Source organism: Lytechinus pictus, chromosome 16 (genome assembly GCF_037042905.1).
Source record: "Lytechinus pictus isolate F3 Inbred chromosome 16, Lp3.0, whole genome shotgun sequence".
In the NCBI taxonomy this organism is placed as follows: Eukaryota; Metazoa; Echinodermata; class Echinoidea; order Temnopleuroida; family Toxopneustidae; genus Lytechinus; species Lytechinus pictus.
In genome coordinates, this window is record NC_087260.1 from 11,838,576 (window position 1) to 11,910,664 (window position 72,089).

Consider the following 72,089-nt stretch of genomic DNA (forward strand, 5'->3'; position numbering starts at 1 on the left):
CAGGGTTTTTCATCATGCTCTACCAGAATATGGTATCAAAAACGCTGAAATGCAAAAAAAGGTTTTGTGACGTCATCACCTCGGTACTCTATTGCCCCCTCAATATGGTTTTTCACTGAGGTGTGAACAGGATCAGCCCCAGAGCTTTAATCTGATGCATCCAGACATTCATCTACATAACAGCAACATACTTGGGCATATAAATTGAGCATGAACATACATCTGTAAAAATGCTGTTATGTTTGCAGTATTTGCGTTTTGGGCATGTGAACAGGCTTAGGCGACAATTTCATGAGATTTTTGGGTCCACCGGGTGGGGGGGGGGGGACGACAAAGTGATCTTTTCTTTAGGTTGTGTATAAAATTGAGAAAAATCTGCCCCCCCTGGGTTCACAGCCAATGTGAAGAGGGTATGGGGTTGTTGACCACATGATATCATTTTATAGATGACCAGCGGAAATAATGGCTTTTGAGTGAAATATGTGGTTTTCATCATGATATCGTGAGTACTTGTGTGAGTGAGGAAGAGACGGGATCCGGTGTTATCTGATCACCCCTGGCGGTAATGACTTCCTTCTTGTGAAGAAGCCTCTTATAATGAGAGACAGAGAGAGGGAGATAGAGAGGGGGTGGGGTAGGGAATGAGAGAGAGGGAGGGAGTGGGAAGAGGCAGAGAGATAGAAAGAGACTTTCCAATGCTAAATAGAGAGATATTCAGATAGATAGAGCGACAGACTGAGCGTAAGAAAAAGAAGGGTAGAGAGAGGGAAGAGAAGAAAAGAGGCAGAGAGATAGAAAGAGACTTTCCAATGCTAAATAGAGAGATAAACAGATAGATAGAGCGACAGACTGAGCGTAAGAAAAAGAAGGGTAGAGAGAGGGAAGAGAAGAAAAGAGGCAGAGGGATAGGAAGAGAGATATACCTTAAAAGAGAGAGAGCAAGAGAGAGATGGGTAATAGACAAAATGAAAGATTCGGCAGATAGAATGTAAGAAAGAAAGTGTTTAGATAGAGAGAGGGGGAAAGAAATGCCAGAGAAATAGAAAGAGATGATTATTAAAGAGTAAGAGAGACATACGTCATGTAAGAGAAAGAAGGGTTAAACAGAGAGAGAAAGAGGGAGTACAGAAAAGAGGGGAAAAGATAGCAAGAGATATATTCTGAGAGCGAGACAAGAGAGAGAGAAGGTGTAAGACAGTGAGAGAGAGAGAGAAAGAGAGTCAGAAAATAATAGAGGCAAAAGGAAAAAGAATGACAGACAGGAATTGAAAATGGAAACCGAGAGGTTAAAGTAGGAAGTCAATATTGGATTTCTCAATGGAACCAGAGTGTTATGTGTCCTTTTTAATTGTCCCATCTGCTGGGCAAAATATTAGTTTCCATGTCACAAGATTATCTTCCGGGGTCTTTTGTGATTTATTGACTTTCAGTTCCATCTATTTTCTACTGCCTACATGTATAAACTCTAAATCTAAGGATATAAAATAAATCTGTATCGACTGTGAATACTGACATGCCCAAAAGTTGATGTATTTTTATTCATAAGGATGCATTTTTTAAATCTGAAAAAGATTAAAGGTTTAAATCTTTTTAGGTTTCAATTAAAATCCACAAGGTTTAAGTCTTTAATAATCAAATACCCGGTTGGTAGCTATCCACAGCCTATCTGGATTTATTTGAGATTTCTTCAAATTTATTTACAAGGATGTTGATGGGGCCTGCAGGGAAGGTTTTACTTCTCAAATTTGCACTCCCGCCAATGGTTTATTTTCAATTGGTCTAAATGCCATTTTGTCCAATTACCAACTTGTCGAGTATCATTTGGTCTACCATCAGTTTGTCCACATGACACTCTTTCTGCGTGCTTTTAGCCCTTAAACCTGTAAAAACCTATATGCTTCACATGAAAACCTTTTTTTTTTATTAGCATTGGCTAAACCGAATGGAATGCGTTTTAAAGGAGAAGGAAACCCTTGAAACCAGCTAAATCCATATCAAAGAGAAAAATCAAAGAAACATATTGCTGAAAGTTTGAGGAAGATTGAATGAATAATAAGAAAGTTATGAGCATTTGAATATTGAGATCACTAATGCCATGTAGATCCTCCCATTGGCAATGCGACCAAGATCTGTGATGTCACACACGTATAAATCCACATGATCTAATTGCCATTTCCAATGGTTATTGGACCAAAATTACCAAATGGTTGGTAGATGAAATGTTGATGGACAGAATAGCATTAGACTACATGAAGTTAAACCATGTGCTGCGTAGACAAGTTGGATGGACAAACACTTGGATGGTCATTTTATTTTGAGATCATTACCACAATGGCATAGAGATATTCAGAGCCTATATTGTAGATAAAATCCTTTTTATCTAAAACTTGAAAAGTTGAAGTAGGAAGTCGGCCTAAACTTTCTGGTGGAACCAGCAACTCTGTTTTATTGCTCCATCTTCCTGGATGAATGATTCTTTCAGTTTTCGTTGTAACTGATACATTTCTGGATCTGAATACATTCTTGTGAACACTGTACATGTAGTTCAACAACCTTCTACACAAAAGACAAAGAAACAGAAACAAAATTAAGATGGACAAATGGAAAAAAGAAACTATGAAAGAATAAAAAAATAAATAAAAAGGAAGAAAATAATATTCAGAACCTATATTGTAGATAAAATCCTTTTTATCTAAAACTTGAGAAGTTGAAGTGGGAAGTCAGAATAAACTTTTTGACGGAACCAGCAACTCTGTTTTATTGCTCCATCTTCCTGGGTGAATGATTCTTTCAGTTTTCATTGTACATGTAACTGATACATTTCTGGATCTGAATCATATTTGTCATGTGCCTCACTCACACTTTGGTTTGATGATAAAGATGGGATTGGTGAAAGGTAAAAGAATGCAGCAAACAATTATTATTTCATGAGGAAATCTTTAAAATCACGGTTAATTGTCACCCTATTATCATAGATCTAGATCTGGAACAATAACATAAAGTTATATTTGTGACATCATGAAATCTTGGTTGAAAACTGAAAACATCAATAACACAGAAAATCGCATGTTGGACAGTATTACATTGCTTGGAAAAATACCCGGCATTTGATGGAATTCCGTGTTTATTTTGGCAATTTCTCAGCAATTCCCACATTTTCTTCCAGAGCCGTTTGGCTCATATTTTTTATTTATACACACAAACACTTGGGTGGTCATTTTATTTTGAGATCATTACCACAACTGGCATAATTACTGAGGGCTTGTTCATAATAATCCTGAACTTTGATTGTTGTTATATATTTATTATTTAGTGTTCAGAATAAGGATAAAAACAAGGGAGGAAAGGAATGAATCGCATTAACATGCAAACACTTTTAATATACAATATATATTATGACTAAAAATTTCTCTGCCAGAGAAATAATTGTAATAATCAATACCTTACCTATTTTTTTATATTTTATTTATTTATTTTTATTTATTTTTCGTGGGGGGGGGGGGGGTAATATTTTCATATACATGTATAGGGAAGTACATGCACATGTTTAATGTCTGAAAAGGTGACTGGTTATAGAACTACTTCCGCTTTCCCCCGTAGTCATTTATTTTATTTTTTTACATCAGATCAGGAAGAAAACGGAAGTTCCTCGTTTATTTCATATCTTCTAGATAAGCACAGGTACATGCACTTTTATTTTATTTTATTTTTAGATTTCTTAGACAGTCGATTTGTATTGTGGTTGAGTTATATTCGATTCCTTATTAGATACTGAGATGTATTATCAATAACATGTACATGTAATTGATTTCATCTTCCTTGTTTTAAGCTGTGATTTGAATGTTTCAATTGATTGGTCATTATGAATACCGGTTGGGAATGGGAGTTTGTTATTTGCTTACTTTAGGAATATTTTTATCTCTGTAATCATAAACAAAGTTTATAGATAAATAGGTAAATGAACAAATGAATATCATCATGGATACATGAATAACAAATGAATGCAGAATTTAGTGAGTAGATTTGTTTTGAAATTGATGAATACATATTATAAAGTGCAATAAATAATTTTATGTATTGATAAGCTTCTTGGCTCTAAGAATATCAGGTCATAGAGGATTTGTATTATATATATTTTTGTTTTTTTTGTTTTTTCCTTGCAAAAGTTAAAGCTAGCAACTAACTTGAATGCTTCCACTTGTTGTCCATTTTTTTTAATGCAGACTACACTTTGGCTTTAAACCCTGAATATAAAACTTATTATTTTTTTTTACAAATACATGTAGGCCTTTTTTCTTTGACCTTTTTTTTTGTTTTCCTTAACATTTCTTTTGTTTTCCTACTTCCTTCTTTTTTGTACTCTGTAATTTTTCGGTAAATGTGAAGCAACTTAAATGGCTTTATTCAGGGAAAGCCGTCTTTAAAGTCAACAGGAATATTGGCAGGAAACCTGTAATTTCATGAACCAATATGTTTATATATTAATTATGATTGTTGACTGAAAGGAAGTAGATGGCGTGACAAGTTTCAAAACTTACATGTATGTTACTTTTTTTTGATAAAAGGAAATGACTCTGACTCTAATTGCCTTTTCCTAGTAAATTCCACTTGATTCTGATAACAAGTTGGAAGTAGTAAACTAGTAAGAATTAAATTACATGCATGTGATCACTGTAAATTCAAGGTGGTGTCATAGGACAATGGAAGCAGATGTGAGAATAGGAAGAATAAAGGAGAAAGAAGGAGAATGAGGAGGAGGAGAAGGAGGAAGAGAATAAAAATATGAACAAAGAGAAAGGGAAGATGAAGAACAAGAAGAAGAAAAAGAAGAAGGAAGAGGAGGAGTAGAAGAAGAAGAAGGAGGAGGAGAAGAAGAAGAAGAAGAAGAAGAAGAAGACAAAGAAGAAGAAGAAGAAGAAGAAAAAAAAAAGAAAAGAAGAAAAAGAAGGAGAAGGAGAAGAGGAGGGAGAAGAAGATGCATGTGATCACTGTAAATGCAAGGTGTTATCTTATTATAATGGAAGCAGATGTAAGAATAGGAAAAACAAAGAAGAAAGTGGAGAAGGGGAGGGAGAATGAGAAGGAGAAGAAGAAAAAATGAAACAGAAGAAAAAGAAGAAGGAGGAGAATAAAATATGAAAAAAAGAGAAAGGGAATATGAAAAAGAGCAAAGAGAAGAAGAGAAAGAAAGGAGGAGGGGGAGGAAGAGTAGAATAAATTATGAAGTATTTTCTTTCTTTCTTTAATAGCCACTTCCCTATTTTCTCTTCCACACTTGCATCCATGTATTGTAACTGCCAAAACAATGTAAGATTTTTTTTTGTACTGTGTATGATTTTTTTTTCAGTTTCAATACAATACTTCAATTTTTTTTCAAAAGTTACAATTGAAAAAAAAAAAATCTTTACGTGTGACCAGAATCAGATAATACAAGGCGAAGCTCGGACACTTTGGCGATTTTTTGAAACGCTCGATTAATGCTCATGGGGAAGGACGCCCACTCGCGTTGAGTGAGTAAACCATCACACATCGGCACACTGTGTATAAACATATGGGGAAAATGAGAGAAGGGATATTGGGAGAGGGCACAAGGGTGGCGTATGGGAATAATTTCACCTTTTATAACCCTGAAAACTCTGAAATATATTCATCTCTAATTTAAGAAAAAAAAATTGAATTGTAAAAATCGTCTATTCCTTCACCCCTTCACCATTTCTCTCATATGTTTTGTACCCAACCACATCGCGATACGCAAAGGTAAAAAAAGGTTGTTACTTACTCAACGCTGTAGGGCACTCTTCCCGAGCATTTCATTGCGCGCTCTATGTACTGTCCGATCTTCCCCTTGTAGTATCTTTGCCAGAATATACACGGTAAATATAGTTAATCATTGAATAAACTACATTCTTGTATGTATTCAAATTACCCGGTACTACAAATTATGAAAAAAGTCATTTTTTAAGATAGTAAGTTAGAAAGTACACAACAGTTACAATTTTTATGGTAAAATTCTTTAATTAGGATTTTGGATCTAGTGAGGTTCACAACTCTGAGTATGTTGGGTGTGTACCTCAGGGGGAAGGGGGGGGGGGGCAGAGGGGCAACTGCCCTATATGATTATTTAATTAGTGAAAAAATCAAGAGGAGAAAAGAAGAATGAAGGAGAAGAAAAGAAAAAGAAGAATGAAGGAGAAGAAAAGAAAAAGAAGAAAGAAGAGTACCAAAAAAAAGAGAGGTCTATTAATTTTTTTTGCAGGGTAGACCATAAATAATTGAGACACTGTCTAGGACATGCAGTAACTTTAAATTACCCTTGTACTTCAATTGGATAAAAACAAATGCCGTCACCTTTCTATATAGGCCCTCCTAACCTCCCCTATCAAAATACCCTGTTATTCTCCTGATGTAAGTTTCCATTATTTAGATATGTAGATATCATTGTAAATTTCCATTGTTTATGTGTTGGTTTCTTTGTAAATTTCCATTGCTTACAGGCAGAAGCAGATGTATCATTTATCGGGCCAGGAAGCCGTGCTATCCAAGCCATGGGTGACAAGATCGAGAGCAAACTCCTGGCCAAGGAGGCTAACGTCAATACCATTCCAGGTTTCGATGGAGTTGTAGAGACACCGGATCAGGCAGTAGAGGTTGCTAATGATATAGGTATATCTTTGTAGGGTGTGTTTATGCAGTCTTTTTTGCAGATAATTTTGGGGGTGAAAAGGGGATTTTAAAACATGTTGTTTAGACCAAAACGTGATTGCATCTTTATCTCAATGTTGTTAACTTGTAAAATGTACATTGAACTCTTCCCTGAAAAGTCGCCCAAGCTCTATATTTTTTTTCCTCTGTTAATCATTTGAAAAATTATACACTGCCTGGTTATTCTGCTATTAATGAATTATGACAAAAAGATAGATATGTACATGTAAATAGATTATGCATTGTCGTATATCTGGGGATATGGACTTACTTGCATACATTTAATTTTGAATTTTTATAGCCATAGTCACAAATATTTTTTTATTTGAACCAAGCAAATAAGCAGACAATTCAACTTTCTTTTACATCAATATGCATTTGTAAAAAGAATGAATTGCTTTTACAATTTAACTTGAGACATACACTGTTGACCTTTCTGCGTGCTTTTAGCCGGCCCTAAACCTGTAAAAACCAATGTGCTTCACATGAAAATCTCTATTTTTTAAATTAGCATCGGCTAAAACTGAATGGAGTGCATTTAGATAAACATGAATATAGGTTTTTCATAAACAGCAATTAAATTGTTCCAGGTAACTTAGGAGCTGCATCTCTTTATTGAACAGGTTATCCAGTTATGTTGAAAGCTTCGGCGGGAGGAGGAGGGAAAGGAATGAGGATAGCATGGAATGATGATGAAACAAGGTAAGAATAAGAAAGAGGAAGAGAAGGAGGAGGAAAAGGAATGAGGATAGCATGGAATGATGATGAAACAAGGTCAGAATAAGAAAGACAAAGAGAAGGAGGAGGAAAAGGAATGAGGATAGCATGGAATGATGATGAAACAAGCTAAGAAAAAGAAAGAGGAAGAGAAGGAGGAGACACAGCTGGATTTTTATAGCGCTTTTTGTCTACGGATACAAAGCGCGACTATTATTACCCCGGCTTTAGCTGCGCTGCCCATATAGGCACTCAAGCATTCAAGGAATTTCTTCGAACCGGGTACCCATTCACCTCACCTGGGTAGAATGCAACACAATGTGGGTGAAATTCTTGCTGAAGGAAAACACGCCATGGCTGGGAATTGAACCCACGTCCCTCAAATTGAAAGTCGAGAGCCATAACCACTTGACCATGACGCCCCCACAATGAGAATTTTTTACGATTTGGGGAGTCAAATATATTTTCCTAATACCACAGTACACACTGTATGTACATCACAGAAACGGCTAAGCTACTTTGTCACTGAAACTACTTGTATGAATCCATTTCTTTCTTCTCATTATTGTTTGCTGCCCTCTACAGGGAAGGGTTCCGACTGTCATCGCAGGAAGCGGCGGCTAGTTTCGGAGACGACAGACTCCTAGTTGAGAAGTTTATAGATAATCCTAGACATATAGAAATACAAGTGAGTATTGCATTGCAACTGTAGCACTAATGTACATTCTGGTACAGATGCTATTACATATTAGACCTTATGGATGTGACGTCATGATCTCATAGCGCCCTCCCTCAGAGGATATAGGAATATGTATAAATTGAGTTGTCAGAGTCATGCCAACTGCAGATCATCAACCCAATCAGATGCAAAGATTTCAGTAGCTTACAACAGTAACAATCACTAACAATTTGTTTCGCGATGTGCTTCCCTGGACTGATGAAAAGGGCAGCATTTCATGGAAGGGCTTGTCAGACGTTACATTTTTTTTACCAGATAATTACCATAGCAACTGTGTCTCTTGATTAGAATCAAGCAACATTGTCAGATCTGACAACTTTTTGGATGACAGATGTTGGTGAAATGCTCTCCTTAAAGGTCAAGTCCACCCCAGAAAATGTTGATTTGAATGAATGGAGAAAAATCAACTACATGTAGCATAGAGCTGTAAAGATTTCATCAAAATCGGATGTAAAATAAGAAACTTATGACATTTTAAAATTTTCGCTTATTTTTCAGAAAACAATGATATGCACAACTCAGTAACATGCAAATGGGACAGTCGATTATGTCCCTCACTCACTATTTCTTTTGTTTTTTATTGGTTGAATTATACAATATTCCATTTTTTACAGATTTTACAGGAAGGGCCAACTTCACTGAACCATACAGTATTAAAAAATGCTAATTCCATGTTTTCAGGAAGGAATTATTGTTTCACTTGACAATGAGGAAAAAATTAGAATATTTCATATATCATTTTAATAATAAAGTACAAAAGAAATAGTGAGTGGATGACGTCATCAGTCTCCTCATTTGCATACTGACCAGGATGTGCATGTAACTGTCATAACTGTCATATTTTACATCCGATTTTGATGAAATTTTCAATGATATGCTAGTTGGATTTTTCTCTTATTATTCAAATCAACTTTTTGTTGAGGTGGACTTGTCTTTTAACTGAAGAGAGGTAGGATTAGAGGTTAAGGTCACTGACAGTTCAAAATTCCAGATTTATTCATCCATTTTTGATGTATAGAAAATAAATAACATACATTGTGTTTTAAAATATGCATGTATAATTTTATGCCACAACTTTGTAAATCAGGATAAAAGATTGAAATAATGAGACAGGTTGATATACTTGCATGAAATGTAAACTTTTTTAAATCAGTAGACATAATAATAGTGCATCCGACATCCATCCATTTTTTTGTTTCTTTCACAAGATTGATAAACATTAAAATAGAGAACAATGCACCTGCATTCATTATCAATGATAATGTCTTAAGACAGATGATAATCTTGTATACTTGTACATTTCCTAGGTATTAGCCGATTCCCATGGTAACACAATCTACCTGAATGAAAGAGAATGTTCGATACAGAGGAGAAATCAGAAGGTCATTGAAGAAGCACCCAGGTAAGAGGACCCATTCAAAAATGGAGATTTAAAGGGGTAGTTCACACTGCTACTAACCAACCAGTAAGATTTTTCCATTCAAAATAGCCAAATAAAAGCAAACTTCAGATTTTTGAAGGTATGTGAAGGATAATTTTTTTCATAATTGCCACAAAGTAATTTTTGTCAATTCCAACACATTCTCTCTTAATCGCTAGAGGGTATTCATTTGTCTCGCAATCTACTATGGTCAACAAGGAAATTCGTGATCACTCTCGCAAAAAGTATTCACTAGCTTTCTAGGAAATTCGTGATCACTCTCGCAAAAAGTTAGATTGCGAGACAAATGAATACCCTCTAGCGATTATTTCAGTCCGCAATAATGAACCTATTTAGTACATTCTCTCTTATTCTAATTTCTCATCAATTTATCTTCATTCCACCATCCAATTGGTCCTTTGACTTACCACATGGTGAAATTTAAGTCTCCTTTACATTAAGTTATGAATCATTTTAAAGCTTAGAATTCCCCCTTTAACCTGAAAACAAACTAAATATTCATTTCAGCCGAAGTGGGTTTGAGCTGTACGATTTGATAGGTGTAGTATAGTCAGTTCAATAAATTGTCAATGTAGAAATAAAATGTAAATGTATGTTTTTTAATCTGTTTTTGTTTTGTAGTACTTTCTTAGATGAAGCTACAAGGCAAGCCATGGGAAACCAAGCAGTATCACTAGCAAGAGCAGTAGATTATAAATCAGCAGGTAATAATATTTTCATCAATATTTTCTCTTTTTCAGGGGGGGGGGGCAAAGGCATGATTTCCAGAAACTGAATTGAATGTGATTTCAATTAATTATCAACGTCATTGTACAGTATATTGTCCTTTATGAGTATAAGAATATTTTGTGTGAGAAAAATCTGTTGTTTTGTAGAATAGAATGATAAAAATTGCTTAGTTTCTTAAAGAAGAAAAGATGATATGCTATGGAAAGAAGATCTAAATTTTAGACCAGGGGAGGGCTTCATCAACATTTTCGTCCGACAAGTTGTCAGATCTGACACCTTTTCCTGATTTTGATCGGCTGAGAAACATTGTTACTATGGTAACTGTCGGATTAAACAGGAGTTTTTGGATAAAACGTCAACAACTCCTTTCATGAAAAGCTCCTCAGAACAACACACAAAAAAATTGTACTTGTGAATCGATTGATGACAATTTGTGCGATGATGATCTGTAAGTCCTTGGATACTTTCTCTGTCTTGAGCAAAATACGTTTTTTATTTTTGAATTTGATTATAAAATGAAAGCTAATTTAGGGGAAAACATTCTTAGACATTGTTATAGTTTAAATAACAATATTATTTCCATTTCAGAGATAACAAATTACAGAAAAAAATAACTCTAAAGTTAAAGTCAAATATATACATGTAATACAGTATATACTTGTATGTAGTCTAGTATTAAGCTTAAACATCAGTGATCAATGGTGGGGACAAACAAGAATGAGATGAATATAACCTTATTTGAGCAAAGTAGAAAATTTGGAGACTAAGAAAGGCAAATGCTATACAAGCACCAGACTTGGTTTCATAACAGTCATTATGAAAGCAAGATATGATTATGACAAGTGATAAGACTGTTATTGGAAGTATATTGTATGATTGCACAATTGAAATATTGATTTGGAGAGGTTTGTCAAAAAAGAAATGCTTGTATAAAAAAGCAAACCCTGGGACTTAGTTTCATAAACTTAAATGTTGGTGGTCAAAACAGTATGTGGAGATAAAAGAAATGAATCTTTAATTAATTTATTTATTTATTTGGTAGTATTTATACAGGGTAACCCCATCAGTAGTCAAATACTGTTGTACTTGGGGGCCCTGTATACCATAAAACAAAACAAAATACAAGCATATACAATACAAATGGAAAATACAAATCCTGAACATAAACAGATGGAAATTTCAAGTATAAATCTAATAACAGAAAATTGTGTGTGAAATTGAGAACAAAAATTTAACCCAGAGCTACATGTACAAGTAGAAAGTAATAGGGGAAAGAAAGATAGAGGGTAAGGATGAATTGAGGTAAAAAGAACACGGCAGAGAGCTAGAGCGGGAGAAGAAGGCACGTCACAATAAACACTATAATGCAATATTATAGTCGAAAAATATAATTCTTGCTTATATATTAAAATGGGTGTATCTATACCTCCAATATGACGATGTAAAGGAAGATTTCGACGTGGAGTTTTTAACTTCATTAGGAAGTTGATTCCACAGGCACGCACCGTGATGGGAGAAGGCTCTTTTACCAGCTTTGGTGCGTGCCTGTGGAACCATGATTCCACGGTTCAATGCATTTCTAGTATGATGGGAATGGACAGAACTAAATCTCAGGAACAAATCTGAGAGGTAACCTGGGGCTTCGACCTGCATAGAATTAAACATAGTTTTGCACATTTGAAATCGCCATCGTTCTTCAAGTGGTACCCAATTTAATCTTCCAAACACTACTGCAGTAGGTGTATTAAAGTCTACATGTACCTGCAAGACCAGTCGAGCCATGCGTTTGTGCTGTTTTATCAAAGTGTCCTTTAAGTTGTGGTTACAGTTGGTCCAGGCGTTGCAACAGTATTCAAGATGCGGTAAAACTAATGAATTTGCCAATAGTTTAGCACTTGAAACTGTCATGTACTTCCGTAATCTAGCAAAAAGTGCAAGTCTAGACGCAACTTTTTTACTGGTTTCGTTTACATGAGTTCGCCATGTGAGTTGTTCATCAAAATGTACTCCGAGATATTTAAAATTCGTCACTCTTTCAATTCTATGTTGTTCAATGACAAGGTTTAGATCACAATTCTTTAGTCTTTGTTGGGTTCCAAAAAGCATGTACTGGGTTTTTGTTAAATTGAGTACCAAATGATTGTGCATTAACCAACGATTCACATTGTGTAGATCTTCATTCATGACAGATTCAATTTCTTGAGTATGTGTACCACTATATATGAGAGCTGCATCATCTGCGTACAACACGACTTCACACTTATTTACAACCTTGGTAATATCGTTTACCATGATTGAGAATAAGAGTGGCCCCAAGATAGACCCTTGGAGAACCCCACTACTCACTTCTAAAATTTCAGATAATACCCCTTTTACACATTTTCGTTGAGTTCTGAGTTTAATGAGAGATCATTGCTTGTATATTGTACATTTGCGCACTTGAAAAGTTGATTTGCATAGTAAAGATATATCTGTATAAGATGCAAGTTCTCGGACTTAGTTTCAAAAACTTAAACAGTCTTTGTCAAAACAATATATATAATATAAGAAATTTATGTCAATATATTGCTTTTGCACATTAATATATATTGAAATATTGATTTACACATGACTTTATGAAAATGTAAATTTTTATCATGATTATTAACCTGTAGATTGTACTCGTAGGTATTTTAGGCACCAGTGATGCCAAACAGAGTAATAAAAGATAATAGTAATTTCTATCTTTAATATTTTTTTACTTATTATTTTGTAGGTACTGTTGAATTTTTAGTAGACTCCAAGCGTAACTTCTACTTCTTAGAAATGAACACCAGATTGCAGGTACTTGAATATGAAAAGCTTTTTAGTAATAATTACTATTGTTATCCCCTTGTTCTAATACAGAAAGGTTATTTGTTGTAATTGCTTTGTGTAAAGATTTATGTGTGCTGGGTAATGCTGTTTGGAAGTGAAACATGGCATTTGAGCAAAATCAAGCACCACAGTCACAAATACTAAATTGCACATGGATATACAATATATATATTTTTTAAACTGTACAGTTTATAACATTGGTAATATTCCAAGATTAAAGAGTACATGTATTTATCACATATTTAATTGAACTCAATGAATGTCTTATTTCTGCAAGGTTCCAATGTAGTTTCTTCAGTTCTGTTCTGAAAGTGAAATTTTAGGAAGAAAAACAACTTTGGATAAATAGTTATGTTGTTTGCTTCTCTATAGCGGCCTCTTCGATTTGATTGAGAAAGGAAAGATGCATTCATTATGAAACAAGCTCCTCGTTGTATTAATTTCAATTAAACTTTCTTATTTTTGTTTACTCTCTTTCTTCATTTTCATCATGTAGGTCGAGCATCCGATCACGGAGTGCATCACCGGGGTTGATTTGGTACAGGAGATGATACGGGTTGCTAAGGGACACACCCTTAGATACACACAGGATGATATACCAATCAACGGGTGGGCCATTGAGAGCAGAGTCTACGCCGAGGTATGAACGATCTGATCAATCCTAACTATGGAAATCCAACAACACCATAATATCCCTTTGTATATTTATTCATTTGTTGTATGTAATATATGTACAGTATGTCTTCCTATCTATCTATCTATCTATCTATCTATCTATCTATCTATCTATCTATCTATCTATATATCTATCTATCTATCTATCTATCTATCTATCTATCTATCTATCTATCTATCTATCTATCTATCTATCTATCTATCTATCTATCTATCTATCTATCTTCCTATCTATCTATCTATCTATCTATCTATCTATCTATCTATCTATCTATCTATCTATCTATCTATCTATCTATCTATCTATCTATCTATCTATCTATCTATCTTCCCATCTATCTTCCTATCTATCTATCTGTATCTATCTATCTATCTATCTGTATCTGTCTATCTATCTTCCCATCTATCTTCCTATCTATCTATCTTCCCATCTATCTTTCTATCTATCTATCTATCTATCTATCTATCTATCTATCTATCTATCTATCTATCTATCTATCTATCTATCTATCTATCTATCTATCTATCTATCTATCTATCTATCTATCTATCTATCTATCTATCTATCTATCTATCTATCTATCTATCTACTATCTATCTATCTTCCTATCTACATGTATCTATCTATCTATCTATTTATCTATTTATCTATCTATCTATCTATCTATCTATCTATCTATCTATCTATCTATCTATCTATCTATCTATCTATCTATCTATCTATCTATCTATCTATCTATCTATCTATGGTCAATTAATATAATAAAAATATTACGATCATCTATCTCCATTTATCTTTCATCATGAAGTGGTTGTTTAACTCATTACAATTAATTAAATCTCATTCTATGTGTATGTTCCATGTTTTATTGGTGAATATTTTTTTAATTATTTGCTTAGTTTTGTTTTACTTTCTTTCTAGGATCCTTATAAATCATTTGGTCTTCCGTCCATCGGTCATCTCCATCGCTACTCCGAGCCTCTCCATCTTGATAAAGTCCGAGTAGACAGCGGGATCAAAGAAGGCAGTGAGATAAGCATGTATTATGATCCCATGATCTCAAAGGTACAGCTGTCTTCTTTTATCTTTTTTAAAAGTTTTTATTGGGTTTTCATGATTTTGTGTAACAAATCACATATAAGCAATACAAGTAATTTGAAAATAAAAATAAAAAAGCAGCATACACATTATTAGTTTACACTAGAAAAAGTACAGCTTATCAACAGATAATAAGTGATAAACATGTAGTAAAAGCAGTCACTTTGTTTCTTCTAAGTATTCCTCATCCCCTATAGTATAGTAAAGGCAAGAATGTAAATAACAGAGGAGGTACAGCATTCTTGATTTTCCTTGTTTGATTTTGTTTCACAATTGTTTTCTGATCGTTGATGTCAAAGGAGCTGGCTCCCGTTTCATAAAGACTGGTTAAAGTAAGAACTGATCAGTTTCTATAACAAATTTACTCTCAGCCAATCAGAATGAAGGATTTTAGTAGCTTTTAACTGCTATTGCAAATTTGTCATTATAACAAGTTTTGTGAAATGGGGCCCAGTTCTTTTGATCTTTCTTTGCTTTGTTTCATAGACTTTTTTTCTGAAAGGAAAGGAATGTTTGTCTTGATTTCTCTGTCTTTCTTTGTATTTATTCATTATTTATTTGTGTATTTATTCATCTTTTTTTCATTGATGTTTAAAGATTGACAAGCAGCACAAGCTGAAAAGTCCAACTTACAAACATTTCAGTAGTAAATGTACAGTATGATTAAAAGGTATAGTTTCCTTGACTTTTTATTGTGTTTGTGTGTCTTCTTTCCTATTACATGTAGCTTGTCACATATGGAGCCACGAGAGAGGAAGCCTTAGCAATCATGGAAAAAGCCTTGGATACATACATTATTAGAGGTACGTTACTCTTTTCGTTACAAAGTAGGATACCGAATGAATGCTTCCAGCACCCGTTGCATAAAAGTTACTATTATAGTAACATTGCCATTCAATGGTAACTACCATGGTACAGGGGTGTGAGAGTTCAGATTTTTTTCATTTTTATTTTCAGCTTAATTTCAGCTTATTTTTGGCTTTCCTCTGTACAAAAAGTATGGGAGCTCTTTCTATTTCAGACTTTTTCTACAAGTTTCAGCTTTTTTCAGATCTTTTTATTTGTGACCACTCACACTCCTGATGGTAACGCAGATCAACAGCCAATCAAAATCAAGGATTCCATGCAAGGTACCATTGGATTGTAAAGTTACCATAATGGTAACTTTTACGCAACGGGCCCAGGTTATACATGTTCTTCCAATGCTCTATGTTGATATTGTAACAAACAAGAGTGCCATGCAAACTAAAAGTGGCAATAATAAATGAAATTTTGTGGTCTAAATCCAGAATGACCATTATTGTTCTCTGATACAGATTTTACATACCTTTTTGCTTTATCAGGAATCTCTGTATCATGAAAAAAGTCAGACCTACATGTAATTGCCAACACGCAAATCATCAGATTGATTATGCGGAAGTGCGACCGGGTGTGACATGAACATGATTTGACCTATGTATTGATGTGTTGTACATCACGCTCAATGGAGAATTTAAATGAGAATTTAGTCACCTGAATATTTGTGAAACACCCCCATTGGCACAAGCTACAATTGGCATACATATTCTTCCATTAGGCCTTAAATTTTGATATTTTTAGAGCAAGGCCACTTAAAAAAAAGCACGCTTTGATGTTACAGCACAAATAGGAAAATTTTAAAGGGTATACACAAAATGTTTGAGGCCAGTGTAAGGGGATTGAGGCCAACCAAAAGGCTGTCCAAAGATATGGCCTTAGATGGCCTTGGCTTAAGCGCTGTTTCATTGTGCGGTAGTAATGGTCGAAACTAATCACGAGATATATCCCCTCTTCTGTTTTCTAGGTGTAACTCACAACATATCACTGCTTCAAGATGTGATTGCTAACCCTAGATTCATCTCAGGCGATATCAGCACAAAGTTCTTACAGGAAGAGTATCCAGAAGGATTCTCAGGTACTGTCAAACACACACTTGTCAACCTTCCCTATGCAATAGGGACAGTCCCTGTCTTTTTAAAGGAAATTATATTTTCAGTGAAACTTGGTCTGCATGGTTGCGTAGAAAAGTTAGCAATGTCCCTTACTATATGAAGAATACCAAGAGGGCTTTTTAGGTACAGTCCAACCCATAATTGCCAACTGTCCCTGTTTAATGGTTAAAGTTAAAAGTTGTGGAATATGTAGATTATATAGGATATATCATTTTAACAAAAGTAATAAACTATAACTAACAAATTTACTGCTGGCAGTGTCAGTCAATAATTTTTAATTTCCATACATACATAAATGATAATAATAATAATATGCAATATGATTTACAATGCTTAATGCACAGTACTGCATAATATTACCCCGGCTTAAGCACAGCTTTCCTGATCAAGCACTTAGGCGTAAAGGGAAATCTTCCTACCGGGTTCACATTTACATGTACATGTACTGCACCTGGGTAGAGAGTGGAAAATGCCTTGCCAAAGGACGCGAGTGCCATGGTTGGATTTGATCCCCGGACCTTGTGATTCAAAGTCCGGGGACGCATCCACTGAGCCACACCACATTTATTTACATTTTATTTTGCATTATTTGTCTGTGATATTTTGGCAGGATGGAAGCTTGACCAAAGAGAGGAGACCAATCTTAAAGCAGTAGCAGGATGTTTGTATATTCTCAATCAATTCAAAGCCCAAAGATTTACAAACCAAACTAGGTAAGCAGAAATTATATATAAATATGTACAAGGGGCGACTGGAAAGTTTTGAGCCTCACATAGAAGGGATTAAGATGTGAAGACCAAGTATGAGCCATAAAATCTCTCACATTTCTTTTATATCCTACACTGTACTCACCAAATTTCTTGGTCATGTCAATATCTAGTCTTATTTTACACGTTCCTAAATTTGTATTTTGTTTTTATTATCAGATTACAGTATAACTATTTAATTTCTGTTAAATTTCTACATGACTATATGTATGATAAATTCAATTAAACGTTCAAGAAATTTGCACTTGTCGACATGACAAATGATGAGTTGTTATAAAACAAGATTACATGCATAAAGCAGAAGGAAGATACCTCTCACTCTCATCTTACTCTTTCTCTTCTTTTAATTTTCATCTCTATCGCGTCACCCTAATTGGTGAGCTGAAGGCTCCTCTATGATTATACAGACCTGCCAACCAGTACGTTTTTGGCGTATTTAGTACGTTTTTGCAACCAAAATACGGCAGTACGTTTTATCTTTAAAAAATACAAATATGGTTATTAGATCAATTTAATTTCAGGTTACTTGTTTTTTTTTCAATCATTTTGTTAAAACCTGGGTGAGATAAACACATGTTTAAATGTTTTTTGTTTTTTTTCTGCAAGAGCAGTGCGCATTTTAGCTTGCATGCAGCTTGAGCGCGTCGCGATGAGCCAGTGCCCCACGCATTTTATTATGAAATACACTTTTTAGGGGAAAAATACACTTTTTTTATCACAGAATACACTTATTAATTCCAAGAGGTTGGCAGGTCTGTTTATAAATAGTCAAAATTGTCCAGTTATTTGATTATGTTGTTTATCTGTTAAACAGGGTACCACCGACGCCAGTATCATGGGACCAATCCAAACTGAGTGTATTCATCGACGGGCAGAGACAGGATATAGTAGTACAGATGAATGATGCTGGAGGCAAGGTAATGTACTAATATTGCCTGTGCATGAGGATGACTGTGTAAATTATCATTCCTGAGGTGCGTGTCATACCTGCCGATCTATCACCCCGAGGGCTTGGCCGAGGAGTGATAGAATGGCCGGTATGAAAAGCACAGAGGGAGTGATGATTTTCACTGTCATCTGAAATACAGAGCAGTCCATATTTGTTTTATATACCTCATCGGTAATCACATAACTCTATCCCGAATCGATTAAATTTCAGGACCACTTGTGTAACTTAAATCTCAATTTGATTTGCTAAATCATTTAAGTTGTAATTTAAACGAGCTGCTCTGCTGCTGAAAAACCGATAAATCCAGTTGGCCAGCACGACGTTGGCTTCGTGTACATGACCGCGCAAGCAGCAGCGCAGCCAGTTAGCTGTAGCCAGCTAGATGCGCGCGTAGAAACACAACTTGTGGTCCCGCCCTCGGGGGTTACGAGTACTATCAGAGGGTTTGGTAGAAGAAATTGACAGTTAGTCAAACCCTGAGACGATGATAGACGGAATAGCACCACATCACATGATGCAGTTTTGACCAATCAGAGATAACAATCTTAGTATGAGATAAGTAATAAACTTTAGTTGCTACATGTAACTAGTGCATTTATGGACTGTACAGACATTCAGTCACAGTATGATGAATTGGTTTCATGACATTTTGCTCCGGCTCCAATCGCTCCAATTGAAAATCTGCACATTAAGCCAAACATAAAGCCTAAATAAACCCTAATCCTTATCTTTACATGTATTCTGAACTGAAAATATCTATTACAATCCTAACTCCAAACGTACAAATGTATGCCCTCTGAGATATTAAGACCGGAGCAATTGTTGTAGGAGTAGATGTCGTGCCACAATAGTATACCCACTTTTCCATTTTTAAAAATGCACATCCTGTGTTTTTCTGTGTTCTCAACCTCAAAAATCTGTAGTTTTTGGTGACATAAGCATGATGAAGCAATATTTAATGAGAGTAAAATGCAATTTTCTATTATATACACCCACTGCAGTCTGCAGATAAAGAATGGCGAACTCATGCTTAAAGAATGTGAATATTTTTTATGTTTATTCTGATACGCGGGTTTGTATGATTTTGTTTTATCATGATTTTCATTGTATTTTTCATAACTAAAACTAGGGCTGAAAGATATATTTCCCTTGAAATTTTGTGAATGCTTTGTCCTTCCCAAATTCTTTGATATTGAAAACATGTAAATCTGATAAAAAAATTTGTATTTATTTTCCATGCATTAATTTAGAATAAAAAAAAAGTATTTATCTTCAGTCGATGGAGCAACGTAAAACAAAAGATCTCTCAAGTTACACCTCATACTATATTCATTTAGATATTGTTTTCTAAAACTCTGATTATGATCCACATGATTAGGAATTATTACCTTGTTATATCTCTTCACAGGTGAATATCAATGGAGAAACATTAGATGTCGATATATCATGGTCAGCAGCCCAAGATGTTATCACACCCTCTGTTAATGATACTACTTTATGTTTACAGGTAAGCTCTATCAACTCGTTGAATGCTGAATTAATTATGGGGGATGATTTTGACAATTTCATTTATAATATTTTCTTTGAATCTAGATTTCCGCATTGCACAATTGAGACTTATGGTTATTGTTTAGATTTTAAATCCATTAAATTGCTTCTCCAGCATAAAGATAAGGGAGAAAACTCATCATTGCGATTATTGAATTTAATTGTGTGAATGTGCTTAGTTTCAAAATTAATATGCCAAGGGTTGATACTACTATACAGGTAAAATCTATCGACTGGAGTTTTAATATTACTAATAATGCCACTGCTATATGTTAAAAGGTAAAATCTATAAACTAATTGAAATTTAAATGATACTACTATACCTTTACAGGTAATATCTGTCAACTTTTTGAAGTTTCCTTTGGGATGAGGTATTGTTCCAAGTACTGCATAAGCTGATATCTGGGTGGTTTCATTTTTTTTTGGATTTTGTAGTCCTTGATTTCCATATTTCAAATTTTTGTATATTGTCATTATTTACCCTGAAGATAGTTGGGTTTGATAAGAGCAGGATAATTAGAGGAAAAAAGTGGCGAAGGTCTGATGGAAATCTGTCACCAATAGTTTTCTTGAATATTTCTCATATTATTAAAACCAACCTTTCTTCAGGGTGAACTCCCCCTTTAACATGATGTATACCAAGTGTAAATGAAAGTACCGTTACTTTCACATGTATAGTTATCTCATTTTAGTGAAGGTTTTAAAAACTTGAACTTTGCACATACCCATGTATTAATTACATGTACTTTAATTAATCTTTTGAATTCTTTTTTCAAAAATCTCTATTCAAGGTTATTTCATGTGATACTGCCGGCAACATTCAACTTCAATACAAAGGCACAATCGTGAGTACATGTACATCTACATGATGATAAAATGATAAATGATAAATCCATAATTTATTGTTCGAAATAGACATGAAATGAAATGCTCCGAAAATTTGCTTTGCCCAATTGATCGTGGGCCCGGCAGCCGCTGTGCAGCGCCAGATCGACGAGGCTCTATCCCTTTAATCGTTGAACGCCAAACAGGGTAGCAGCAACTCCCATCTTTTAACGTCTTTTGGTCTGACGCGGCCGGGGTTTGAACCCCGACCTCCCGGTTGTGAGACGGACGCTCTACCAACTGAGCCAACACACCGGTACCGGTACATAGTACGGTATGCAAATAATATACCTCATGGAGGTTAAAAGTAAGAATTATACACAGGAGGTCCCTCTTGAAAAGTTCTAACGCATTTGAAAAGTAACGAGTATTGGGTAATCTAGTGTCTGGGCTGAATGATGTGCATTATTTGCTTTATTACATAGTGATGTTGATCCTTGTTATTTGAATAACCATTCTCATCTGAAAACCATGACAGGTCAATAGAACTAGTCGTCAGTACCAGTATTAGCAACTTTGGCTATTCTAAAAAAATAAATGATTGGTCATGCGATGGATTTCAGCCAATCATATGATTGGGATCCAAATCACTATTTTTTATATACACTGTGACTGAAAGAATTCTGCATATTCGTTCATATTTACATAGTTTCAGAGCGGAAGCGGAATCAGGAATTTAAGTTTGATGAGCCATGTACATATATGGAAGAAGAAAAGGACACAGTTTCTGTTTTATTGAAGTGTCTTAGGTCAACTATCTAGACTTTTTTAATGCTCCTAATCTCTTGATAAACAAGTTTATTGGCCATTATCAGTGTTTATTATCAGTGTTTATTGGCTATTATCTGTGGGAACAGTTGATAAAGGGCCTATGATAAAGAGATAGATTACAGTGTTTTCACATTTTGAAGGGTCCATTTCCTGAACAAAAGTACGAGCACATGCACATTCTAAGAACTCGTGGCATGATGAATCAAAACCATCAGAAAGAAATATTCACATATTAATTTTGTATAATTATATTGCAGGACTTCAACTTTGTAAAATTATTAGGTGATCTGTCTGTTGACAGATCACCTCTTATGCTTCTACGAATTTTCTTTCTTTTTTATTTATTTCTTTATTTATTTATTTTTATTATTTATTCTATTTTTTCCACCCTTTTCTTGTTCCACCAAAATCAGGAAAACTGTTATATCAATTTTCATCAAAATATTATCAATTATGTGGACGTATCATGCAATGTGTACGAAACAAGTTCAACGTCAAATGGTCATCGTGACGTCATCTACGCGCCATTTTGTAAAATCACATTATCAATCATATCTTCATCATCAATCATAACAAATTTTAAAATGCTCAAAATCACTTTTTGATCAAAGTAGAGTACGTTTCAGGTCATTTGAAGCATTTCAAGAATTTGCGAGCTCACACGTTTTCACGCGCGTTGACGCGCGTGACGTCGTTACGCAATGTAGAATCGCCGTTTCTTTTACGTCAATGCATTTATTATGAAATTCTAATTAATTTGATACCTTGATCAACCTTCTACGACTAGTAGTATTAAAGGAATTAGCTTCCATCAAAGTTTGAATCACGCGCGCACGCGTGCGTTCACAACAGGCCAAATATGTGCAAAAACATGCCTTTACAAAATTCAATATAACTCTTCAGATAGTCCGTTGACCCCGAAATTTTCTTTTATATTCGGATAGAGTATGAATTGTAGATGTGATTTCATGTCACATTTTACCCTAAATATTATCATGATGTCATCAAAATGGCGTCAGAACTAAAATTTTCTACTTTTGTTTTATGACGTTTTAATAATTTTGCAAATATGACTATAACTCCGTAATTATTGTTCGTTTTTCATCCAGTTTTTTACATAATGTAGCTGGTTTTATACTCTTAACACTAATTACTCTATATCCTTATCATTTTCTGAAAGAGATCATCATAAATAATAACAATGTATAGAAGTATATCATTATGTTAAACTTGCACTTGAAAAATTCAATTTGAGGTTATGTTTTATTGTTGCCTTGCAAATGTATGGCAATTACTATGGTCTGATGGTTAGAGCATCTGCCTTGTAATGCGAGGGTCCCTGGTTCGAAACCCATCAGAATACGTTTTTTTTTTTAAATCAACTTTTGTCTCATTTTGCGTGTAACCCCTATAAGCCAGTTCGGAGTTCTATTCTGGGCATGATAAGAACTTCATTTGTACTAAAGTGATATGATGGTTTTCAATATTTAACGAGATATAAGGACCAACTATGATGTCTTGATTATTCTTTTAAATTGTGTGTTTTATGAGATCCACAAAAAATAACAATGCGTGCACTAGCAACTGGTATTTCACAGTTGGCCAGGTACTTTGTAATAACAGCATGCTAACGTATTCAAAATAAGAAATGCAACCTCTACTTTCATCAGTGTTCATTGGTTTGCTATTCAAGTCACCTGGTCTATGCAATTTCTGCATCCGGCTATGTACAGTAAGGCATGCTCACATAATATCTTGCTTTAAAATCTGCGTATCACAATGAAAGAAATGTAGGCCAAAATTGTCCATGAGGGAACTCTGAACTGGTGACTTGCTACTGATTTTATGTTCTCAAAACTGGATTCTAAATCATTGTATTTCGTCAACATTATGGTCACTATTTCGTGTTGTCACTTGCGAAGTTGGAATTGACATTCTCTAAAGAAACAAGACCTTTTTACACAACCTTCTCAATCTCTTTCTTTCAACAGTAATCAACATGTTCTTTCGTTAAAAAAAGTACGCTTTTTTATGAGGATCATACTGATCTGCACTAACATGGTGATCATGATCGAAAATTTGATCATGATCATGAGAATCACAGACAGATCACCTTATTTGTCCTCAAGACGAATTAAAGTTCTAGTTATTTTTTATTTTATCATGGTAGAAACTGAAAAGAAACACAAGCAATATAGTATCAAAGTAATGTCTATTGAATAATTACTAGCATTAGTCAAACATAAATTGCAGTTCAGCTAGAGATCCACTAGCATGCCCCCCCCCCCCGACATAATTTTGATGACCCTTAAAAGGTTAAATAATTAACATTGTCAGTTGGTATGGCTATGGGTTAGATTTATTAAAGTGGATTAATTATCCCCTTTTTCCTTTTCTTTCTCCCCCCCCCCTCTTTTCTTTCAAATCTTGCTTGACTCTCCAGTTTACCCTGAATGTAATGCAGCAAGAGGCAGCTAATCTCCAAGCATTGATGCCTGAGAAGGTCAAGCCTGATATGAGTAAAGAAGTTGTCTCCCCTATGCCTGGCAAGCTCCATACGCTTCATGTGCAAGTAGGAGATTCGGTAAGTTGCCTGTGTTGATTGTTAGCACTTTCAGTTTTACTTCTCTCATATTTCATGATTAAAAAGTATGACTGAATAATGTCTGCCAAATTTTCTGATTTATATGCCGTCCATCCCAACAAGCTGATTTAAATAAATTAGAAAAAATATAACAAGCCTAATACTGACAATATCATCAAATTCGGATGTAAAGTAAGGGGTTACAGTATGACATTTTAAAGTTTTGCTTATTTTTTCAACATGGTGAGTATGTACATCTTGGAATAGATTTAGCTGAGAGAGCCAATGCTGTCACACGCTCACTATTTCTTTTGTATTTTGTTTTATATAATAATAAAAACTCGTTTTTGATAGTTCGATAGTAAAAAAAGTTTATCACTGATTCATAATCATGGCTTTTAATTCAACTTTCCATGAAATATCGTCCAGAGTTTTACATTGTGCGATGAAATATTGAAAGTACATTGTATATGATATTCAAAATAATAAAAATATCCAATCCAATAGTCATTGGATATAGCACCTTTTACTTTCAGTTACATAGCGCTGCACACACACTACTCCAGGCTTGGGCCACTAGAACAATAATTCACCAACTCAGAATGATCGGCTTAGTCCATGCCAATTCATTGTCCTCTTGAGCAAAGCAGATGGGAGTAAGTCACATTTTCCCAACGGTGGCCGTACGGCGAGTCGAAAACAGCCGTTATAACATTTTTGTACCGGCTACATATAGGTGCTTTGAATCAAAATGAATAAAACTGCTGTTTTCGACTCGTCGTGCAACCATCGTAGGGGAAATGTGACTGAGGTATAAGAATACAAAAAGATGTAGTGAGTACATTATCGGCTTCCTCATTTAGTGAGTATATTATCGGCTTCCTCATTTAGTGAGTATATTATCAGCTTCCTCTGAGAATTCTGCCAATGATGTTCCTTCCTATATGAATGAAAAATGAATCTACTTTGTAATTTATTGAACTTTCTTTCTGTATTTCATTGACAGGTTGGTGAAGGCCAGGAGGTGTGTGTTGTAGAAGCTATGAAGATGCACAACAGTCTCTTCTCATCAAGAGAGGGAAAGGTAACAAAAACTTGAATGCATGGGACTGGTGGGAGAAAGTTATTTCACAACGCAGAAATGAATATATGGGACTTACATGCATGTGCAGATATAGGTCGTTTGAATATCTTGACGGAGGTATTCATTTTTTTCAACAGAGAATTAAAATGCATTAATGAGACACCTCAACCTATTACTTTGTGAGTGAAAGTTTCTAAATGCCAATAAATAAATAAATAAATACAGTAAATGAATGAATGAATGAATGAATGAATGAATGAATAAATGAATAAATAAATGAATAAATGAATAAATTTCATTTATTTGACATTAAAAACCATACATAACATTACAGAAAATCACAAAATTGCAAAAGCAAGAAGAAATTGTTCCATGTGCATATAACAGAGATAAACATATAACAAAATTGAAGTACAATGATAGATAAATAAATAAATAAATAGATAGATAAATAGAAATGAATAAATAAGCGAATGAACAAACACACAAATGAGTGAATGGATGGATGGATGGTCTTTTGACCACTATTGAGTGGTCAATTGTATTTTTACAAATTATGAGTTTTTTTCCTATTTATCTCCCCACTCTTTTCTTTATTACCCTGCACATGTACTGTATATCACTTGCTTATGTTGCTTCCCTTTCCCGTCTGCTCTTATTTCCTTTCGCTTACATGTATCTTCTTCATCTCTGTCAATTTCACATTTGCAGGTTAAAGCCGTTCATTTTGTTGAAGGTGATAGCATAGCGGAAGAAGACATTATTCTGGAGCTGGAATAAGCGCATGACACATCATTACAGTTCACAAGACTTTGTGAGATGACAGAAAAATCTATCATTAACATCGCTGCAATCATGTCGTCACAATTGCATACATTGTGGGGTTATGGTACTGTACATCACAGTGAGCAATGCTGTGCAAAAATACATGTAGACAAAATATGCCATTTTGTAGCCATTTTATGTATAATATAGCCCACAGAGAAAAGGGAAATGAACAAAATTTACTGTTTTTAAGCCGTTTTTCGAAAGGGCTTCAAAATGACAGGAAAATGGCTTGACAAAAGGAGAGAAAAGGGCTACAAAATGGCAAGTGGCTCATTGTGGTCGAGCTACAATATATCACTGTGGTATGTGATGCATGTAGTTTGAAGCTTGGAAGAAAGAGATGATCATCCCCCGTATTTTGAGATGAAATGAACTTGTACATGTATCCTTGAGAGCATCTTGAGAGAAAAATTACAATGGGGCGGTTTCATGAAGCTGTTTATAAGTTGCACATGATGTTATCCACAATGTTATGCACAATTTTGTGCACAACGTTACACATGACATTGTGCTCAAAGTTACGCAACGTTGATGTATGATGTTACGTGTGACATTGCGCACATTATACACAATGTTATGCATGACGTTACACGTGATGTTATTCATGACTTGTTATCCAATTTTAGATGCCAATCAGCTCAAGTTAAAGTCTGAGCCCCGTCATATAAAGCATTGCAAGTGATCCGATCAACCACAACTATGGAAAGCCAGCAGTGCCAATATCTAAAATGCATATTTCTTTACAATTTTTGTTGATATAATGTATATTCGTACCTTCATCATTGTCTTGACAACCCGGTGTGCTCCTCTTTGCTTGCAAAAGGATATTGTGCAAATTTCCTGTTGGAAAATTTATGACAATAATGGATTTCCATATAGTTGAGATAGATTGGATCAATCACAACTCTGTGTGAGACGGGACCGTGATCATTTCAAAATACAAGTCTTGTCTTTAACATGGAATGCAAAGTTTTTGATTTGTAAAAATTTGATTGGCGTTATAGAAAATTCACTCCCACTGTGGGGTTCCAGTTAAAACTGCTTGTAAAATTGTGCATAACTTATAAACAGTTTCGTGAAACACCACCCTTGAAATGCTGCAACAATGCTGGATACATTATTCTCTTCAGTTTTCATTGGGAGTGGATTATAATTTGCTGACTCTAGAATTGTGAAAAGAACTAAGAAATAACTGTAATGAAATGACATCAGTGGAGCCATCTAAAACTTGCTGTACTACAGACATGATTAGCAATTTTCATGCTGAGTGGATTACAATTTGCAATACTGTAACATTGTGACAAGAACTAGAAATAACTAATGAAGTTAGTGGAGCCAGCTAAATTCGTCCATGTACAAGGCTTTTTTTTTTCATCCTAGCCTTGGTCAATTTTGGCCTTCAAGAGTGCGTTTTTTGCAATCGTGATTGGGACAGATTCCACAACATAGAAAATCTATTGTCAAAAGCCCTTCATGACAAAGCAGTCTTTATTGAAAATTGGTGAATCAAAACAGCAGTTTCCTCCTGGACTCGAACGACTCATTTGCAATTTTTCGGTAGCTCAGAATCTTGCGACAATCAGCTGTCCCTTTTCACCAATTTTCGACAAAGACCTGATTTGGCAGGCATTTTCAATAGATTTAATATTTTGTAGAGTCCATCCCCATCATGATTGCAAACACTTGCTAATAACTTCACCACATAAGACAAAGTGTAGAATTGTGTTCACTACACAATACTTGTCAGTCATAAAATGTCGCCATCCGACTGGAAAGGATGAACATCTGAATGTTGTCAATTATTCCATGAAAGCTGATGAAAGAATTAGTCCCACCCACCCCAACGAGAGCGGCCAAGTGGTTCTGATTTTCACTATTTGGTATTGAAAAATGAGAAGAATACTGATGGTTTCGTGCAAAATGCTGATTTCTAAACTTCGAGTTTTAAGTGTCCTATGCTATTTTTTGGGAAAATGCAGATTTCTTCACCAAAATCTGATTTTCAGCTTTTAAAATACTGAAATGTTCTTCTTCGGGGTGACAGACCCACCCCACCCCCGTCAGGGATCAACCAAGTTACAATTTAAAAATGCTGAATATGGTAGCTTGAAACGTCATGCACTTCGTGTATACATCTGTGTGCATGTTTAGTTAATGTATTTTGGGGTTTGAAGGAAAATATAAAGTAAATGAAGTTGATAATGAAATTAAAGAATTATTGACATTGTGTTTTCATTTTAATGTTAAGTGTGCTGTATTCACTATTGTGCGTTAATTGCATAAACTGCACTGGTACATACTTGATTCTGAATGACATATAATGTACACGATATACATGTATTTTTCTTATCTCATGTTTTATGCACAATGTATGTCATAATGCTGAATTCTATTGAAATAACAGGTGTTTGTTGTTTAAATTACAATATTTATTTTCTTTAAGCCATCTAATGGATTAAAATTTTATCATCATTATTGTATCTCAGAATGTTTGCTTTTCTATGATACATGCTCCCAGCAATAACAATTCTTTGTTTTTTATCATATTAGGGGTTTGGGTTATGATTGGGGTTGGGATTTGTTAGATTATTTAAATGTAAGGCCTTGCATGATGAAAAACCTCCATTTGAGAACACTATACCCCAGTTTCCCTTTTCATCAATTCTCTTCTCCAAGTACTACAAACCCCTAATTGCCCCAAGCATGCAATTTAAATATCAAAACACCTGTTTCTTGACCTCGGTCCGAAGGTCCTTCTACAGGCAGAGAAGTCTTACCTAATAGCACAGCTGTTGTTTATCATTTCGTCCTTGGCTCAACGCTCATTTACTGGCCTGTGGAGGTGAAATTGAGACAACGGGGATTACCTGGCCAAGATGGGTTTATCGGGGCTTGGAAATGTTATTGAGAGTTTCAAATGAAAAATGGGGTCTAGAACCGCAGTTTGCAATCCGAACTGCGGTCTCCCACCAAATGGGGTTTTGACGTAATGGTTTGAGGGTTATCCATATGATGACCGGTGTGTTGGCTCAGTTGGTAAAGCATCCATCTCACACCGGGAGGTCGGAAGTTCAAACCCCGGCCACGTCAGATCAAAAGACGTGAAAGATGGGAGTTCCAGAGTATTTCATTTCATGTCTATTTCGAACAATAAAATATGGATTTTCATCATCTTTTTTTCATGATAAGATTCTATTATTTTTTATTGGTTTTGCAGGAAAGTGGTTGGGAAGTACTTTAGGCAATGAATCACATGCTGAAAAATGTTCCTCCGTATACATGTACTTGTGTACCTCAACAAACGGAATAGAATAATTTTTTTTTTTCACAAATCATTGGAGATTATGTTTGGCACTAAATTTCAAAGCACATGTATTTTTTTCGCTTGATAAGTGATGTTACTGTTTAACAGATATAACATCATTATTTGGCATATGGTACACATTCATATACACAGACTGGAATTGTTTTTCTTTTTCTTTTTAACCAAGATGTTATAAACCAAGACTGCTTTATGAACACAACTTCATATTTTTATATCTAGATTGTTTTTTTGCAGGCAACCAACAAGGGAACCATTTGCTGCAACAAGACCTTGTTTCACAAAACCTGGCTGCCATATAAACACTCATGTACAATGGGTGTACTGTGATTTTAAGTTTGATGCTGACCTATCGGTGTTGGTGTTTGGCCAGTCTAGATGTCATTACGGCACCAAACTTAGAATTAAGTTGTTGAATCTCAATAGGTGTTCAGCTGACAAAAATTTGATTTGAATCATTTGTGTTAAACTCAGATTAGGTTTGAAGCTTGGAAAGAAAATCAAATTTGTGCTTCGAATACCAACACCAAACTTTTATACCTTGGTCACATTTGCTCTACGGCGGCTGTACGGCGAGTCGAAAACAGCCGTTTGAACATTTTTTTTGTACCAGCTACATATAGGTGGTTTTAGTAAAAATGAATAAAACGGCTGTTTTCGACTAACCGTACGGCCGCCGTAGAACATATGTGACCAAGGTATAAGATTAGGTTTTGGAGCCAGGAAAGTCAATCAAATGTGTGCTTCCAACACCAACACCAAACATTCAGATTAGGTTATGGAGACTGTATTCTGATCGAAGGTAAAGTGAATAGATGAAATAGATTTGAGCAGATGGGGATGAACTTGGTGTATTTTGGGAAAGAGGTAATAGGTATATTGTTATTATATTTCTGGAAATCATCAGATGTGTTGATGTGACATGAAATATGTACATGTATATTGACAGAAATTATGGAATAAAACTTTCAAAATGTATAAATTACCTTTTTTAAAGTTATTTCTGATCATACCCAGACATGCAAACAAGTGTAAGAAAATAGACGGTAGTAAAAGAGCAAGGCAGGATGCTGAAAGATGGTGGATGTAATATAATGTTGTAATCTGATTTCTTCAGACAGATTTAATGTACCCTTATACATACAATTTAGTCAACCCCCCCAAAAAAAAAAATAATAGTAATAAAAAAATGATTGAAAAATACTCATTACCTGCATCATTTTCCAAAGCAAGATGCATAAATTAAGAAAAATTCTGGGTACCCATATAGTTACTATGGAAACGTGGTCGAGAATACCAGTTAATTTCCTTCAGTAATTCATTTACATTGTCTTTTGTGCTGTCCTCGACCTCGGTAAATAAATTGGTACCTTGGGATGAAAGATGGGCTAAAGCCACAGGAATTATTACTTATCCATTACTCAACACAAAATGAACAAAGACTCAAACACATTCACAATAAAATACATTTTATTTTAAATATGATTAATAATTATATCCATCTCATACAGTATAATATATTTCTCACAAAATAAGCAATTTACACCAACTCCTTAAAATTCATAGACAGCCTTCAATGGAACACAAGTATCAGCATTCAGCATTCTATTTGGTTATACAAAGGGGTGACGTGACATTTGCTCTTGCGACAATTGCTCCTGCGACAGTTGCTCAGGGTTTTATTTTGTCTAAGATGTAGGATTAGGATTGCAAAGGGGTTTATGTAGCGTTGTGGCCCAGTAGATTAGTCTTCTGACTTTGAAACAGAGTGCCGTTGGTTCGAATCCCAGCCATGGCATAATTTCCATTGGCAAGAAATTTATCCACATTGTGCTGCACTCAACCCAGGTGAGGTAATAGGTACCTGGCAGGATTAATTCCTTGAATGCGTAAGCACTGAAAGGCAGCTCGAGCTAAAGCCGGGGTAATAATGATAATAACATCGCGCCTCGGAATAGAATATTTCTCGATAGATGGCGCTATATAAATGCCTATTATTATTATTTAGGGTACGTGTTACATCCAGAGTTGAAGTTAGTCAATCGATATAATGTGTGGAATTGTAGCAGAGCAATTGTCGCCAGAGCAAATGTCATGGGACCATATCAAGGACATGATTATTTTCTATACTCTATCGCAAAGCGAATGTACTGATTAATCACAGCTTGGCATGCTAAACAAAGGAAGATCAACATCGCGGAAGGGTGCACGCGACACTTAATACAGCACAAAAACAAATTACCAACTCATCACAACATATATGACATCATACTCTTTAACACTTTTATATAACAAACCATAGTACAAATACATTTACTGATAAATTTCAACAATTATGTTAACAATTACAAACTGAATTCTAAAAAAAACAAATTACATGTACCAAGCCAAATATTTTTGGTATAATCAGCAAAATAAGTAAGATATTACCTCATTTCAAAGGTCTATACCATGCACATATCGAAGATTAAGATATATTACTATTGAGTTGCACTTAACTCTGTGCGGAACTACCCCAGGTCTACAAAATGTCAGTTACTATTAAAGCATCCTGTTAGAACATGAAACTTAGTTCTCCAAGAACTACTTGGTAACTATTGGGTATATTGTAATACTTGTACACTGTACTGAATTTCTGAACTTTACAAATCTTGGTTCAATAATAAAGTATTTATTTATTTGTAGTTTTATTTTCAAAGGTTAGCATTGTCTAGTTTCAGAACTGCTTTCCACAACGGCCCTATAAGATTTTCTGAAGCCTTCTAGACGTTTAAGTGTACATGAAATATACATACTGCTTAGGGCGAGTTTATGCTTCCACTTTTCAGGCTAGAAACAGCATTTTCAGACACGTTTAGTTCAAATCACAGCTGTGTCCTTTTTTGCAAATTTCATTCAAACGCCAATCGTAAACTTGCATAAAGGTGCGTTTATGATTGCCCTTTCTCCAGAATCGCAGCTCCTGGGTATGTATAAACAAGACCACGATCGTAATAATGTTGAAATGACATCATTCGGTACATGCTTCCGTTGTGATTGAAAATCCACATGCAAATAGTCGAATGGCAATGGTTCACGGTTGTAAACTGCGCACGAGCAGAAAAAGGTAATTGGAGACAACCATGAAGGTGGCTTTCAAATTCACTGACATAGGCATTTGTGATTTGATGATTATTCATGTATTCCTTTCAAAATATTTATCACATCCAAGCTGAAGAGTAATAAATAGAGTCTTCATAATCACTGGTATTTGACAGTAGCCAGAACAATAGTCAAATGTGCCAAAGGCAGATAATAAAACAGATTTCCAAACTTTATCCCTGATGTACTATTCTAGTCACCTGGTCTATACAATGCCCTTTGTTCTTAGAATTTGAATGCTCTACCGGTAAAGCTTACGCAACATCTACATTTGAAAATGATAGTGCTTATCCTAATGAAAAATCACAAAGGTAATTTGAGAAAAGTTGATCATGAGCTAACCGTGAACTGGCTTATTAAGTGACACGTGTGAGTATTGAATTAAGTATAAGCTTTATTAATAATACTTTAATTAATCATCACAATGAACGGTGGTAAAGGATCATTGCTGAGCCAGGACTACAAATAAAAACCATGACTGATGTCTCTTTATCCTCACCATGGTGAACATTCTCCGCTTATGCCACTATTACTGCAAGATTGGAAGTTGTATGAAGTTAAAGAATAATATCACAATATAGTCGATCACATAAAGATGGTTCACAGCCAGCCATAACAATACTTAGAAAAAAAAAAAAAAAAAAAAGGGGCATGCCTAATTTGACCTCTCTTTCCACGTCAGAAAAACCTGCAAAAACGAAGCCAGCTGCAGATTGTAATTTTGCCACTGAGAACCACGTTTGCAATACATGTAGGCATTGTCTTTGGATGGAAGCATAAACACAGCCTTAGTCTTCATTCTGCTTGTATTTTATGAAAACTTTAAGGTTCTCATCTTGCTAAAAAAATAAATTTTTTGGATGCTATAAGTACGGATTCTCCTGAGATATCAAAATAAAGCATGTGCATTACGGAGCAGTACAGTAAATTGATCATAAACCTAAAGTAATTCTATGACAACTTTTGGCAAATTATCCTTACTATTTAACACTAACATAAAACTGCATGAAGAATTCAATATACAAATTACACGTGCATGACAAATACATATAATGAATAAACAATGTTTGAGCACAATATAAGAGAGAGAAACAGAAAAAACCCCAGCTAAACTGACAAACTGATCAAATAAGAATAAAACATATAATGATTAAAAAACTGTCTTGTGGGGGGTAGTCATTTTGATTTTCATATACAGTGCGTCCCACAAAAAACGAAACCGAGATTTAGCAATGATTTATCATAACTAAATCATAAATAAAATAGACAAATGACCTACCAATGTAAAGCTAAGAATCTCCTCTTTCATGTGGTATTACTTAGATTATTCCTCATTCACGCATGATTGAGCAAAAACAATTCGAAGAAAGGATGCCAAAAACTCATTTGGCGGGGGGTATCTGAATTTCAAAAAGAAAATCACATGACTAAAAAGTTCAATATTTTCTCTTTTCTTTGATACCTAAATCACAGAAAATGGTCAAGTAGTAAAAAAGTTATGATCCCTCGAAACAATGCTTGTATTTCCATAATTTCAATAAATAAACGTGTTTTCACCGGTTTCCCACAGAAGCTATCGCACGGTAACAAAAGACTTAATGCATGGCTGATCGTCAACAAAACAGAGTGTCGAGTGAGTTTGAACGCTAGCCTGTATTAAAAACCTCTTCATTTTATGAAATTATTGAAATTCAAGCCTTATTTCAAATAACCAGAACTTTGTTAATTCTTGACCATTTTCTGTAATTGAGGTATCAAATTAAAGAGCAGATATTGAACTTTTTAAAAATGTGGTTTTCTTTTTAAAACCCAGATACGGCCCGCCAAGTGACTTTTTGGTATCCCCTTTTCAAATAGTTTTTGCTCACTGATGCGTGAATGAGAAATAATCTAAGTAATTTCAGATGAAAGAGGAGATTCTAAGCTTTAAAATGGTAGGTAATTTGTCTATTGTATTTGCGATTAACTTATGATAAATCATCGATAAATCTCGGTTTCGTTTTTTGTGGGACGCACTGTATACATGTATGTATTTCAGTAGAAATTACAGATAGCCACTTTTGCTTTTCAAAGACAAAGTATCTATGTATATGTTACTATGTATGACTAGAAGTTAGCGAACATGAGGGTCTTGGTGAATTAAACTAAACGTTGTTTGGATGTACCGTATATCAAGTTTATAAAGACATGATTGATCAATTCATGAAAATATCAAAAATACAAGCTTATTGCACAGTAAAAGCATAATAAAAAAGCAAGAAATGTAAATATTTAACTATGAAAATAAAATTCTGAGTTGTCCATAATGTCTACATGTATGTATACACCAATGAATGAACTACACCTTCTACTATTGAAGAGAATGTTAAAAATACAAGATACTATGTAAAGTGCAGACGTCTCCATTGGCCCGAATTCACAAAGGTGGTTTTGAAAACCCACGGTCGAGTCCATGGTTTATGCAGATTTCCTGTATAAATTACGCTTAATTTAGCGCGTATCGAGCGCGTGTATCAAAAATGTCCAATGCTGATGCGCGCTTTTGTCACATTGCGCCAAATTGATGCCTGTTACCATGGTTAGATACACTATTTTATTCACGAGTCCACTGTTTGAAAAGTGGACTCACTAATAAAAACAGTGGACTCATGAATAAAATAGCATGGATAACCACGGCAGCAGGCGTCAATTTGGCGCACTGCGACAAAAGCGCACATCAGCATTGGACATTTTTTCATAAACGCACCCGATGTGCGCTAAATTAAGCGTAATTTATATAGGAAATCTGCATAAACCATGGACTCAACCGTGGGTTTTCAAAACCACCTTTGTGAATTCAGGCCATTATGTCTCAAATGCTACATTTAAGCTACTATTTATTTTTAAAATAATGGATTTGTTTTCAATTTCTAACATTTAGCACCATTATCTTCATGTACATGCACTTGTAATTAATGTCAATGGATATCCATAAGAATCATCAGTTTTAATGTACGCTTCATTCTCATTTATTTTGTTGGAAAATATAGAACTATACAATCATAATTCATGCATGATTTCACAAATAAGGTAAAAAATAAAGTTATGCGGTAGATGAATAATGACATTAGCTGAAAATTGGAATGTCAAAATGATAGTCCAATGTAGATCATAATTCACATCATTAATTGTTTACCAAAGCTTGACATAGGCTTTAAACTTGATGTACATGTGGAAGAAAAGAATACAATATCAATACATTCATAACACCTCAGTAAACATGATTATTTAAATAAGGAATGTACCATAATTTCATTCACATTTAATGTCCATCTATGGGACATTGGTTTTGATGTCATGAAAAAAATCTAGGAGCAAAAGGCAATTAAACTTGAAAATGTATTTTAAAAAAATGCCCTTGTTTCTTTGATAAGTTTCAAAATGACCTAAACTAAGTTATAATGCAATATGCTAGTTAAAATGAACAGAAAAATAAAACTTAAAAAATTTCCTATCCCCCCTCCCAAATTGGACCATTTGTTTTCTATCATCAAAATGAATACTTAATCTTAAGAAGAAATCCTTGGTCAATACTGTTCATGGAAGCAACTCTCAGAATACTCTGTTATAGCCTCAAGTTAACAAAAAAAATATTGATTTTACATGTACCACAAAAACACATGTGATGACAAAGAAAGCAATATCCATAAACCTGCATTCACATCAAAACATGGTTGAATTTGTGGTCAAACTACATGTACATGTATAGGAAACTACATTAACAACTCAGTTTAAGCTCTAAAACCCAAACCAGAATATTTGTTCTCTTTATCTATTTTCAAGAAAACTACAATTACTAGTACTCATTATTGCAATTTTTAAGTTACATTTCATATTTCATCAATACCAAAGTACTGATGTCCTGACCATGTATCATTTACCTTTTTCAAAGATAATCCCAATTTTTTGTTTCTGATTCCTGATGCAATGTAGGTGTAGGTACATGTAGCTGCCAGTCTTAAGATTTTTAAACATGATATTTATTGATTTCAATCATTTTTCTTTCTCATTCTACCTCCAAATTATCTTTTAATTAAGAGTACTATAAGAGACTTCATTGTACAGGGTACATGTATATATAAAAACATATATGAAATATATATGAAAAATGAGTTTTATTATCACTGTTATATTTATCATTAATTAATCATGCACTGATCAAGATTTGCATCACATTAATGGCCAACTTAACAAAACCAAAAAATTCAGACCATGATCTATGTTCAATGTACATGTAAGTGTACAATACTGACAATTTGACATGATTTAAGTAGAAAAAATTAAATTGGTCAGTCATTATTTGTACATATTACCCTGTAGATAGGCAGTGGTTTGTGTATTAAGGACGTTCCACAGTTATGTTTGTGCGCATTATGATCTGCGCATAGTTTACACTCTGCGCGCTGACGTCACAATGGATGAACAGGTGATTAATTAGCTGCAGGTATGCGCTGATTTTTCTCATCTTCTGCACTTTAACTGCAGATCCGATGCGTTATTTCATGAAGCTAAAAAATTGAATTATTCCATGGACCATTAAAAAAAGATTCTCTACAATTTCAAAATACTTTACTCTGCAGTGCTGCCAAGAATCACGAATATTACCCCGAGTTTGAATAAATGGTAGAGTGGTTTTGATTTTTTCTTCACATAGATACAAAGCATTCGGCGCATTTTTTGTGTTTTAAAAAGCACATTTGCTCTAATAAAAGTACTGATAGTTTAAAAACAAGCACATGAACCCCTATTTTTTAATGTGTGTTCCTCTTAGGTATACCTTCCTTTACAACTCTACAAATTTTGGTGAAAATGACATGGATTTTGAATAAACTGCAGCATTTATTGTACTTTTGTAGTTTGTTACTGAAATTTCACATTTTTTAGATTGGGATTTTGTTATCTTTTACGCCATTTTTAAGAACTGACAGTGCTGTTAAACTTAAAATTGCAAACAAATAGCACTTTAAATATATTCTCCATTCTAACGATACAATTATTAACTCTTTTGCGAAATTTGATGACTTTTTCATGTATTTTGACTGAGTAATACAGGTTTAAACTCATCATGCTCATTGTAGTAATCTTGGGCGGTCTAAAAATGCCAAATTCTTTTGAATGCGCAATTCTTAAGAACATCAATTTGGGTGAACTTTGAAGTTCTATAGCAAAAAATCAAGCACATGGACCTATGTTAATTTTTGCATATTTCGAATATTAAGGATCTAAAGTATCTATGTGCAAAGTTTGGTGAAAATGACATGGATTTCACTTTAACTGTGGAACGTCCTTAAAGTACATGTAATGCACCAGTTCACATCTGAAAACTAACCTTCGATTCAATGTATCACCTTGCGTACTATAAGAAAACCTTGTTCACACATCAATGAATTAAATCTAGTGCCCCAGAACTTACTGCATGGCCATAACCAAGATCAGATGACATACATGTACCTGTTCAGATTTGAAGGTTTACCTACTGACATTATGATGCGAACCATTTAACCCCCATCTGTGTAGTGCTACAGATAACAAGCATGTTCACTTTTGAAAGCTTAACCAAAGTTTCATTGGTAGTCCCTGTGATAACTATCACTGGGATAACAATGAAGTACCTGTTTGCATTTGAAAGTTGCTCTTAATGGTGAACTTCACGTCGACAATTGAATGGTAGTCACTGCGATACCCGATGGGATACCTGTTCACAACTGAAAGTTACTTTTAATGATGAATTTCATTTGAACAATTCAATGGTAGTCACTGTGATAGCCAATGAGATACCTCTTCACATTTGAAAGGTTCTCTTGATGAATATCATGTAAACCAGTCAAAAGCAATCACTGTATAAACCAATGATAAATGTACCTGTTCACATATGAGAGTTACTCTATAATGAATTTCATGTAAACCATTCGATGGCAGTCACTGTGATGTCATAGACGACAGCGAACAGGAAGTAGATAGCGAGGATGTAATGAGCTGGATAGATGAGGCGATGGACTGGGTAGGGTATTATCAGACTCCTACAAAAAACAAAAAAAATCAACATTTTTAAACAGTAATAACTTTAAAATTTCATGATAAAAATTCACCCAATCCCATTCATATCTAAAAAAAAATCATTTGCTCTAAAACAGAAAAAAATTGTGATATTTCAAGGACATACACTCGCATATTAAAGGGATTGCTCATAAGCATTTTCTTTTTGTGTTCTAAGTTATGCTTCTTTGACTAAATCTCTTAACAAGAGTGAATAAAGATGATTTTTTTTTAGTTTTCTGAAAAGCTTCAATTTTCAATAATGGTAATCATCCATGCATGAGTGATCCACTAAATAATTGGCATTCAATCAAAAAAGGGATTTCACTCCTACTATAAGTTTATTTGAAATAAAAAAATATTTGATGATTGTAATATTTCCTTTTTTCTAGGACACTCTGTATAAGAGAATAATAATATGTAACAGTTACAAAACGCTTGATAGAATGTTTCTAAGTGCTGCATACCATTACCCAGGTTTTCGCGCGGCTACCCTTATTGGGTGCTCGAGCATTCCAAGGAATTTCTTCCTACCAGGTACCCATTTACTACACCTGGGTGGAGAGTGGCAAATTTAGATAAATGCCTTGCCAATGGATGTGAGTGTTTTGGAGGGATTTGAACCCCAGACCTTGTGGTTCAAAGTCTCAAGACTTATCCACTGAGCCACACCTCTACCTTAACATGTATACTTGACAAGGAATTACTTCCTACTGGGTACACATATACTACGCCTAGTTGGAGAGTGGCAAATGTAGATAGATGCCTTGCCAGAGGACATTAATCCTGCAGTGGGATTTGAACCCTGAGTCTTCTAGTTCAAAGTCTGAAGACTTTATCCACAGAGCCACACCTATACCTTGACAATGAATTACTTCCTACCTAATACTCATTTACTACATGTACATGTACACCTACATGTGGGGCCTGTTGCATGACAGTTTATAACATGTTAGCTTTGCCATCTAATGGTAAGTACCATGGTTACACTATCAACCAACAATCAACACTTACAATCGGCCAATCAGAATCAAGGATTTTAGAGCAGTTACCATTAAATAGCAAAGTTACTATGATAGAAACTTTTATGCAATGGGGCTCAGGGTGGAGATTGGCAAATATAGATAAATGCATTGCCAAAGGATGGGAGTGCTGCAGAGTGATTTGAACCCCAGATCATGTGGTTCCGAGTCCAAAGACTTATCCACTGAGCCACAAAACCTCTCAAGAATGAATCTCAAGAAAAGTCTATTAGCCTCACCTGTATTTTGCTGAATTACTTCTTCTTATCATGAGGAAGATGAAAAGACCTGCTTCCAGATTGAGGAGAAGAGAAGCTATTTTATCAAGCATTGTTACAAAACCCTGCGAAAAAAATCAATAAAACAAAGGATTAGTTCAGCAGCTCCAAAAACAGTAATAAGACGACATGTATCATTTCATAAAACGATGTTAATGCTTCATTATAATCTTCAGCAAGGACTTTCTATCTCTACCGCTTGCTCACACAATAGGAAAGTCAAACAGGAGTTGTTGATATTGTAAATCTAAGTGTCAACAGATTTTGTTTGAAATTACCCATACATGTAGGTCTCACATTTTTCATCATTTTCAAGCTAAAAATGTGATAAGAAACAGAAATAGAAGGCTACATAATTTTTTAAAAACATTTAGATCCAAGTTAATGACCATTTGTATAAACTAAAACAGGACATGTATTTTCTGATATTTCTTTCAATTTTCCTAAACTGATAAATACAATGAAGAATGGCAACAAAGCAATGTATGTAAACATTTTTTACCATTGGATCTAATATAACTTTTAAATATTTCTTTTAATTTGTCTCAACTAAAAAAATATATAAACAATAATGAATGGTTACAAAGGTTCAAAATAAAATTGTTGAACTGTTTGATCCAACAGACATGGAGAATTTCTATTTAATTTGTCATAATAAAAGAAATCAAGAATAAGCATAAGAGAGGACCCATGCAAGATATTTACCTTTGGATCTAACATGGCAACGACAAACACTAAACCAAAAACAAGAAGACTGAACAAAGGTCTGCATATCCTGAAATAAGAAAAAAAAAAACACCAAATAAATCATAGTTATTCTTATCCTCTAAACGTTACAAAATTCAATGGAACTTATATGGGATAATAATACATTTGAAACAAAAATCAACAGATACACACATATCCAGTTTGTTTATCTTCAGCAAACAAGGTGATTCCATTTTCAAAGAAAATTGAGAACATATTTAAATTTCAGGATCCTGCCATCTTACATACCATCTTTTAACAAAAGTACAATGTATTGATCTACAATTTACGAGCAATTTGAAAAAAAAAAAATTCTTTCATCAATTTCCCCTTATATCAATTCCCCCTATATCAATTTCAGAGCTGCCAAGTTGTATTTTGCATTTTCAGTATTCTTATCCCCAAAATCAGTATTTTGACAAAAAAATCAGTATTTTTACCGTGTGAGATAAATATTTTGTATTTTCCCCCCAAAAAGTGTATTTCATAATAAAATGCTTGGCGCACTCGCCCATCACGGCGCTCAAGCTGCATGCAAGCTAAAATGTGCATAGCTCTTGCAGATGAAAAAAAAAAAACATTGAAACTTGTGTATATCTCACCCTGGTTTTTACAAAATGATTGAAAAAAAAAACAAGTTTCCTGAAATTACATTGATTGTAATAACCATATTTGTGTACGTTTTATGAAATAGAGACATATAGAGATGATTTTTCTCAATAAATTTCGATTTTGTAAAAAAAAAAAAAAAAAACGTACTAAATACAGAAAAATTGTACTACTTGGCAGCTCTGCAATTTCCCCCATCACTGATTGTGCAATAAATGGTTGACGATATCTTTATCTTAATGTAATACAAAAGTGGATTTAAAAAAGTTGCAAAAAACTTTATCAAAGTCAATTCGGATGTGTTTGGATTCAACTGCTTTGTACAATGTTTGATGATGCCACATGTTAAATATACTGCAAAGAATGTCTGCCTATACCTCAAAAGATTATGAAGACAACAATCAGAAATTAAAAGGATAATTTAACATCAACAGTGTATATATTTCAACAAATCCATAAAAAAAAACCTCCAGGAAAATTAAGAATTAAATTGATAACAATTAGTGAGAAATACCTGAGAATTTAATTTAATTTGTTTTTTCAAATTCAGCTTACCTTTTAGGGCAGTATTTGACCTTTGCTGGGACTGTGTTTCCTTTATCAACTTTATCCCACGCCATGTGAGCATCCAGCCAACCAAGAACTGAAATTGAAAAGAACCAATTTGAAGTGAAGTGAAATCTACAGAAGTAAAAATACAATGAGTAAATAATAAAAAATTCTTAGGTTGAAAGACAAACTTTGTTCTCCATTGAAAAATGTTTTTCAACTTTATACAGTGTACGTGTATTAGCAATTGTGCAACAAGATTTTCTCATTTATCATAACAAGATTTATCATACATGTATTTAATCATAAATAACTGAAATCGGCTCTCCAAATTATATTTTTATTGTCTCTTGCTTACATTTGCCAATGTAGGGTATCAGTGATTCTGAGGGTACATTGAAAGATCGTAATCATTGTCACCATCATCATCATCAATACCATCACCAGCATCATCGTCATCATTCTCATGTTCATCCTCCTCCTCCTCACCACTTCCATCTTCATCCTCATCCTTATCATCACCACCATCAACATCATTATCATCTCCATGCACCTCCTCCTCCTCATCATCACCATCATCATCCTTCCCCCTCCCCTCCTCTCACTATCATTTTCATTACCATCATAATCAGCATCATTATCATCCTCATCATCATCATCACCACCGCCACCACCACCACCACCACCATCATCATCACCATCATCATCATCACCATCATTATCATCATCATCATCACCATCATTATCATCATCACCATCACCACCACCACCACCACCACCACTACCATCATCATCAACCACCACCACCATCACCACCACCACCACCACCACCATCATCATCATCATCATCATCATCATCATCATCATCATCATCATCATCATCATCATCATCATCATCATCACCATCATCATCATCATCATCGTCATCATCACCATCACCATCACCACCACCACCACCACCACCACCACCATCATCATCATCATCACCACCACCACCACCACCACCACCATCATCATCACCACCACCACCACCACCATCACCATCTTCATCATCATCACCACCACCACCACCACCATCATCATCACCATCACCACCACCACCATCATCACCACCACCACCACATCATCACCACCACCACATCATCACCACCACCATCATCATGCTTCTATCATGAATACTCACATGAATGTAATAAAGCTGATCCTATTGTAAGGTAAGATACTGTAATACTGATCATGATAAATAGCTCCACCAGGACAGCCACCCAAGTGTATTGTGGGTAATCATCTTCTAAGATCTACAAAGAGAAAAGAAACGTACAAATTCTTTCAAATTTTGTTCAAATCATGAACCCCACTATATTTGTGATTTAATTTCGGACCATCAATCCATCAAGACTCACATGGCTTTAACCCTTTTTATTTTCTTACTTGCATAAATCATGTTACATATATAGCCTACATATGCCTTGTATTCGGATTGTGTGGGGTTTTTTAAATGAAATCAATCAAGCTTGAATTGCACTGAATGCATCAAAATTGATTTTTATTTTTGAACATTTTATAGTTGGCACAATCCATTTTTTACAAATTATGACCTAGTAAAATCTCACCCGTTTTCAGGATAAAGAACTACATGTATTACATGTACTGTACATGTATACTTCAATAGAGAATTCCCACCAGCAGACATGCTGGATGACAAAACAATTGGACACACCGGCATTATCATGATTTCATCATTTTAAATGCAAATGTTTTTCTTGTCAGTCCTCCAACTTGACAGCTTGTAGGAACGCTCTATGCAATTCAGGGGGAAAAAATTACAAGGGGGGCTTGGGGAAATTTCACCCCCAAATGCTCAAAAAGAGTGCTTAAAAATACAATAAAGAGCCCTGGAAAACCCCCAATCACTGCAATCAAAGTTATAGCTTACCCAACGTTTCAGATTTAGGCGTTACATTGTGAAAAGTAGCCCCCCCCCCAAAAAAAGAAAATTTTTTGCCTGATTTGCCCAATGCACTTCGATCAGAAGGAAATGATTATGGTTGGGAAACATATAGGCCCGAATTAAAAAAGGTGGTTTTGAAAACCCATGGTTGAATCCATGGTTTATGCAGATTTCCTGTATGAATTACGCTTAATTTAGCGCGTATTTGGCGCATGTATAAAAAATTCCAATGCTGATGCGCGCTTATGTCACAGTGCGCCAAATTGACACCTGTTACCATGGTTAGATATGCTATTTTATTCATGAGTCCACTGTTTGAATTGGACTCATTATTCAAAACAGCGGACCCATGAATAGAATAGCGTGGATAACCATGGCAACAGGCGTCAATTTGGCGCGCAGCGACAATAGCGCGCATCAGCATTGGACACTATTTAATATATGCGGTAAAGTAAGCGTAATTTATACAGAAAATCTGCATAAACCATGGATTCAACCGTGGGTTTTCAAAACCACCTTTGTGAATTCGGGCCTTTATGTCTTTCACAAGTGCAACATGTGTCCCCATTGTCTCTATTTGTTCACAACAGCATGCAAATAATAAATCAGAACATATGCGAAGATGAGGATCGATTCGACTTACTTCTATTAATGGAACCGTTGATATTTCTCCTTGCTTGGCAGATCTGAAGAAAAAAAAAAAAAAAAAAAAATCATGATTAGGTAGATTTTAACTAGCATGTTTTTGCACCAACCAACTGGAAATTTTGCAGATCAAATGATGAGGAAGAGTTATCATGAATGTTAATTGCACCAATCCATTTCAAATGGTTCTCAACTCAACACTCAAGACAGAAATACATCCGTAAGACATGAGCATTCATGTTCACTGGCGACATCGGAGTGTGTTGTTATTTTACTCTGACTCATCTATCATGTATTCCCACATTTGTACATTTCTGCATACACAGAAGGAATCCTAGGTTATTCATTGTAAATATGCTGGCATCAAATATTAATGTCATTCAATGTACTGGGAACTACTACTGACAATTTTTTATACTTTTCTGTAGTTTCCAATTTTCTCTGATACTATTTGTCATTCCTGTTCATATTGTATATATATCATTTTTTTATGCTGAGAAAATAAATAAATTGAACTGAACTGAATACATATGTTTAGAAAAAAAACATCTCTAAAATAAAATTTCAGGATATCCATTGTAAGTGTGGGGAGAAGTTTTTAGTACAATCATGTAGCAGCAGAAATACTGGAAACATATAGTTTCATGACATTGAAATCAAGTCATTCAAATTATTATTATTAAGCACCATACTTTATTGGAAATAACCCCCCCCCCCCCCATAACAATTATCATTTTCAATGATGTAGAGAGCTTTTCTGACTCATTTCAATGACAAATTGAGAATGCAACCTCTATTCGATTACAACGAAATATAAATAAACAAAATAAATCTGGTGGGTGTTTCATAAAGCTGTTCATAAGGTACGAGCAACTTTACGAAAAACTTGTGGTCATTTGTGGTAAATGATTACCAATTGTTCGTAAAATCGCTCGTAACTGAGGAACAGAATTATGAAACACCTACCTGCTTTTTCATATCAAGGCCAAATGCTGGTGAAATCATTTAATAAATTTTTTTACCTTTCTAGCGATAAATCTTCAACACACGGTGCAACAGATGGCGTTGTGAATATATTGACCTCGGTGGTGTTATCATGAACAAGGACTTCTTCTGTTAGATGAGTTGTACAGCTACTGAGTTGAGGCACAATGTCTAACACAGCCCAGCACCTTGAGGCCAAAAGAATCAAAGGACATGTATATATACATATATATTATATAGGTTATGTAGATTCGAATCAGTGATAGGTCAATACGCCATCACGTGACCATAGCTGCAAGGATCGCACTTTGTTATATTCTGGGTTTTGACGTCACCTCAGTGAATATAACTGCGCTGTATTGTCAATTGCGGCGTTATATTCACTAAGGTGACGTCACTCGCTGCTTCAGTTCATGTACGCCGCTGTTAACGCATCGATTGCATGAAGTACGCGCTTTATGTATTTAAAAAAAACAACTCTATTATAACGCAGATGGATCAGAGCTGTAGCAAGAATTTCAGGTTGGAGCCAGATGATGAATGCAATCTCTGATGGCGAATCCACATAGACAATATAATATAACAGATATTGCCCGGTCTATCGTTTTAATAAATAACATTTCAACTCTCCTCCGAAGCTATATTTTTCCTCGGGAGAATATTTTCCCTCAGCGCTGCGCACTTCGGGCAAAATATAATCCCTTGGGAAAAATATAACTCCGTCGGGGAGACGAAATGTTATATTCAAACTCTAAGTAGGCAATATCTGTATAATATATATATATCAATATATATATATATATATATATATATATATATAAGTATAATTACAGACTTAGGGGGAATATACATGCTAAAAAACCGTACCTTGGGGGGAATCTATCATTAAGGGGAATTTTCCGGTTCCCCTTAGCGTTTTAGTACTGTTTTATGCGTTTTGCTCCTTCCTATTATTACCAAACTTTAGGAAATGAATATTTAGCAGGCGTAATATGATCTCTATTCAGGGCGATACCATTCACATTTTTCCAGGGGGTTTTATGAACACGTAAAAAATGGACATGTATATCTGACGGTCTAAAAAATGCGGTCATAGGGGGAAAGTGAGTTTTTTGTCTTTTTTTCTTTAAAACGCCTTGTATATGTTCATTATCTCATTCTGAATCTGAGGATTATTATGAAATACATATTTCCTCCAAGTTTTGAGTTGATTCATCACCTAATTCTCCAGTTAGGAGAAATATACAAAATAATCACCCCCGAAATGAAAGTTTGTTTTTCGACGGCTATCGCAATGAGACCAGAACGCACGCGGCCGTAGCAGCAGCGCGCGCGCAGGCATGCACGCGCACGCGCTTCCAGCTTCTAGCTAGCTAGCTTCATGCATGCCGCCGCCTCTCTAGGATCCAAAGCAGCCTCCAGCCAGTTGGTCTTTTGCATAAATGTTCCAACAGACTGTCGTAACGTATAGTAATAAAAATGTGTATATTAGCATTCAAATAATATCCATGCAGCTATCTTTCTTCGCAATATAATCAGACTTGAGACTTGAAAAGTAGAAACGGAAGATTATGGTTAATAGGAGAAAAGCAGTAAATATTCACTGCTCAGGTCAAGTCAGAAAATGATAGGTAAACATAATATAAATTACATAAAGTCAATGAGGCAACATGGTTTTATCATCATTATTTCTAGTCTCAAAACACAAAGTTTATACGTATTAACATGAACATGGCAGTGGAAACTATACGAGTTGCGAAATTCAGCTCACGAATTATCTTACTTAACGACATGTAACATAATGTACCTCGCGACATGGACGTTCAAATTTATTTAATACTTAAAGGAGAATGAAACTCTTGGAGCAAGTTAGCTTTTGTGAAAGCAGAAAAATCAAAGAATAAGATCAACAAAACTTTGAGTAAAATAGGACTAGCAATAAAAGAGTTATGAGCATTTGAATGTCGAGATTACTAATGCTATGGAGATCCTCCCATTGGCAATGCGACCAAGATCTGTGATGTCACACACGTACAACTCTCCCATTTGGACACTGAAAATATACCCCAAAACATCTCTTTTTGCTCATTCTAATCATATGACAAACGATTCATCAATGATATAATGTTGTGAAACCTCTGTACTTGTCATCTCATAAAGAGAACACCTCACCTTGTGATAGACTCTATAAAAGTGAGAATATAAGTGAAATAAGTACTAAAGTAATGAGGGAGTTGTACGTGTGTGATATCACAGATCTTGGTCGCATTGCCGTTGGGAGGATCTACATGGCACTAGTGATCTCAATATTCGAATGCTCATAACTTTCTTATTATTCATTCAATCTTCCTCAAACTTTCAACAATATGTTTCTTTGATTTTTCTCTTTGATATGGATTCAGCTGGTTTCAAGGGTTTCATTCTCCTTTAACTCGGCCTTCCTCATCTTCCATTCTTTCTATCTCTCTCTCTCTCTCTCTAAATATTGGAATTTGTATAATCTCTTCTGTCTCTTCATGTCATTATATTTATATTCCACTCTCTCATGCTCTCTCTCTCTCTCTCTCGCTAATCGTTGGAATTTATATCATTTCTTCTGTCTCTTCATGCCATTATATTTATATTCGTCCCTCGCCTGCTCCTTCTCTCTCAGAGAAGGAAAGTGAGAGAAAGAGACAGAGAGAGAGAGGGGATAGGAGAGAGAAAGAGAGAGAGAGAGAGGAGAGAGAGAGAGAGAGAGGGAGAGAGAGAGAGAGGGGGGGGGGGAAACAAAGAGTGAGAGCAAGCCAGATTGAGAGAGAAAGAGAGAGCTATGGAGAGAGTCTCCCCTTCGGTCCCTCAAATGACGTTGGACACATAATAATTTCGGTCCCTCGAATGCGGTGTATATTCATGTGTTTTTGAAAAATTCCCATAAATATTGGTAAAATTACGTATGCCTCAAGAACGAGGGTTGGTGATAAAAGAAAACAACGCATAATGCTCACAGGCTATTTTATTGACTAGAGATATTGTTGGTCAACAAATTATATTTGAACGTTTCGGTCACTCAAATTTAATGACGTTGGACACAAATCATATTTCTGTTTCTCGAATGCGGAGTGTATGCATGATCTTGAGAAAAATCCCAACAACTTTTACAAAAATAACATATTTGGCTAATAAAGAGAAGATAACGGATTAAAACAAAACAACACCAAATGCTCGTATACTCTGCTAGTGAATAAAATGACATGTTGAGCAAGATGTTGGACACATATTGGACGCTCAATGTGTGTATTCATGATCTTAGAAAATGTACTCACAAATGCGAATAAAATGAAGTATTGATGGAGGAAGAGAGTTATATGGTATCAAAATAAATCATCATAATTATAATGCTTACAAGCTTTTTTATTGACTAGAGATGTTGTTGGTCAACAAATTATATTTGAACATTTCGGTCCCTCGAATGCGGTGTATATTCATGTATTTTGAAAAATTTCCATAAATATTGGTAAAATTATGTATGCCTCAGGATCGAGGAATGTATGGTATTCAAATGAAACATCACATAATGCTCACAAGGAATTTTATTATATTTATTTATATGGTGGTCAAGAAATTATATTTGAATATTTCGAGTTTTGGGGGATAAAAAGGGAAATTAATGGGATAAAAATATATAAAGCAATTGAAAAATAGTGAGGCAATGACGTCACAAACTGATAACCAAATTGGCAATTTGTAATCCATTATTTACTTTTCTTTTTAAATCAAATATTTTTAGTTTCGATTGGTACATGTGTAAGGTTAGGGTACCTCTGTTGGTATTGCTCATACCCCAACCAATAGACTTGAGTTAAATTATTTACTATCGCAAAAGAGAACTAATCAAACAACCAAAGGAGACATTCGAAACAATAGGTTAATATATATTTCCTTAAAGGTCAAGCGTTACGCTTTGAAGGCCAAGTCCTTTCCAAAAATAATTTGCTTTTAATAGATGCAGAAAAACAAGAGAAACAGAGCAGAAAAAAATTGAGTAAAATCGGATAACTAATAAGGAAGTTATGAATTTTTTAAAAGTATGAAAACCTATGGAACTTAGAAAATCAATACACAAATTGCCAATTTGGTTATCAGTTTGTGACGTCATTGCCTCACTATTTATCAATTGTTTTATATATCTTTATCCCATTAATTTCCCTTTTTATCCCCTAAAACTTGATTTCCCCATGCCTTTGCCCTGATTATAGGATTTATATTATATTGCGTGCATGACATATCACAAAATCTTTCATGAACTTTGAAGAATTGATAGCAAAGAAGCATAAACTGTATTCTCAAGGTATTAAATAAAAATACACGTAACGACTGCTTAACAAAAGTATAAAAAATGTAGAAACTTATTAACTTCAGTTCTAAGAACGGCAAAACAAATGCATTAAAATCCCCAATTTGGACGAGATGAGGATTAGGAAAAACATGGGAATATATTAATGAACTTCTAAATAAAAAGGATCGACGAAACCAAATACGAAAACCCGTAAACTGATAAAGAACGAATCCAATGACCCAACTGTTGAAGTTACTAACCAGTTGTTGTTTCATTTATTTTTTTCACTATTGGCACTATTAACAAAAATCTCGCTAGTAATATAAGAATATACATGTATATGCTAGCAGCTGCGGCGGCGGAGCGTTTTTCAAAGTGGGGGGGGGGGGGGGGCTGAGCCAAAAAGGGCACTTTGGGGAAAGTGGGAACGTAAAAAAAAACGTGATGAAGAAGATTGATATACCAACACGAATCAACATTTTCATAATTTTCATAACCCCCTTTGTGATTAATATGCATTATCCCCTTTTATGACTTAACTCTTTTAAAGTAATCAAGTTGCTTTTTTTTTTCTTTTTTTTTTTGCCCTGTATTGTATTACGTCAGTAGAGATGCTGTGGTCTAGTGGATCACAATGTTCGAGTTCCTGTTATGATACTAAGGTCCTTTGGCAAGATATTAATCTATATTTGTCACACTCTACCCAGGTGAAATAAATGGGTAGCGGTAGGAAGAAATTCCTTGAATGCTTCAGCGCTTTATAGGGTTGCGAGGCTAAAGCCGCGGAGTAATAATCCAAAGTACTTCGGAAGCGCATTGAGACATTGTTTCTGTGTGATGTGAGCTATGTATACAAGAACGGAATATGACTATTAGTATCATTAAAGTGCCCGTTCAAAGAAAATCACAAATATGGCAAATAACGTATCACTAGAAACTGGTAAGCTAACAGATGGCCATCGTACAAGTTTTAGGTCAACTACATATCGGGTGATTTATAAAAATACAAATAAAACCACCTCCATAGCATCTAGGATAAACGAGAGATTCGCCAGAAAAATAACGATGTTTTAATGACGTCACATTATGAACCAATCCTGCCCAAGCAGACGACGTCCCATAATGAATGAACATAATTGCAATGCTATTATTTCTCAAATTATAATGAGTTTAGTGTATATAAATGTGATGGCATTTTACACCATTCAAAAAGGGATATGAAACCGATTCTGATAACTAAATTATGTTGTTTGTAAATACACAGGATAGGGATTAATGAACAATCAAAGAAACCACACTTTCAAATTGAAAAAACCCCGGAATGATAGCATGGACGGCATTAATTTTGTTCCCTCCTGAAACGCCGAAAATACCGCCATGTATGCAGCTGAAAATACAATATTTAATAAATACATATTTTACAAACGACGGATTCCTACTTTTTTATCGCTGCATTTTTCATCAAAATAAAACCATGCGCGGGGTTTAGAGTGAGGCAATAGATTAAACATTTAGCCTGACGGTAGTGAGGTAAAAGAAATAACTGAAGAGAAGATGACAAAACAGGCACTGAAAATGTGAGAGATGTCATGGGACATCGTCTGCTTGTGCAAATCATGTTCAACATGTGACGTCACACATCTCAGCAGCGTTCGGAGAGCTCTTTAGGTGCTATGCTGGGGCTGTATTTAAGCGTTTTGTAATTGATAATAATCATTACTTCGAATGTTTCTAAGCATTGAATTTTGATAACCTTGTCTAATCAAAGTTTCGCATTTGAGCACAGAACTGCGTTCTTACAATCTGTGTTTAAGCCATTTGCAGGCTGGTGTTTCACAAGCTGCCAAGTAACTTGAACAGGCAATTAATCATCAGGGAAAGCCCAGTAACATTTATGAAACAGGAAAGAAAGTAATTATGACATAATTCAGTTAAAAGCACCCCCCCCCCTCAAAAACAAAAACAAAAATTTTAAGGTAAGTGGCTGTGGGAAAGGACCTTCCAAGGCCAATAAGATAATCATTCTGATACTGAAATGAGTAAATCCCCCTAAAAAAACAACGATGCGTTAATCAGATTAAGTGCATGCACCAAACAGCCAGTGGCGACACCACGATTTCCAGATTAGGAGGGGAAAAGTACTTGTTTGGGGAAGGGGAGGGGAGCAAGCCCCTCTTTTTGCTGGGTTTAGATAACAAATTTAGGGGTCTTTTTATCTGAATTCTGACATCATTTTTTTTCTTTCCTGTATCATAACTGATATCGGCTTCGCCCTGAGGATTAAATGTGTGTACATGTTAGTTAAACACCAGCCTGCTAGGGGCTTAAACTCAAGATTGTAAATTTTAGGCTATGGGACGAGGCTTGCTTACTCCTTCAGAAAGTGACTCTTGTAGTCCATCTTTGGGCAGAAGATGAAATTTTGATAAAAATGAAGCTAAGGTATACCTAATTGCTAAATTACCAGATCCCGCTTCTAGAAGTTGCAAATTAATTAGTTATTTTAATGAGAAGTAATATTTCAAAATCATGTATGCTTGTTTATAGAGATTGGTTAATATAATATTGAGAGAGTGCGCTGTTTACTATGTAATCAGCCTTTATTAAGCCAATAAAGGGGTCAAAAATTAATTTTGAGGTCAAATCTTGCTTATTATTGTTAAGAATATCATTAGACATTCAAAATCAGCTTGTATATCTTTTCAAACATATTAAAGAGTAAAGCAATTGACTTAACCCTAAGCCATGTTATCATGGATGAATAGGTACGGTAGGTACGACTCTATTGGTTGAATGTCATTTTCTATCCAATATAATATTAAATTTCCTACCCATAGTCAAGCCAATGTCTTCAAAAAGACCTAAAAGTTAGCAAATTATTTACTGTCACCAAATGCCTTGTTCATGCCTCTTAATCATAATCCCCACTGATCCCAAATTACTTGTATTCTTGGTGAAGTTATTCCTCAATGGGTTTTTATGTGTTTTTTACATAAAATCGTTATCTTCATACATGCTTGCTTAAGTATTTTTTTTTTTAAATAACATGTTGTTACGACGAAAAAAAACGTAGCAAGTAGCAATGCCAACTTTATTTTAACATTGGGGCTATATGTAGTAGCAGGAGGTGTTTTATTACCATAATATCGAAGCCCGATGGCTGAATTACATTATATATTACAATATAAAAGAACACCAAAACATTTTGGATAATATGCATGGCTTACTATAATAATAAGAACACATCAAAACAGTATAAAAAGAATTAAATACACTAATATTGCACTGACCACATTTAAATATACACAGGTGATAAGATAATAATAACATTCCGCTTTTATATAGCACTTAATGTCTCTAAGCGCTTTACCGATATACTATTACCCCGGTCATTGGATTCAATGCTTGCCCGCACACACTGTGTGCACAATCTCCACTCCCTGGGGATCATTCCAGCCAGGCGTTACTTGACGCTCAAAAACTGTTTGACCAACAATATGACGGTCGCATATACCGGGTACCCATTTAACACCTGGGTGGAGAGTACCAAGTGCAGGTTAATATCTTGCCAAAGGATATTAGTGCCGTGTCGGGATGGTAAAAATATGATAAAAACAACTGCATAAAACATTACATATAAAAAATTAGAGGAATGGAATTTAAAAATAATAATAAGAACATAATTCTGTGCGCAAATGCGATTTTGGCCACTTCCACAAAGTGTTGCATGGTTGTGCTCGCTCATGCGTGAAATACAGTCGGTGCCAATAGTGCCATCGTAAAGGTCAGACCCTAGGCCAAATATTCCTATGAATAAATAATCTGAATATTATAAAATTTTCGTCTGGTAAAACTTTTAAAAAGTGTCTACTTTTTTTATGATACGCACTGTATTACGCATTTATTTAACCTCATAAAAAATATGGATGAGAAGTTTGGGGCGGTACCTGTATAAAAAAAATGGCACGAGTAATAACTTTTAAAGATCGCAGACTTCACTCATCCCCTCTTTTTTCTGAATTAAAAATGCTTGACATTTAAAAAAATACCGGTATGTGATTGCTATTCTTATCCATGATTTATAATTAATGATCGGCTATCTAATAGATTTAATGATTATTTTTCAATCCTGGAGCATTAATACAGAACGAGAGAAATGTACATGTTATAGCCATCACTACCAATCTAGGAAAACAATCTATATCTTATTCTGGACCTGCCATAAAAATTATGGAACACTCTACCAAAAGCTTTAACGTTTAAAGAACATAACCAATCGCAAAAGCTTGGGGAAAACATTAAAACAAACACTAATTGAAGAATTCCAACAATGAAATTAATTCAGATGTGTTACAATCTACAGTCAAAAACTAAATTATTCATACCCCTTGTAAATTTGATGCTTTTTGTGTTTTTCGTAAATCGAGAATAAAAGCTGGACTGGTTGAATTAGGGCCTTTGTTGAATACTTATAGATTTTAGCTCTAATATGTAGCATTCCTAAGAAACATGAATAGGGACAAATCAATTTTCACATATTTGAAAAATTATAAAACTTGGCAGGGGTATGAATAATTCAGTTTTTAACTGTAGGCCTATATCTCGATGACAATTGTTTATTTCTTGATTATTCTCAGTTTCATTGTAAATAGTGTAGGCCTATATGTGTTTTTGTTATAATATAATTTCAGGGCCGGAGTCCAGAGTTGTGAGAAAGGGGGGGGGGGGGGTGTAAGCGTGGGAGTGAAACGACCGAGGGGGCGGATGTGGAGCTTTTGCATTTTTCATCATTGGAAAAAACATTGCTTGGCAAAAAAATAGGGGGTGGGCGTACGCCATATCCTCCGCCCCCACCCCCTGGATCTGGCCCTGAGTTTGAAGTTGTAAAATATGATCAAGTTGACTCGAATGGGGTAAACCTCGATTAGCAGGCGGCTATTTGTTAGCTCCTGTTACCAAAAACCCTTGTAGATTAGTATACATTGTATAAATATGTAAAATGTTTTTAATTTTAGTAACAAAACAAATCTCAAATCTCAAATCTTATTGTTTTATATTTCCTCCTTTGGTTTCGGTACAGGTATCGTTAAAGCGTACCGCTATAGGGGAAATATGTAAACCTGCATAATTGTCTCCAATTTCTCCGTTGGTTGTTTATTGCACTTTTTCATATAGTAAATACTTTAACTCTATTGGTTGTGGCACGCCGGAGCAATACCAAAACAGGTACTGTCATATATTTAGGCCTAACCTAACCTTAAAGCTTACACTAAATAGTGATTTGTATATATAAGTAGGGCCTACCGTATATTGTCTCATATTCCCCCTTTGGTAATACGTTCCGGATTATAATTATTTACACTTAAAGCATAACAACTTCAGGCGAAATATGATTACATGTTGTTTCATATTTTCCCATGTGGTTACGGTATAGGTAATACAGGCCCGTATCCTGGGGGGGGGGGGGGCTTTGGGTGCCTCGGCCCCCGGGTAGGCGAAAGGGGGCGCAAAAAAGGAGGAGGAAAAAGGGGGAAAAGGAGAAGAAGGGAAAGAAAAAAAGGGGAAAAGAAGAAAAAGAAAAAAAGGGGAGAAAAGAAAAAGGAGAAAAAAGGAGAGAAAAAGAAAAGAGGGGGGGAAAAAAAAAAAAGAGAGAGAAAGAAAAAGAAGGGGGCGCAAAATTTATCTCAAACTGAGGGGGGAGCGCAAAAATTGATTTTTAATTGATCTGAAACTGAGGGGGGGGGGCGCAAAATTGATCTGAAACTTAGGGGGCGCAAAATTGTTGATCTTAACCCTAGGGGGCGCAGAATTGATCTTAAACTGAGGGGGGGGGGGGCGCTCAAAATTTATCTTTAATTGATATGAAACTGAAGCGGCGCAAAATTGATCTTAAACTGAGGGGGGGGGTGGCGCAAAGTTGATCTTAAATTGAGAGGGCGCAAAATTTATCTGAAAGTGAGGGGGGTGCAACATTGATCTGAAACTTTGGGGACGCAAAATTGATCTCATACTGAGGGGCGAAAAATAGATCCTAAACTGAGGGGGGCGCAAAATGTATCTGAAAGTGAGGGGGGTGCAAAATTGATCTGAAACTTGGGGGGGGGGGAGCAAAGTGGATCTGAAACTTAGGGGGCGCAAAATTGTTGATCTTAACTTGAGGGGGGGGGGGGGCGCGCAAAATTGATCTGAAAGTGAGGGGGCGCAAAATTGATCTGAAACTCTGAAATTGGGGGGGGGGGCGCAAAGTTGATCTGAAACTTCGGGGGCGCAAATTTTTGTTTATCTTAACTTGAGGGGCGCGCAAAATTGATGTTAAACTGAGGGGGGCGCTAAGTTGATCTTATACTGATGGGGCGCAAAATTGATGTGAAACTGGGGGGGGGAGGGGCGCAAATTTTTTTATCTTAACTTGAGGGGGGGGGGCGGTAAATTGATCTTTAATTGATATGAAACTGAAGCGGCGCAAAATTGATCTTAACTTGGGGGGGGGGGGTGGCGCAAAGTTGATCTTAAACTGAGAGGGCGCAAAATTTATCTGAAAGTGAGGGGGGTGCAAAATTGATCTGAAACTTGGGGGACGCAAAATTGATCTCATACTGAGGGGCGCAAAATAGATCCTAAAGTGAGGGGGGCGCAAAATTGATCTGAAAGTGAGGGGGCGCAAAATTGAGGGGAGGGCACAAAATTGATCTTTAATTGATATGAAACAGAGGGGGCGCAAAATTGATCTGAAACTGAGGAAGCGCAAAATAGATCTTTAATTGATATGAAACTGAGGGGGGGGGGGCGCAAAATTGATCTGAAAGTGAGGGGGCGCAAAATTGATCTGAAACTCTGAAACTGGGGGGGGGGGCGCAAAGTTGATCTGAAACTTAGGGGGCGCAAATTATTTTTATCTTAACTTGAGGGGCGCGCAAAATTGATGTTAAACTAAGGGGGGGCGGAATTTTTTTTATCTTAACTTGAAGGGGGGAGGGGAGGGCACACAATTGATCTTTAATTGATATGAAACTGAGGGGGCGCAAAATTTATCTTATACTGAGGGGGCGCAAAATTGAGTTGAAACTATTGGGGCACAAAATTGATCTTAAACTGAGGGAGGCGCAAAATAGATCTTAAACTGAGGGGGTGCAAAATTGATCTGAAATTGAGGGGACGCAAAACTGTTCTGAAACTGGGGGGGGGGGGCGCAAAGAAAAATAATACCAAAGCCAAGGAGGTCACCTAAGGGCCCTATGTTTCAAGCTATATTGATCTGAAACTGGGGGGCGCAATTTTTTATCTTAACTTGAGGGGGGGGGCGCAAAATTGATCTTAAACTGAGGAGGGCGCTAAATTGATCGTTAATTGATCTGAAACTTAGGGGACGCAATAAATTTTATCTTAACTTGAGGGGGGCGCAAAAGATCTTAAACTGGGGGGGGGGTGCAAAATTGAGGGGAAAATGAAGAGATAAGAAGGGGAAAGGTAAAGAAAAGAAGAAAATATAAAAGGGAAAAGAAAGGAAAGAAGAGGAGAAAGGAAAGGAGGAAAAGAGGAAAAGAGTGACGCATTTGCCGACAGAAATTTTGAAGAGCTTTAAAAGCCCTATTCCTGTAATTGTAGAGGTAAAAATCGGCTCACGCTTCGCGCTCGCATGATTGTTTTTTGGGGGTTTTTTTTATCACTGACATGAAGATTCCGATAAGTAACAAAGAAAGGGGCTAACTATTTTACGTTTTTGTTTTCAGGTCAAGATTTGGAAACAAATTAGTTACACGTTTTATTATCATGGGGGTGATTACTTCAAAAATTAATTCAAAAAATAAAAAATAAATAAAGGGCTTGAAATGCCTTGCTTTCAGGTCAATACATCGGAAAACTTCCGCTCGCGCTTCGCGCTCGCATTGATAAATTTTGGTTAAGGGGGATGCTTGAAATGCCTTGCTTTTAGGTCAATATATCGAAAAAGTTCGGCTCGCGCTTTGCGCTCGCATTTATAAATTATGTTTGAGGGTGTGCTTGAAATGCCTTGCTTTCAGGTCAATATATCGAAAAAGTTCCGCTCGCGCTTTGCGCTCGAATTTATGAATTATGTTTGAGGAGGAGGCCTCAAAATGTATTGCTTTCAGATCTTTTTTTAAGTCCCACTCGCGCTTCGCTCTCGCATTTATAAATGTTGGTTCAAGGAAGGCTTGCAATGCCTTGCTTTCAGGTCTGACTAGATATTATTGAAAAAAAAATCTTCTGCTCGCGCTTCGCCCTCGTATTTATAGATTATGTTTTAGGGGAATTTGAGTGGAGGCTTTTGAGAAGGAGGTCTCAAATGTCTTGCTTTCAGGTCATTTTTTTTAAATGTAAGTTTCACTCGCGCATCGCGCTCGCGTTAATAAATTTGCAATTTGCTTGCAATGCCTTGCTTTCAGGTCTGACTATATTGAAAAAAAAATTCTTCCGCTGGCGCTTCGCGCTCGCATTTATAGATTATGTTTAAAGGAGTGGGGTTTGATAATACGACCATTATTTCAGGGGATTATAAAAAAAATTGATTTAAACAAAAAAAAAAGGGCATCAAATACCTTGTTTTCATGTCACTATATTGAAATAAAAATCTGCTCGCGCTTCGTGCTCGCATGTTTAAATCATCTAGGAATGGGAACGGGTTAAAATCATTATTTCGGGGAATTATAAGAAAATAAATTTCACCAAAAGGGCTCCGAATGCCTTGTTTTCAAGTCACTTTATTACATTGGGGAAAAAATCGGCTCGCGCTTCGCGCTTGCATGACTCCCCTTCCCATATAATCGATTTTGGTAGTCCCTGGGTCCGCCAGGGATAAATTTAATAGACTTAGTAAAAAGCCTAATCCTTGAAATAATCAACATTTACAGCGATGATTTGGGGGAGGGAGGGTGGTAGATGCGATGCATTTATTTATCGGCAAATTTGGATGTCGCACCCTTAAAAGTTGTCGGCAAATGATTTTGGGTGTCATCCCCCCCCCCTCCCCATTAGAAATGTTCTAGCGACGCCCCTGAGTACCGATAGTATTGTGTGGGTTCTCCTGTGACTTGGGGTTAGTAACATTGTGTTCGGGCATGGCTGCCATATGTTTCATGACGGCATTTAGCAACAAATTATATTATATATATTACAACAGACGATTCTAATTATAAAGGAGGCGTCTTCAAATGAGTTAAGCGTTCACCATACGTTAAGCGTTAGCCAGGGGCGTAGACAGCGGGGGGATGAGGGGTATATATGCATCCCCCCAACTCACAAGGTGGGGGGGATGACATGTACAATCATCCCCCCCCCCAGGTTTTAGGGAAGGATGTTTGCTTACAATTAAATTGAATTAACATGTTATAGAAATGATAGGAACAGCAATAATGATAATTATTATTGTAACAACAACAATCATAATAATAATAATAATAATAATAATAATAATAATTAATAGTTATCATCATCATCATCATCATCGTTAATGTGACTGAAATGACGATTACTATCGTGTGCGTGTGTGTGTAAAATTGATCCTCGATTTCTCGTGAACGGCAAATCATCCCCCCCCCCCCCTGGTGTAAGAACCTGTCTACGCCACTGGCGTTAGCGATTTTATTCTGGAAACAAAAACGAGAGAAGCACTTTAAATTTGTACGCTTTCGATGGCTTTTATTTGATATATTTTGGGTGAAAATGCTGGGACACGATCATAATCGTCAACCTATCTACATATATAGGGAACGGAATAATATTTAAAGAATGAATGGGGTTCTTTTTGTTGACTTCTTCTTAAACAACGCAATACTGAAATGTAACCAAACTTGACAGAAATCATCCTTAAGCAAGGGGATCACGTCCATTCTCGAAGTCGGATATGGTTTAATACAGTTTAAAACTATACTTTTTCTACGTTTTAAAAACACATTCAATGTTAAGTAATGCACCAATTTACATGAATAAATGAAATAATATATTATCATATGAAAACGTGAGTGAATGTTTTTCTTTCCTTTCAGTGGCCATTGAATGGCGGGGGCGGATTCCGTCCATTATACGTTTGCCGCGGTGCGTTCAAGGATAACAGCCTACTTTTGCGTCTCGAACTTTCATGACTCAAAGCATTTTTTTATACGGATTTTTTTTTAAAGTTTTGACCGTCTCTCTAATAGCTCCTAGTGTCACAAATCGCCGCGCTGTGCGTGGCCAACATAAAAATGTTCTCATATGCGATGCAGAGTCGTCAATACGTGATTATATGAATAATTTATATACTAATAAAAAAACAAAAAACAAAAACGTTTGACTTTATAGGTTTATTCAATATAAAATGATCTATGTGAACTACATGCCAAGTTTCAGAACAGTTTGTCGTTCCATGTCTGAGACCCCCCCCCCCCCCCCCCGGAAATAGAAACCATACAAACATTATTCGGCCTTTTTAGGGTTAAGTCTTTGACTTAAAAAAAAAATGAGTCGAGACATAGTTTACTTTGATCACTTTTAAGTCGAAAATCACATTTTCGCCAAAACGCGTGTGTAGGGGGGGGGGGCTACATTTTCCAAATTTTGCTTAGGGGCGCCAAAATCTCATCGGGCCCCCCGGGGATTGAAATCCTGGATACGCGCATGTAATATATATTTCCCTTTAAAACATGAAACCTTAAGGGGAAATAGTATATTGTCTAATATTTTTCCCTTTGGTTAAGGTACGCGATACGGGTAATATAATATTTCCCCTTAAAGCATATTCCTTAAGGGGAAATTATAACCCTATGTCTCATATTGTCCCCTTCGGTTACGGTACTTACGGGTAATATATATATTTCCCCGTAAAGCATTACAAGTTTTGAGTTGATTAATTTGCTCGAGCAGGCATATGCACGTGCGCGTGCACGCGCTACCAGGTAGTATACAACTTAACTACATACCGTACCGGTACAGTATGCATATGCGCGCGCTATAAACAGAATAGAGAGAGCTAGCTAGAGAGCTACATGTGATGTAGGCGCCTCTCCAGATCCGAAGCAGCCATGCTCGTCCAGCCATCATTTGAATTGTAACTTACAGTGTAAGTATAGACCCTACTTCTCGCAATTAACCCTTAATTAGATTGAACATTTCAGGTCATCTAATAGTAATACCCATATGGTCTGATTGCATGATCAATAACCATAAAATCCGTCGGCTTTATTGTAGGCCTAACTTAAGATCTAACTTTGTTATACGGTAGGCCTAGATCTAACACTACACTTACACTACAGTTAGCTAACTGTGGGAGTGAAACGACAAAAACAAAAAGTTATAGGTCCTAGGTCTAGACTAACGTTAGATTAAGTCTAGATCTAGGTCTAGTACGGTAAATATGATATTTGTATGCATGAAATATATTATGGGACTTTAAAGATCTCTTTTGAATGCTTCTTGGACATAGCCATAGCATAGGGGGCCTAGGGGCCTAGTCTAGAGCAGACAATTCTCTCTTTTTTGGTAGAGTCTAGATCTAGATCTAGGCCTTCTAGATCTAGTACTACAAATTATAGGATAGCCCTAGATCTAGACCTAATGTTAGACTTAGGCCTACATTAAAATTGGATTAAGGGGATCACATGTCAGAAAGGCGTCGAACTTTGATTTTTACCCCCGAAACCATGACCATTTTGCGAGTGTGAGTGCAAAAGGTAGAACTTTGAATGATGTGTGCGGTCACCCTAACGTTACACCTAACTTATTACTTATATTAGATCTAGGGCCAAAAGTTATACGTACTAAGTTAGATCTAGGCCAGTACTAGTCCAGAGGTCTAACTGTTAGGGCTAGCTGTAAGGCTTAGCACTTTTGGTCTAGCCTAACTTTTAAGCTCTAGGCTACTAGTACTAGGCTAATTTAAGTCTAACAAGTTGGTCTATGCCCCGATTGGTCTAGAGTAATTACCGTTTCGTCTAATTTACAGTTTGGCTTTGCCATTTGCAGATCTAGACTATTTGGTCTAACTTAAGCCTAAGGTTGGTCTAACAAAAGTTAGCCTACATCCGGCCCTAGCTCATTCTTTTCTTCTTTAATTGGCGCTAGGCTAGTTCATAAGTGTGCCCAGGATACTTTGGCTGGCGCTGGCAGGCTAGCCTACGCGGCTAGGGCTAGTCTAGATCTAGATCTAGCTACCGTGACTCGCGCGTGAAAAGTACCCTACTAACTTAACTTAGATCTAGATCTAACTTTGTTAGGGCTATAGACTAGTATTACTAAGTAGGCCTAACAGTAGGGTGTCTGGAGAAAAAAATTATTTTACTTATTTCACAATAATTTTCAATTTTCTTTCTGGATTTGAAAAATAGTAACCTTCAAACTCACAGAAATATGATATTTTATTTAAAATTCCAGTTAATTACTGCAGAACAAGAGAATGAATTCTGACAGTTTTCAGCTTTTTCTTGCCATTAAGAAATGTCCCGCACAAGAGTGTGAATTTTGGGCTTCCGAGATCTAGCCTAATACGACTTTCAACTTAATGTCAAAAACTTCTCCTTTATATGACCAGATAGGAAATTTCATGATCTTTCCAATGGTATGAATTTTTTTTAAAGATTTGAATATCAGATCACACTGCAAAATTGCGAAAAAGTGACAAAATTTGTGTAAAACACAAAATGTCAGTTTCCCATTGAAAACGCATGGGGAAATGGCAAACTGAATTCACAAAAGTCATAAGGGTTTGCAAATTTCTCTTGTATTTTTATTTTTAGTCAGCCTAAAAACTTCTCCTTATTTTAGCATCAAAAGGAAGGCAAGCATTTTCTCTTTCCATATTTCCCAAGTACGATATAAAAATTCATTCAGATCACATTTTAATTAAATGATGAATTTACCCAAAAATTGTGCCACTTTTTCCCCTGAATCAACACGTTTTTAAGCTGACAGATTTCAGTGTGTCTTCAGACACCCTACTAACAGGTAAGAAAGATAAAGACTTTGAAATCAGGCCCTTTAGTCTTTACATGAACAGTTGATGATGATTCAGTTGATTTTTTGGGGGACGTTATATAGAGTCTAGATCTAACAGTTATGTGTTTAGTACTAGATCTAGTACTAGGGTACTTGCCACGAGTCACGTGTAGCTAGCCGCGTAGGCTGCTGGCGCCAAAGTAGATCTATAGATCTAAGTTAGATTAGGCACGTACACTTATGAAGTAGGTCCTAGCGCCCTTTAATTTTTGTGTGGTTTGTTTATGAACCAGATCTAACGTTAGACCAAATGTTAGAGTCTAGATCTATAGACTCTAACTTTAGATCTAAGTTAGATTCTAGTTAGATCTACAATGAGAACAAGAACAATGGAGATGTGAGTTGGTCTAAGTTAGCGGTACGGTCAGCTTTCTATCTCAGCCTAACTTAAGTTACAATTCGACTCTGACGGACCTGGTTCGAGTCTCAGTCGTGTCTTTCGGATGGTAACGTTAAACTGAACTTAAAATTTAAGTTAAAAGTCGGTCCCCAGACATAAATATTTTAAAATCATTAGGCCTACCGGTATCTGATTGATACTCGTCTAACTTATAATAATAATAATAATAATATAGGGTATTTTTATTGCGCACATATCCACCTTGTAATTAGGTGCTCAAGGCGCTCCTATATTACCCGGCTAAGCTAGGCGTTCATAGCGCACACAGCTTTTTAAGGAATTACTTCCTACCGGTACCCATTTACCTCACCTGGGTTGAGTGCAGCACATTGTGGATCAGTTTCTTGCTGAAGGAAATTACGCCATGGCTGGGATTCGAACCCACGACCCTCTGTTTCAAAGTCCGAAGACTAATCCACTGGGCCACAACGCTCCACTTTAGACTTATAGATCTAGGTCTAAAATTAAAACCACACACACCCTCACCCTTACACACACACACACACAAGTAGACCTAACGTAAGTTAGACCCCTTCTAGAGTCTAGATGTAGGCTACAGACTACTCAAAGACCGGCCCGCGGGCCAAATCTGGCCTGTGAATTATGTCCATGATCATCTGGCCCGCCCTTGTCACTCATGAGGAATGACCGAGTCTCTGACTCTGATCTTTTAAATTTAAGGTAGACTAGACTCTAGTCTAGATCTAAACTTAAGTTAGGCCTACATCTGTGTGTAAAGAAGAGTAGATCTAGTCCAGACTATACCTAGGCCTAGATCTAGATCTAACGTTATAGTCTAGGTCTAGATCTAGATCTAACGTTACAGTAGATCTAGACCTCGGCCTCTCTAGTAATATCGCAATTGACTAACAAAAAATTATTAGTTAACGTTGGACTAGTCTCACTTATACTAGGGCAAGGTGGTGGCTACCTTTTTTTTAATTGGAGCAACTTTAGAATACCCCACCACAAAAATTGACCAGACGTTGGTAGGGTACCCAAAGCTTCACCAATAAAGCTATAGTTTATCTGAAGACTTAAGTTTCTTAAGTAGCACTAAACCTAATCCTAACCCTAGGTATTCGACGTTTATGTACATAATTTTAAACTCTATTGGTGTGGTATTCTAAAGTTAAGCCTTTTAATTCATGGTAGATTCTACCGTGAGTTAGTCATAACTGTTACTAGCCTATGGTAAAAAAGTTATAGGGGCCTATCTGTATCTAGTCTAAGTTAGTTCTAACACTTAGACTAGGTCTAATCACATCCGGACCCTCAAGCCAGGGGCGGCGATCCCGGGGGGGGGGGCGGACACGTCCCCCTCAATTTTTTTAGGGGGGATCGTCCCCTGCGGATAATTTGAAAAAGTGCAAAAAAAAAATGTATAGCAAATACTGATTAAAGGCTGCAACACATTTTTATGCTCTGGGGGGCCTAAGAGTGCATCGTTTAGACTAATAAAAATGCAAAATCTTCTCGCTCGGTCGCTACGCTCCCTCGCATAATATCCTTTAAACGTACAAGTAAATATTGTAGAAAATCTGTATTCCGTTGGTATCACGTAAGCACAGTTTACACTGTATGTTTACAAGATTAAGAGTTATATAAATAGATCAGTGCTACAAAAATGAATATTCCGCTTGCTCTTTTACGGAGTCCCTTCCTGCCTGGTTATAAAAAATTTTGTCGCCTAAAAGGGAAATGGTGTACATCTTTCTAAAAACATTGATCATTACATGATTAATTTTCACTCACATTCTGAAAAAGTACTGTAATGTACAAGCGACCTTTAGTGGAAACATACGAGTTTACATTCCTGAGGTTCTTTGGAGTTAAGGCTTGTAATAAACATGAGAAGTATGCGCGTGGAATGCATCACATTCCACGTAAATTACATGGACAATGAACATAAGAAGGGTTGACAAACGCTCATTTTAGACTTGCCGTGATTTGGTGTGGGAAGTTCTATAAATCTCTATTACACCTGCATAAAATAAGATAGAAGTAAAATGGATATCAGAAATTATTTCAAGAAGGAGAGTAAAAGCCAGAAAAGGGATGAAACAGAACTGGATGATGTAGGAGAGATTGACAATGCCTGTGAAACGATAGGACAGCCATCAGAAGATGTACTTCAAAAGGAATACACAGAGTGAGAGTAGTGCTAGTGTAAGTAAGCGGAATATAAACTTATGAGGACAGTATCCCCACAGTAAGTGAAGCAGGTCCAAGTTGTGCGGCTCACCCGAGTGTTCCAGAGACCGGTATGCACTTTCTTGATGGCCATGAAAGCCCGAATCATGAAAAACCGTCATCAATTCCGCCCCCAAAAGACAAAACTAGAACATTGAATTTCCAAAAGCACTGGTATAATAAGTTTCCATGGTTACACTTTTCGCTCATTTTTTTTTTTTTTTTTTGGGGGGGGGCAAAAGTGTCATTTTGCATGTTACAGGTATTCCTTAATATTGGTTGGTTTTAATAATTTACTACCACGCCATTTCAACTTCCATAGCGATATCAATATACATGTACATCACAGAGGGCTAGAGTGGGAAATAGAAATCCCTTCCATGCCCAAGCTCCCTACTTATACCCCTTTCATATTGCGCCTTTCACCGGCGAACTTCACCGGCGAATTAAAGTTCGCCAGCGAAGGGGAAAGTGTCCAGTATGAAAGGTACACAGGAGAACTTCACCGGTGAAGTTCGCCGGTGAACTTCTCCACCTCTAGAGGTGGAGAACTTCGCCGGCGAAACTGTTTCACCGGTGAAGTTCGCCGTTGAAAAGGCCAGTATGAAAGCAAACCGGAGAACTTCTCCTCTTTAATGACGTCAGAGGTCAATTTTTTTCTCTCCCGAAGTCCCCTGCACCGAGATTCCGCGCGCGATAGTTGCAAGCTCAGCTAAATGCTATGGCCAAGTAGATACCCTCGAACATTTTTTTATTTTTTACTAAAAATATTTATTAAAAAGCACTTTTTACATGTATAAAATGCGCTAAGATATAAAAACAAGGTGATATTGTTTGTTTTTATTGTAATACTTCCAAAATATGTTGTAATTAATTTTTTTGATACCTTTTTGTAATAGGTAAGAAGTAATGTTTACAATTTTCTTTCGTTTGTTCTGCAATCGCCCGTTGACTTTCGCCGGGGAAGAAATGTCAGTGCGAAAGGGTACATTTTTTTCTTCGCCGGGGAAGTGAGGAATGCGAGGCGGAGAAGTTCGCCAGTGAAAAATGAAGAGGGCGCTATGAAAGGGGTATTACTAAAGTATGCCTACTAAATATTGACAACCCTTCGGACTGCACACTAATTACCGGCAAAGTAAAAGTGAAGTGTGAAAAAAGTATATTGCTTGTTTTTATATTATAGTTTTGCGAAGGAATGTAATTTTGTAATACATCAAAACTTCAAAAACCCTTGAGGGGGTAGTCACTTCCGTCACCTTCGCCCCGATCACGTTCACTATGCTCCCTCGTCCCTCGCATTTCGTCCCCCCCCCCCCCCGGTCATGAAAAGAAATCGCCGCCCCTGCCTCAAGCCAAGTATAAAGTTTGAGGAACCCTAGCTGGTAAGTTACACTAGACTCTAAAGCTTATATCTAACTTAGATCCTAAAGGGGGGACGGGGGCAGAGGGGCAAACTCAAACTGCCCCCCTGGCAAGTGATGAATGACCTGTAACGTAGAACTTAGATTAGAAGCATGTGTTCAGCTTCATGTGGCCACCTTTTGCCAGTTTTGGGGAAAGTAAAAGTGCACGAAAACGACACCTAAGTAAAAATGCTGATAATAACCCTTCTTTTTTTTTTTTGTCAGATTTTTGTTTGGAATTAGTACCCCCACCCCGCGCGCCAAGGTCCAGGTACGCCACTCCAATAGACGACTTGTGATTAGACAGGAGGGTAAATAGTAGACCAAATATGTGTGTGTTTGTGTGCCAGTGGCACAATGGTGGGGGGGGGGAGGAGGCTTAGGAGAGGGTTGCTGCAGCGAAAATGAATTTAAAGTAGAGGTTTAAAAAAAAATACATTATGAAAGACAATTTTTAAATGAAATTTCACATTTTACAGTGAAAATGTAACAAGACTTTAGACAAATGCTCTAACGATGTATGTCTAGATAAATGATAGTGGTGAGACGAATAGATATCCATCTGAACTGAGCGATATATCAGGATAATGGTTGGTTAGTATACATATTTTCTTTTTTTTAGTTGTGTCGTATGTGTTTCACCAAATATTATGTTGTTGCTTCAGATTTCAAAAGAAACGGATCAGTACACATAAGAACCGTGCATGTAGAACATATCAATTAAAACACTGCTTTGGAACTCAGTTGACAAAAATAATAGTAATTGACAAACCTTCAAAGTCTAAATCTTGCAGTGATCAAAACTGCAAACAATTTGAAGTTAGAATGGTTGCACAATTAATTGACAATATTTTGCTCATTTTCCTCGATAATAGTTGCTTTTCCACTAATGTTAATTATTTATCTAGCCAGTAAAGAAGTGAAGTAGGCCTAGAGGTTTAAAAGAGGTCTATAAGTAAATATTGATGACTCAGTTTTTACAACTGCAGATGTAACCTGGCTGCCAGGCCATGTGAATCTCCTTCTAATGCACAGTGCAACTGAGTCGGAATGGCAAAGACTAGGAGTAATGACCAAATCGAGAGGGAAATTTGGGCAGCTAGATCAGAGTAGGGTTAGTGGCTACTGTTATAGTAGTACTGTGGATGTGGCCGAGGAGTATGAGCTGTTGTAATCATATTAGATAATCCTTCATTTCCAGGTACTCCCTCACAGTCCAGTAATGAAACCAAAGAAGCGACAAAGGGTGACACCCAACGTTGTGGCATCAAAATGGATCCAAGGAAAAAAAGACCAGGATCATTTTGAATGCCATTACTTTGGCCCATTAAAAGGTTTGTGTTTTACATTATTTGTGTAATTCCATTCTAAACTGAATATTTCATTCAAATTGATACACACCATAGACTTTCAGTGAAATGTACAGTTACACAGGTGTATATAGTTCTAGCCCAACTATTAATAGAGGTGCCATGCTTTACAGAGTAGAACTTTACTTTACCGGTAATTGCATTGTAGGCCGCCTAAATGCTTTTGTCCTCATTTAGTCCGTTCCTTGCATTCTTTTCCCTTTACCTTCCTTTTCAGAATAGTATAGGGAAGGGAGGGGAAGAAATTTAAAAAATAAAAATAAAAAAAAACCAAAAAAACTATCGTGTTCGTACTTAATGCACGATCGAGTCATCCACTCACTGTAATCATTTAAATGGAAATTTTTTTTTTTTAAATTTGCTTACAGATAAAAATTACTAACAATCTGAAAATCAGTTTTGTTCACTTTTTATGTGCTTTTAGTGTTTGCCGATTGATGTGTATGGCAACATGTTTCAGTCACCAATGCACCAAAATCTAAAAGTCAGTATGGTAGTTCATACACTAGCTCATCTTCCCCCCCCCAAAAAAAAAAAAATATATAACAACAACAAAAAGTGGCCATTTTGTTTTTTTAACTCTAATTTTTGTTATAAGACTCTAATATTAGGTAATGAACAATATACCTAAGGGAAATTATTCCTCTTTCAGATGAGCATATATTAAGTGGTCATCCATGCATAATGAGTTACAGTCCAATAACCATGCAAATGTGTAAAAACAAAAATATTGAATTATTCACGAACATGATATTTTGCTTGGTGATTTTGACTAATACCATACACCATATGTTTTGATGCTAATCTAATGTAGGCATTTTGGGGGAGCATGCTGGCATGGGTATTGGACTCATCCATAGGCGATCAAAAATTAAAATTCTGCTCATCTGATTGTTTATCAAAAAATCTTTTAGGTTGAACAAGTGGCAACTTCCCTTTTTTATCTGAGTGTAATTATAGTTATTTATATAATTTCAGACTTGGAGGGAATATACAAGCTAAACATTTACATTAAGGGGAATCTGCTATAAAAGGGATTTTCCAATTCCTTTTCACATTTTAATAGTGTGTTTTGTCCAGTTGGATTGGTTAGGAATAAGCAGTTAATTCACAGGTTTTAGTTGGCAAAACAAGAATTCATAATTCAGCTATTGTATCTATACTGCCTAAAATATTTTCAGAAAGTACTGCAATGACAAAGGACATTCTTCTTTAACCTTGAATATGTCTATAAGGGGGTTGGGGCTGGCATGGAAAGGGATAGGAAAAATGTTATAGATGTTAATTGTGCCTTCAAGTAAATGTTTTTAATTCAATCAGTCTTTATTAATAGTTACAATTTTCTATTTCCTCCACTCTACATTACCCCCCCCCCCCCAATTTTGCAGGAAGAGGAGTAGTTGTGACACGCGATATACAAAAAGATGAGTTTCTCTTACAGTATGCTGGAAATCTGATAAATGGCACCGATGGAGAGAACCTTGAAATTCAGAATGCTACTGGTTTTAGATTCTTCTTTACTGCTAAAAATGGCACAAAGATGTGGTAAGGATATCTTCACTGAGCAAGTCCATGTATGCCTTTAAAGAAAAATATAAAACTAAAACTGAAAAACAAAACAGAAAATAGAAAGAGTGCATATATACCTCCGGCTAGGAAGAGTGCTTACTGGAGCATGTCACAGTGTCTGTCACAATGAAAATACGCGCCTCACATTATAAGTGTACTGTACATTCACTTATTTTCATTGGACGCTAAAGGGAAATGCCCTTGGCTCTTCCATCCCTGGGGTCCATACCCCCTGGAAATTGCACATTTTTACCCCTGTGACCTTTGACCTCATGACCCCCCAAATTGTATTATTTGTTGTGAGTTTCATCATGCACCTCTCCTGAAAGTTTGATTAAATTCTGACAAGAACTTTTTGAGTTATGCAAAACAATGAACCAACAGGACTGAAGAACACAAATTCTTCCAAGTTCCTTGGCGGAGGTATTAACACATAATTATTCAGTGTGAAAATGAACATTATGTTCCCTAGCTCTGCTTATCTTGCATTGGATTGAGTAGTATGCTTTATTAGTATATGTAACTACATGTTTCTTGAAAGATCATTGTGTTTGTGCCGATTCTTTATTCTTTATTTCTTTCTGGTGAAAAGTTATTAGATTATAAGCTCAAGAAAAATTGAAAATTTCAGACAGCATGTTGTGAAAAATATACAATTATAATGGTGTACAAATATATTGTGTGGAGATTCAAACAATTATAATTTTTTTGTCTAATTCTTCGGCAACTGTGAATTATTTTCAGATTGACCTGTTTTTTAACTGCCTGTGGGAGAAAAAAAAACAACTCACATTTGTTTTGCACGACAACATGCAGCTAAACACATGACAAATTGCTCTATCTGTTGTATAATATTGTTGTAAAATGAAGTTTAGATGGATCAATATACAGCCAGGCATACGACCATTAAAAATGTAGTTTGATTAGAAGGTATCCATGACAGACTGTCACAATTTAATTGACTGTCCGGGCCTGCGGGTGGTTTATTTTAACACTAGTCTATGGGGTAAAATGATTGTATTTACAATGACTTTCATTGTTCACACCATACCACAAACACTCCTTCAGTATGTTACAGACTCTGATTGTAATGCCTTCTTACTTTTCAGCATTGATGCAACCGATGAGCCAACTGGTGGGCCAATGCTCGGGAGATTGGTCAATCATGGCATAGGAAAATCATCAAATGTTAAACTCCGTGTTGTAGAAGATGAAGGCACCCCTTTCTTATGTTTGTTTGCATCCAAGGACATTGAAGCACAAACCGAACTCCTGTATGACTATGGAGTGCCATTGCAATTCAATCAGGATGAAATGGTGAGCTCTATAGCTAGCTTTTTCGTTATTTTTTAAAGATGCTCTGAAAGAACATTCGATAGGTATGAATATAAATAAATACTTAAATATGAATGCTTTTTTTCCCTTCAATTTGCTAAATGCTTGATAGTCAAAGGGTTTTTATTGAAAGAAAATATCCTTCATACATCATTGTAATTCATTTGCGATCAATATCTGTGTCTTAATTATATCATTAATCAGATTAATCCGATATCGAGTCCTCCATCGGTGAAGAATTCAGATGCTGTCAAGGATAATGCCAGCTGCTCTAGCTTTCCACACCATCATGTTGAAGGTAAACATTTTCAAGTTTTTTTTTTTTTTTTTTCATTTGGAATATATACATACTGCATAAAAAGTAAGTTACCAGTTTTCCTATATGGTTGTCAATGCTTAACAAATTCAGATGTATGGCCACGTATTATGGAAATTAACTGCTCTTTAAGGCAACTTCTGATGCAGAATAACTATTTTTCATTGGTATTTTAATTTATGCAAATGAGTTACAGAATTTTAGATTTTTGATTTCTTCATCAATACAAGATATAAATCCCCAAGAGGGCAGATTTTAGGTTAGAATTTCCTAAATTCATGTCTATCAAGTGAACACATTCAGTAATTCAAATTCATTACTAATATTTTATTGCTTTGTGAATTTCATGTATTTCATGTTTTATTGTCTCGCCTGCAAAGCAGAGCGAGACTATAGGCGCCGCTTTTGCAACGGCGGCGGCCGCGTCGTCAACAATGAAATCTTAACCAAGGTTAAGTTTTTGATATGTCATCATAACTTAGGAAGTATATGGACCTAGTTCATGAAACTTGGACATAAGGGTAACCAAGT

The 72,089-nt window shown here is 35.8% G+C and overlaps 2 protein-coding genes across 4 annotated transcripts; one reads left to right on the top strand and one right to left on the bottom strand.

Moving 5' to 3' along the window:
• Window positions 1-6,496: 6,496 nt before the first annotated feature.
• On the top strand, window positions 6,497-29,532 carry LOC129279593 (propionyl-CoA carboxylase alpha chain, mitochondrial-like). 3 transcript variants are annotated; one of them, XM_064111344.1, is made up of 17 exons: window positions 6,497-6,663; window positions 7,326-7,404; window positions 8,005-8,107; window positions 9,466-9,560; window positions 10,221-10,303; window positions 13,084-13,151; window positions 13,681-13,824; window positions 14,782-14,925; window positions 15,686-15,761; window positions 16,781-16,891; window positions 17,539-17,641; window positions 18,510-18,612; window positions 20,053-20,151; window positions 20,984-21,037; window positions 24,292-24,432; window positions 25,439-25,516; window positions 26,228-29,532. In XM_064111344.1, exons 1-17 carry the CDS (start codon window positions 6,546-6,548, stop codon window positions 26,294-26,296), a joined length of 1,668 nt encoding a protein of 555 aa, XP_063967414.1. In that variant the 5' UTR covers window positions 6,497-6,545; the 3' UTR covers window positions 26,297-29,532. The 3 variants fall into 3 exon arrangements, with proteins under 3 accessions (XP_063967414.1, XP_063967415.1, XP_063967416.1); XM_064111345.1 differs by lacking the exons at window positions 6,497-6,663; window positions 7,326-7,404 and adding an exon at window positions 7,435-7,476; XM_064111346.1 differs by lacking the exons at window positions 6,497-6,663; window positions 7,326-7,404 and adding an exon at window positions 7,507-7,546 and having other exon boundaries at window positions 8,003-8,107.
• Window positions 29,533-35,109: 5,577 nt separating this feature from the next.
• LOC135157098 (uncharacterized) lies at window positions 35,110-47,467 on the bottom strand. Its single transcript, XM_064111607.1, has 8 exons — window positions 47,451-47,467; window positions 45,706-45,855; window positions 44,682-44,724; window positions 43,271-43,385; window positions 42,094-42,181; window positions 40,888-40,957; window positions 40,144-40,247; window positions 35,110-38,866 (listed from the first exon to the last, which is right to left on the bottom strand). Exons 1-8 carry the CDS (start codon window positions 47,465-47,467, stop codon window positions 38,743-38,745), a joined length of 711 nt encoding a protein of 236 aa, XP_063967677.1. The 3' UTR covers window positions 35,110-38,742.
• Between the last annotated feature and the right edge of the window lie 24,622 nt (window positions 47,468-72,089).

What these genes read in the sequence shown, in the direction of transcription:
- LOC129279593 (XM_064111344.1), top strand. Translation starts at nt 6,546, where the DNA reads ATGGGTGACAAGATCGAGAGCAAACTCCTGGCCAAGGAGGCTAACGTC. An exon ending in CTAGACATATAGAAATACAA is followed by an intron (nt 8,108 to 9,465) that starts GTGAGTATTGCA and finishes TACATTTCCTAG; the next exon opens with GTATTAGCCGATTCCCATGG. An exon ending in ATGTGCAAGTAGGAGATTCG is followed by an intron (nt 24,433 to 25,438) that starts GTAAGTTGCCTG and finishes TTTCATTGACAG; the next exon opens with GTTGGTGAAGGCCAGGAGGT.
- LOC135157098 (XM_064111607.1), bottom strand. An exon ending in CAACGGTTCCATTAATAGAA is followed by an intron (nt 43,386 to 44,681) that starts GTAAGTCGAATC and finishes TTCTCTTTGTAG; the next exon opens with ATCTTAGAAGATGATTACCC. An exon ending in ATCAGCTTTATTACATTCAT is followed by an intron (nt 42,182 to 43,270) that starts GTGAGTATTCAT and finishes TTTCAATTTCAG; the next exon opens with TTCTTGGTTGGCTGGATGCT.